The 72089-nt window shown below is 41.5% G+C and overlaps 4 protein-coding genes across 8 annotated transcripts; 2 read left to right on the forward strand and 2 right to left on the reverse strand.

Moving 5' to 3' along the window:
• The first annotated feature begins 7681 nt into the window (after positions 1-7681).
• LOC110488097 (serine/threonine-protein kinase Sgk1) lies at positions 7682-25693 on the forward strand. 2 transcript variants are annotated; one of them, XM_021560110.2, is made up of 9 exons: positions 7682-9371; positions 19506-19581; positions 20911-20983; positions 21204-21389; positions 21566-21810; positions 22047-22266; positions 22568-22723; positions 22882-22971; positions 23219-25693. In XM_021560110.2, exons 1-9 carry the CDS (start codon positions 9344-9346, stop codon positions 23378-23380), a joined length of 1236 nt encoding a protein of 411 aa, XP_021415785.1. In that variant the 5' UTR covers positions 7682-9343; the 3' UTR covers positions 23381-25693. The 2 variants fall into 2 exon arrangements, with proteins under 2 accessions (XP_021415785.1, XP_021415784.1); XM_021560109.2 differs by lacking the exon at positions 7682-9371 and adding an exon at positions 18735-18975.
• A 3235-nt stretch (positions 25694-28928) lies between these two features.
• LOC110488098 (eyes absent homolog 3) lies at positions 28929-57343 on the forward strand. Of its 4 annotated transcripts, none has more exons than XM_021560111.2 (18): positions 28929-29080; positions 41639-41735; positions 42516-42565; positions 42940-43034; positions 45667-45750; positions 45976-46045; positions 46812-46921; positions 47246-47386; positions 47919-47995; positions 50156-50336; positions 51300-51469; positions 51905-51988; positions 52149-52297; positions 52469-52629; positions 53149-53272; positions 53392-53513; positions 53710-53810; positions 54005-57343. In XM_021560111.2, exons 2-18 carry the CDS (start codon positions 41703-41705, stop codon positions 54083-54085), a joined length of 1833 nt encoding a protein of 610 aa, XP_021415786.2. In that variant the 5' UTR covers positions 28929-29080; positions 41639-41702; the 3' UTR covers positions 54086-57343. The 4 variants fall into 4 exon arrangements, with proteins under 4 accessions (XP_021415786.2, XP_021415788.2, XP_021415789.2 ...); XM_021560113.2 differs by having other exon boundaries at positions 53149-53263; XM_021560112.2 differs by having other exon boundaries at positions 28945-29080; positions 41636-41735.
• A 1775-nt stretch (positions 57344-59118) lies between these two features.
• LOC118936369 (XK-related protein 8-like) lies at positions 59119-62619 on the reverse strand (the record flags this gene model as incomplete). The annotated part of the gene is made up of 1 exon (XM_021560117.2): positions 59119-62619. A coding segment is annotated over one exon (900 nt), but the record flags the coding sequence as incomplete, so codon positions are not given.
• On the reverse strand, positions 62512-63952 carry LOC110488099 (XK-related protein 8-like). The gene is made up of 2 exons (XM_036971689.1): positions 63519-63952; positions 62512-63081 (listed from the first exon to the last, which is right to left on the reverse strand). Exons 1-2 carry the CDS (start codon positions 63686-63688, stop codon positions 62853-62855), a joined length of 399 nt encoding a protein of 132 aa, XP_036827584.1. The 5' UTR covers positions 63689-63952; the 3' UTR covers positions 62512-62852.
• Positions 63953-72089: the final 8137 nt, after the last annotated feature.

A 72089-nucleotide genomic window follows, 5' to 3' on the forward strand; every position in this document is an offset into this window, starting at 1 on the left:
TTTAAAATCATTAAACTAAATAATGAGGGTTTCTATCATCATAATGGAGGTGTAGATTACATCACATATTCCAACTTGTAAACAAGACTGCATGGGATTTCTGTTCATGCAACTCCGTGCAGCCAATGGTAATGTCCACTTTAGGTATAAAGCCAGGAGCCACTTGTGGATTTGACAGCTCTAACACAGTTCCACCTCCAACACTGCCAAAACAACCACTATGCGGATGTCAGCTTAAGCGGATCTAATTGAAAAGTGCCCTCTCTCTTTAGTTAGAGGGTTCTGATGACGTATTAGTTCTTCATTTCCTACTGCTCTTGTAATCTGAACATGAATCAACCAAAACCCTTTGGGTGGTCCCACTCTCACTCCCACTTCTCTTAACCCCTGGTACTTGGCATAGTTCCCTTTTCTTTGATGAACGTTTGTTGAACATCATTCAAACAAAGATTGCAGCGAACAACTCTCACAAATGGCCCCCTATGTTCTATATAGTGCAGTACTTTAGACCAGAGACTTGGCCTTCTAAATCCCTGACAAACCTAAATAGAAACGGGCTGACACCTGTACTGTTTTCTTAGAAAGGCTCTGGGCAGCAGTGCATGTAACCATTTAATACATTGGGTCACTGAGTAGTTCAGCTATATTGAGAAGCTCTCAACCTTGGCTGTGTTGACCTGACAATAATCCAGCAAGCTGACACACCTGTCCTGTGTTTTCTTAGACAGGCCATAGGCTGCGGTGCATGTGACCACACGGTCCCACAAAGACATTGGGTCACTAAGCAGTTCAGCTGTATTGAGAGGGAGAGAGGTGTTGGTTGGTGTCTTTGCATTGTGGACATTGGAAAGCTCAGATTATCACAGGAGGTTATAAATAGGTCTGAGGTCTTAAGAACCTGTGATCCTAAAGGTGAAGTGTAGGAGTGCACGAGACTTGCTCAACAGGGGAAGATTGGAAATAGCCTTGCAGGCGTTTTGGTCCAAGGTCAGCAGCAGTCAGGGAGTGAGTCAGCCCACATGATTTAAACAGATCCCACGATACTACCTAAGATGACCAGTTATTCAGTCCAAAGTTAGGGTTATTTAGAGGGTGTACTATTGTACAGCATCCGTAAACAATCCATCACGTCTCCTCACCCTCCCTCCTCCCATGATCTGGCCGAACCGAGTTCCCCTTCCTCATTATCTACAGTCAAGACAAGAGGGGAATGACTTTGCATTTTCATGTTTCTCTTTGTCATCCCCACCCACATTTTAGTCTGAATCTAGGGATAATGGGACTGAACACCCTCCTCTGCTGCTGGATCCTGGGCTTCCTGCCGGGCCACCCCCAGGTGGTTAGAGTAGACAACAACACCTCTGTCACACAGGCCCCTTAACACTGGACCTCCCCAGGGGTGTGTGCTTAGCCCTCTCCTGTAATGCCTGTTCACCCACGACTGTGTGGCCACGCATGATTCCAACCCCATCATCAAGTTTGCTGACGACATGACGGTGGTCAGCTTGATCACCAACGGCGATAAGACAGCCTACAGGAAAGAGGTCAGAGACCTGGAAGTGTGGTGCCAGGAAAACAACCTCTCCCTCAACGTCAGAAAGACCAAGGAGCTGATCGTGGACTTCAGGAAACAGGAGTGGGTGCACACCCCCATCCACAGTTGAGAGGGCCAAGAGCTTCAAGTACCTCTGTGTCCACATCACTTGGGACGTAACATGGTCCTCTTACATCAGCACAATCGTGAAGAAGGCACGGCAGTGCCTCTTCTCCCTCAGGAGGCTGAAACTATTTGGCATGACCCCTTTTACAGCTGCTCCATGGAGAGAATCCTGAAAATTCCCAAAGACTGCAGCCACCCGAGACATGGACTGTTCTCCTTGCTTCCATCAGGCAGAGGATACCGATGCAGACCAGCTCAGACCAACAGACTCCTAACAGGTTCTATCCCCTGGCCAATAGACTATTAAATGGCTAACAACAACTGCTCCCCCTCACACCTACACTGGATTTATTACTACCACTACACTGCTGTTCATTGACTATTGATTTCCATTACCATTAGTATCTATCTTTTTTATCACTATTACTCCTGTTCACATGTACAGTTGAAGTCGGAAGTTTACATACACTTTAGCCATTTACATTTAAACTCAGTTTTTCACAATTCCTGACATTTAATCAGAGTAAAGATTCCCTGTCTTAGGACAGTTAGGATCCCAACTTTATTTTAAGAATGTGAAATGTCAGAATAATAGTAGAGAGAATTATTTATTTCAGCTTTTATTTTTTTCATCACATTAACAGTGGGTCAGAAGTTTACATACACTCAATTAGTATTTGATAGCATTGCCTTTAAATTGTTTAACTTGGGTCAAACATTTCTGGTAGCCTTCCACAGCTTCCCACAATAAGTTGGGTGAATTTTGGCCCATTCCTCCTGACAGAGCTGGTGTAACTGAGTCAGGTTTGTAGGCCTCCTTGCTCACACACGCTTTTTCAGTTCTGCCCACAAATTTTCTATAGGTTTTGAGGTTAGGGCTTTGTGATGGCCACTCTAATACCTTGACTTTGTTGATCTTAAGCCATTTTGCCACAACTTTGGAAGTATGCTTGGGGTCATTGTCCATTTGGAAGACCAATTTGCGACCAAGCTTTAATTTCCTGACTGATGTCTTGAGATGTTGCTTCAGTATATCCACATAAATTTCCAGCCATCTATTATGTGAAGTGCACCAGTCCCTCCTGCAGCAAAGCACCCCCATAACATGATGTTGCCACCCCCGTGCTTCATGGTTGGGATGGTGTTCTTCGGGCTTGCAAGACTCCCCGTTTTTCCTCCAAACATAATGATGGTCATTATGGCCAAACAGTTCTATTTTTCTTTCATCAGACCGGAGGACATTTCTCCAAAAAAGTACGATCTTCTTCCCCATGTGCAGTTGCAAACCGTAGCTTTTTTATGGCAGTTTTGGAGCAGTGGCTTCTTCCTTGCTGAGAGGCCTTTCAGGTTATGTCGATATAGGACTTGTTTTACTGTGGATATAGATACTTTTGTACCTGTTTCCTCCAACATCTTTACAAGGTCCTTTGCTGTTGTACTGGGATTGATTTGCACTTTTTGCAGCAAAGTACGTTCATCTCTATGAGACAGAGCGCGTCTCCTTCCTGAGTGGTATGACGGCTGCGTGTTCCCATGGTGTTTATACTTGCGTACTATTGTTTGCACAGATGAACGTGGTACCTTCAGGCATTTGGAAATTGCTCCCAAGGATGAACCAGACTTGTAGAGGTCTACATTGTTTTTCTGAGGATTTGGCTGATTTATTTTGATTTTCCCATGATGTCAAGCAAAGAGGCACTGACTTTGAAGGTAGGCCTTGAAATACATCCACAAGTACACCTCCAATTGACTCAAATTATGTCAATGAGCCTATCCGAAGCTTCTAAAGCCATGACATAATATTCTGGAATTTTCCAAGCTGTTTAAAGGCACAGTCAACTTAGTGTATGTAAACTTCTGACCCACTGGAATTGTGATACAGTGAATTATAAGTGAAAGAATGTCTGTAAACAATTGTTGAAAGAATTACTTTGTGGAGTGGTTGAAAAATGAGTTTTAATGACTCCAACCTAAGTGTATGTCAACTTCTGACTTCAACTGTATATATTGCCATTAGTATATTACCATAAGTACTTATACACTATTTTCCTGCAACTAGTCACTTTTCAGCTCTGTTTACATGTACTGTATATCCGCCGATCCCGCCTACATTGACACTCTTGTACACACACACCCTGCTACCATACTGTTTACTATTATTATTATTATTTACCCTGATACCAGTCATTTTCTCCTAATCCCTACCTACATGTTACATAGCTACCTCAAATTACTCCAGTATCTCTGCACATTGTAAAATTGGTGTTGACACTGACCCTGTCTATAGCTTCCTCTCTTACTTATTGTGTGTTCTTTATTATAAACTTTTTTATTAGTTAAATTATTTTAAATATTGATTACTGCACTATTGGGTAGAGCTCACAAGTTAAACATTGCACTATACTTGTGCATGTGACAAAACTTTAACATAAACTTGAATGCAATGTTTTTGTTTTTAACCTCATAAATTGTACTTGAGCTAATCTCTAAACCCAGAACCAAATTGGAAATATTTGATTAATGTTTAACATTTTAACTTAAAGGCTGTCATGAGTGACTGTCTACATCTCAGTCACACACTATTCCCTATGTACAGTAGTGCACATAGTCCCATAGGGATCTGGTCAAACATCTAGCGTGTTAGGTGCCATTTGGGACGGAGCCTATACTTCCAAAAATAAAACAATTACAAGATCCCTAATCCCTTTGATCAGGTGCCATGATTTCTTACGGTTTATGACTAATTTCGTTTTATGGGTGGACGTTCTGGCCGTTTACAAATATGATCACTTTCAAAATCATGCTGTGATCCGTCCATCTTATCAGTCACGTGCACTACTCCACTTGAGATATTGTGTACTTGAGATAAGAAATACTCACACTGTTGCCATCTCTGCACTAACACTTGTCTTTTCTTACTAGAAATATCCAATGTTGGACTTTGCTTATAGCTGCTTTATTGAGAAATAATACAATTACCATAACTTATGTGTGGTTTTTCACCTAGCTACCTTATTAAGATAGATGCACTAACTGTAAGTTGCGCTGAATAACAGCATCTGCTACATAACTCAAATGTAAACATAACAACATGACAGATGAGACCAGCTGGGACCATGCAGCTGAAGCAGTTTGATTGATCTCAGGCCAGACATCATGTCTGATTCTTGACCGAACGTGCAGGACAAGTGTCAACATTTTAACACATCTTGGCTAGTCGTGTTCATGATTTCCCAATGCTGGATGGTGACTGGGATTCCCAATGCTGGATGGTGACTGGGATTCCCAATGCTGGATGGTGACTGGGATTCCCAATGCTGGATGGTGACTGGGATTCCCAATGCTGGATGGTGACTGGGATTCCCAATGCTGGATGGTGACTGGGATTCCCAGTGCTGGATGGTGACTGGGATACCCAATGCTGGATGGTGACTGGGATACTCAATGCTGGATGGTGACTGGGATACTCAATGCTGGATGGTGACTGGGATACCCAATGCTGGATGGTGACTGGGATACTCAATGCTGGATGGTGACTGAGATACTCAATGCTGGATGGTGACTGGGATACCTAATGCTGGATGGTGACTGGGCTACTCAATGCTGGATGGTGACTGAGATACTCAATGCTGGATGGTGACTGGGATACCCAATGCTGGATGGTGACTGGGATACCCAATGCTGGATGGTGACTGGGATACCCAATGCTGGATGGTGACTGGGATACCCAATGCTGGATGGTGACTGGGATACTCAGTGCTGGATGGTGACTGGGATACCCAATGATGGATGGTGACTGGGATACCCAATGCTGGATGGTGATTGGGATACTCAATGCTGGATGGTGACTGGGATACTCAATGCTGGATGGTGACTGGGATATCGAAGAATCAGGCAAACATAATGACAGATGAGGCCAGTTATGACCAGCTGAGGCCATCTCTTGCCAAAAATCACATTTGATTCAATCTGTGGAGGAAGTGTCAACACTTGAAAGAATAGCCATCTTCCATTCTTAATGATTTTCCAATGGCTGGATGGGGATTGTAAAAGTATTGTTATGAGTGAATCAAACCCTACTCCTCTCGTTTGCCCCTCCTCTCAAACCCTACTCCTTTCTGCCCTAAATAACATCACAATGTGTTCAAATCCATTCAAAGATGACTTGTGACACACTTTTCTCTTGTTGTACATAACACTCTAATCTGTTTATTCAAAATCTTTCAAAAGATGCTGCTTGACACACTTTCCAACCTTTGCCAAATTTCTGTTTGTTTTGTTTCCCTATTGATCTTTTCTCACAACACACCAGGGCCCATATTCATCAAGAGTATCTGAGTAGGAGTGCTGATAAAAGATCCGTTTAGCCTTTTAAATCATAATAAGTAATATTATATGGACAGGGGGACCTCTGATTCTAGATCGGTACTCCTACTCTGAGATGATTTGTGAAAACAGGCCCAGTTATCAAGTTCCATGGAATCAGCCAGCCAATATCTAGTATGTTTGCTTTCCCTGTGAAATGTTTGCTTTGGATTGTACAGAGTAATGAAAAGAACCCACAAGGTGTGTTTGATACATGAAACATATTAGTTCCCTCAAGATATAAGATGACTAACTCGTCAAACATTGAAACCGTTCAATAAAAAACACATTTTTATTTCAATGCAATTCCATGGAATGAACAAGACTGAGGTAAAAGATACACGAATGTAACAAGTCCTACTAACCTCCAAGTATCTGCATGCTTTATCTGCATGGCCTGTGAGTGATACTGTTTGTTCAAATCCATGGTTTCAACACCAGGGCAGGGAAGCTGTATTGGGTCAACTGAAATATTACAAAGTTCGTCCCAAATTGCACCCTATTCCATATTTAGTGCACAAGGGCCCTTGGTCTAAAGTACTGCATTAAATAAGGAATAGGGTGCCATTTTGGACATAACAAAAAGTTTTACCCCCAAATTTCAATCTCGTCTCATCGCTGCAACTCCCCAACGGGTTTGGGAGGCAAAGGTCAGGTCATGTGTCCTTCGAAACATGACCTGCCAAACCGCGCTTCTTAACACCCGCCCGCCAGCCACATCAATGTGTCAGAGAAAACACAGTTCAACTGACGACCGAGGTCAGCCTGCTAGCACCCGGCCCACCACAAGGAGTCACTATAGCGCCACTATAGCGTCACTATAGCGCCATGAGCCAGTAAAGCCCCCTCTGGCCAAATCCTCTCCTAACCCGGAAGACACTGGACCAATTGTGTGCCGCACTATGGGACTCCCGATCACGGCCAGTTGTGACACAGTTCGGGAATGAACCTGGGTCTGTAGTGATGCCTCACACACTGAGATGCAGTGCCTAGACCCCTGCGCCACTCGGGACATAACCATAGCCTCGAGCCTCGATATCAATACAGCAGAAATGAATGAATGAATGGGTTGTAGAATGCGTCAAGGCATAGAAATGCAAGTGGCCTTGAACAGAAGCATCAGATAATGTGGATTGAACAGCCATTCTACTACACAACCTGTTTAAAAAAGGCAGCCATGATTGTTTTCTGAATGACACGGTACGGCACATCTTATTTCCATATAGGCTGAGAATGTGTTTGTGTCCCAAATGCTACCCTATATAGTGCACACATTTTGACCAGAGGGTCAAAAGTAGTGCATAGGGTACCATTTGGGATGTAAAATGGACCTCTATTACAGCAAGGACATAAAATAAAACAATTGCTATCCCTGGGATATAAATGCTTTCTCTTTCCAGGGTTATAGTAGTAATATGCATTTCGATTTTCTTTCACAAAGTGGATGAGAAATGTATTTGGTTATCAGCGGTGGAGCAGCTTTGCCATTCTCATTTGCAAAGTGGAAGGCAAATCAATTGTGAAGAAAAATCCAAAAGGGACAGACAGATACTGGTTTAAAGTAGGGGAAACAGTGCCACCGTCTGCCCCACGGCCATTGTTAGTGTTTTGTTGACAAAGCAGAGTTGGGGAGCGCTGCACATTCAAGGGAGAAGAAAATGGCAGTACTTATACTGTTCTTCTATCGGTCGTGCAATGATGTCTGAGACGGTGTTCGCTGTTTGCAGTAACTTCTTTGTGGCTGTAATGTTGCAAACTGACCTGGCAGTTTAACCATTAAGGATTACCACTTTCACAGAGGACTTGGTGAACAGAAAGATTAAAAGTCAGCAACGTCCATGTGTGAACTACACTTTTTTCAATGATTCTCTAATGGCCAGTTTCCCAGACACAGATTAAGCCTAATCTTAGACTAAGAAGAACTTTCAATGGTGAATCTCCTTTGAACATGATTTTTAGGCTTACATTCTGTTTTAGGTACATTCTGTTACAAGAGCCCACTCAACGAACCACCATGGTCAAATACTATGTACTATATTCAATACATAAAATAATGCAAACATTTACATTTCATTTTTTTGTCATGTTCTTAACCGCTGGGCTACCTACCGCCTGCATACACTTGTATATCACATTTCACAACACGTTTACAATGATTTCACATATTCAGTGTATTAGATTAGCACTAACAAAGAAATAAATAATTATTTACCAATTAGGTTTTCCTCATTGAAAAGGGCCTTACCGCGTCAATGACCCAGTTGCATAGAACTCACCATAGAACTACAGTGAATGGCAGCCAGGTGTGCCCACAGACCTAAGGCTGTGTCCCAAAAGGCAATCTATTCCCTACATAGTGCACTACTTTTGACCAGTGCATGGTCCAAAAGTAGTGTCATATGAAGGGAATAGGCTCCCATTTGGGAAGCAGACCTCGTTTCCTGACCAACATTCATTGTCCTACTGTATCTATTCACGTATGACCTCAGGCAGTAAAATATATCAGAACTGTAACAGTGTTCCTAAATAGATCACTTTACTTCCTGGATTACTTCAGAGTCATTAAATAGAAAGACTATACTATACTATACTATACTATAGGGGGATGGAGACACCACCATCATCACCATCATTAGAGTAATATCCCCCAATTAAAGGTGGATTTAAAATCCTGGTGTTGTACTGCTCAGGTGACTCAGGTGCGCTCTAGTGTCATAGAGACCAGGCCTGAGTCCCAAATGGCCCCCTATTTCCTATATAGTGCACTACCTTTGACCTGGGCCCTGGTAAACAAAAAAAGTAGTGCACTGTGATGGGAATAGGGTGCATTTAGGATGCAGACTAGGTTCCCTCGGGCAGGACTCCCATACTCACGGGAACAGTATCCTGACACCTGCTATTGTTTTGTTTGTGGTTCTCTGGTAGATAAAGGAACAGGTGAAGGGGGGTTGAGAGGGGGACAGGTGCGTCACACTTCTCTGGTTTCGCCTCTTTGGTTTCATCAGTTCAGCCAGTACTGCCTGGGAGAGAGGGAGACACACAGAGAGAGAGAGAGAGCGAGAGAGAAAGAGAGAGAAAGATAGGGAAGTGCGATGAAGGAAAGGATTTGCTGGTCTTGTGAATTGCAGAGTCAAATTCTTTCAAACGGTGCTGCAGAGAGATAGAGAGGGGGATATTACTGAGAGAGAGGAGCTGGAGACAAGATTACATCATTCATACGCACACAGAGACATACACTGGAATATTACTGCTTCAGACACACACACAGAGAAACAGACACAAATACACAAAACACACTGCACCTAAATAGAAGAGGACATGAAGACTGGCAAGAAATCCTTCATAGGTAGGAACTTCTTTCATTTCTTGTGTGATAATAAGCTTTATCTGGCAACGCCTATCCCATGGGTGACATGTTTGAGGCCATTGTTGTAGGTCTAGAACAAGTGGAGTTCAAATATAACTTTTCATGCTTTATTGTCTTCATTCAACTTTGTTTGTTTCTCTCTTTCAGTCTGTTCCATCATCTCTTTCAGATTCTCTTTCCTTCCCTTTTTTTACGTGACTTACTTCTTATGGTCTCTCTCTAAATAATTTAGTCAGGGAGAGAGGCAGGATTTCATATCACCTCCTGCTCCATCTATCTATCAATCACACCTCTATCTGTCCCATCACAGGTGACATAATCCAATTTACTCTTATAATCATCACTCACCTGGATGGTAGGGAGCAACCAGTAATCACTAAACACGCTGAGATTATGTACGAGGGAAAAGAAAGTGACAGGAAATATCAGACACATAGAACACTTTGTTTAAGCACACTCTGTTCTTTGAATGTAAGTGCATTCCAGCCAGCTACCCACTCATTCATTGCTTCATTCACATTTACACATCTTTAATCATGATCCATCCCATGTATGGATTAGTGAGAGAGAAACAGGGTCGATCCACAAAAAGAGGGCCTTTTGCATCTCTATGATATTTTAAGTAGAAATTGTCCACCAATATTGCATTTTAAAATATTGTTATATTAAATGAAGTGCCTTTTAATATAGACCACATGGATTATTCAATAAATCAGATTTTTATAAAGGCTTGCTAAAGTGCGAAGATTCAGCATTTTGACATATCCCTGCGTCAACCCTGTGTCACTTCTAGGAATATTTCAATTAATTTAACATCATTGTAAAGCCCAAATTATTTAGTTTTTCTTGACAAAGTAATTTCCGAAGATTAGTATTTATTTCATGTGATTAGTCTGTCCCTCATTGTACGGTCAACACTGTTAAGTGAACTGAACTCTCGTTTTAATATGGTAAAACTATTATTTATATATTTTTTAATTCAAAAGAAACAATGAATAGGCAAATCATTTTGTAAAGCAGGTGAGCTGGTTCTACTCTTTTTTGACATTTTCTGGTGTTTTTTGGAATACTTTTCAGGTTGTGTATAATATGCCAACGCTGTTACCCATAGACATACAGGTTAGAAATGCTTTAGGAATTTGATTAATTCAATTGAACCTCCCTGTTGCACAAAACGAGCTTCCATTCCCCCTGTCATAAGGGGATTTATGGCTGGTACTGTTACAGTCAACCCTGTTACTTTCTTTGGCATATAGTATTGTTTTTATTTTACATCTTACGATGGGAAAACATGTTTTTTATTAAGTTGAACATGTGCTTATTATGACCAAAACATTTAATTAGGTGAAATCACAAGGTTTTTTGACCAAGTTACACTTTTCATAAGTCACCGAAATTGGTGGAACAACCCAACAAAGGAAGGGGGGAGCAGCATCTTGAAGAGAGAACTTGAGTCACAACACTCCCCATTGATTAATTTATTGATGCTTGTAAACATGAGTTGTGTTGTCATTTTGAATGAATGTGAGTGGTTGTTCTGTGGTATAATCCCTAGACGCTCCCCTGTACCATCCACTGAACCGTGTTGAGCTAGGTAATGCTGTGGAAGTCAGTAGAGCGTGACAGGCCTGTTGTAGAGTAGTCACCTGGCTCTGGCTGCACCAGCAGAGTTGTATCTATTTCCCTTTTTAGTGCACTTCTTTTGACCAGGGTCCATGGGGCTCTGGTCAAAAGTGGTGCACTATGTATGAAATAGGGTGCCATTTGGAACAGCCTAAGAGAACAGACTCAGGGGGAATTTGGCTTTGCCCATAATACAATGGCTATTGGTATTGGTCAAATTAAATATTAATTTAGAATGAATAGTAGTAGCAGTAGCTAGTGAAATGTACTAGTAATTATACCCTCAGCAGGAATATTAGAAGGTGCGGTTGTGGTAGGCCTGGTACAGTAGGTTAAGTTTAAGTTAAAGTTAAGTAACAGTTGGCTTAATTTAGAAGCTTGAAGGACATTGCTAATAGAGTACTTGGTGATGGCGCCAGACTCGTTACATAAACTCTCACCTAAAGTGAGCTTCCGTGGCTGTTAACCATTGAGTTGATGTTGAGTCATTGGGACTCAAAGGCACATATCCGTATCCCAGCTGACTGTGATTTGAATATCAGTCATCTCTGTTTCTGGAAATTGTAGAAGGAAATGGAGTTGTACGTAATGCTACCGTACAGATTGTGCTAGGATGATGAGTTAAGCCTCCTACTCACTCGGACCTGAAGCTGCATTGCAGTGTTCATTGTTCAAGGACCCCAACACCTCCAGTACTCTAGTCTCTGTGGGTCGACGTTGAATAATGCCAAAGTTTCCTTGAGCATAGACAGAATGGACAGCACAGACGTAGATAGGTACAGAGAAAGAGCAATAGAAGGGAAGGGGGAGGGGTGGGATGTTTCTCTCGAGGGAATTGAGAAAAAGGGCAATCGAGAAGCAGTAGAAAAGGCAAAAATGATGGACGTGGAGAGAGATGGGATGTAGCAGGTGAGAAATTGTAGGGAATTACACTGGAGGTTCATTACTCAACCGGGCGACTCACACCAGGTGGAGGGGGGGGGGGGGGATCAATGGAGCTGCTGGCAGCATAACTGTGGGGGCAGGAAGTCAAAGCCCTGGGCTGCATCCCAAATGGAACCCTATTCCCTACATAGGGTAGTGCACTATTGGCCCTGGTCAAAAGTAGTGCACTATGTAAAGAATAGAGTGCAATTTGGGACACAGACCTGGACACTACCTCCCTCTCTTAGACAGTCAGAGTGAGAGGGAGAGGCTGGCTCCCCCGCCCACTACCCACTCCTCACTGGAGCCACGACCCACCTAGAGTGAGTGGTGCGGGGGAGGCCTGGATGTGCGCCCCCCTCCCCTGGTGGTTCCTTCAGCCCAGCAACAGCAGCAGGTTAACCAGCCAGGTGGGGGTCTAGCTGCACAGCAGGCCCTGCCTTTCCACCAGATCCATCCAAAACAGATGCAAATGGAACCCTACTCCCTTTGTGCACTGGGGGCCCTGGTCAAAAGTAGTGCACTACACAAAGGGAATAGGGTGCCATTGGGATGCATCCGTTGGGACCTGAACCAGCAATACACTGCCTTGGATGTAAATACTAAACTCAAACATCCGTAGGAGCAGAACATAGAGAGATAGCCAGAAACAAGTAGCCAAGACAACACGAAGTAGTAACGTAAAAGAAGACAGTCAGGCTGGGGACTGGGGTTTAATAACAGATAGTACTAACAGAGGCATTTATCAGCCGCTGCTGGCGAAGACAGGGGTCCTTGGTGAGTAGTGACTCATCATGGGTAGTATTCACCAGTGGAAATGTTGCCTATACTACCACCTGTCTGTTTGGCATGAATCAGACAAAGAGATGGTGGCAAATGAAGGGCTTTTTTTAGGATTGGGAGGATGCTAAATATAACCGTTAAAGCCATTATGTGGTGTTGTTGTGTGAAATAGTGTTGTTTAATGAAATAGAGAAAGGTCATCTTTGACTGTTAAACATGCAGATTCAAAAACTGTAGATCCAGCACCTCTGATTCACCACACGTTTCCATTGCCATAAAGCATCTCCAAAAGCAGACTAAACACAAGTCGCAGGCGCTGACTAATTTGTCAGAAGGAGAATCGGATTGCAGCCAAACCTGGATAGAAGGGAGTTCCCCCATCTACACATTGTAATCCTGATCCTCTCTTTTGGTGATTGTAATGATGTGCGTACACACTAGGAAACCTCGTGCTGGCATTATAGTAGATGACAGATGGGCAGGGTCTAAGCATTATTTGATTTCGGAAAATACATGGGACATCAGAACTTTTGTGACACAGCACAGTGGAAAAATATATGGCAATTAGAAATCCAAAATATACTGTGTGTGTAAAATGGAAATATAAACTGGAAGTAGAAGTCTAGGTGTTGTTGTCCATTAGTTTACTTTACTTAGGGAAGGGGTGATAGGGTTAGGGAAAATAATAAAGGAAAATAGATTTAAAATAATAAATATATATGTTGTACATACATACATTACAAGTCAAAAGTTTGGACACACCTACTCATTCCAGGTTCTTTATTTTTTACTATTTTCTTCATTGTAGAATAATAGTGAAGACATCGAAACTATGAAATAACAAATATTGAATCATGTAGAAACCAAAAAAGTGTTACAAAAATCTAAATACAGTATATTTTATAATTGAGAGATTCTTCAAAGTAGCCACCCTTTGCCTTGATGACAGTTTTGCACACTCTTGGCATTCTCTCAACCAGCTTCTGGAATGCTTTTACAACAGTCTTCAAGAGTTCCCACTCATGCTGAGCACTTGTTGGCTGCTTTTCCTTCACTCTGCGGTCCAACTCATCCCAAACCATCTCAATTGGGTTGAGGTCGGTGATTGTGGAGGCCAGGTCATCTGATGCAGCACTCCATCACTCTCTTTCTTGGTCAAATAGCCCATACACAGCCTGGAGGTGTGTTGGGTCATTGTCCTGTTGAAAAACAAATGATAGTCCCACTAAGCGCAAACCAGATGGGATGGCATGTCGCTGCAGAAAGCTGTGGTAGCCATGCTGGTTAAGTGTGCCTTGAATTCTAAATAAAATCACTGACAGTGTCACTATCACACCTCCTTCTCCATGCTTCACAGTGGGAACCACACATGCGGAGATCATCCGTACACCTACTCTGCATCTCACAATGATACAGCAGTTATAACCAAAAATCTCAAATTTGAACTCATCAGACCTAAGGACAGATTTCCACAGGTCTAATGTCCATTGTTCGTGTTCCAAATTCTGATATTGGTAACTCAAATAAATGAATCCTCTGCAGCAGAGGTAACTCTGGGTCTTCCTTTCCTGTGGCGTTCCTCATGAGAGCCAGTTTCAATTGGCCCGGTGTCGTCTGGGTTTGGCTGGTGTAGGCCGTCATTGGAAATAAGAATTTGTCCTAACTGATTTACCTAGTTAAATAAAAGGTTACATTGTAACATGTAAAAGCTGGTTCAGAGTGTGCAAAGCTGTCAAAGGGTGGCTACTTTGAAGAATATAAAATATACTTTGATTTGTTTAACACTTTTTTGGTTACTAGATGATTCCATATGTGTTATTTCATAGTTTTGATGTCTTCACCATTATTCTACAATGTAGAAAATGTTAAAAAATAAAGAAAAACCCTTAAATGAATAGGTGTGCCCAAACCTTTGACTGGTACTGTATATACTGAACAAAAATATAAAATGCAACATGTAAAGTGTTGGTCCCACTTTCTATACACACAAAAATCGTATTTCTCACAAATTTTGTGCACAAATTTGTTTACATCCCTGTTAGTGAACATTTCTCCTTTGCCAAGATAATCCATCCACCTGACAGGTGTGGCATATCAAGAAGCTGATTGAACAGCATGATCATTACACAGGTGCACATTGTGCTGGGGACAATAAAAGGCCACTAAAATGTGCAGTTGTCACAACACAATGCCACAGATATCTCAATTGGCATACTGGCATACTGCAATTGACATATTCCCTACAGGAATGTCCACCAACGCTATTTCCAGAGAATTGAATGTTCATTTCTCTACCATAAGCCACCTCCAATGTACGTCCAACCGGCCTCACAACCGCAGATCATGTGTATGGCGTTTGTGTGAGCAAGCGGTTTGCTGATGTCAACGTTATGAAACGAGTGCCCCATTGTGACGGTGGTGTTATGGTATGGGCTGGTAGAAACTATGGACAACAAACACAATTGCATGGCAATTTGAATGCACAAAAGTACTGTGACAAGATCCTGAGGCCCATTCTGAGGCCATCTTTTTTTTAAGGTATCAACAGATTCATATATGTATTCCCAGTCATGTGAAATCTAATCTTATATTTAACCTTTATTTAACTAGGCAAGTCGGGTTAAGAACAAATTATTATTTACAATGACAACCTACTGGGGAACAAGTGCCTTGAGGAACAAGTGCCTTGTTCACAGGCAGAACAACATATTTTTTCCTTGTCAGCTCAGAGATTCAATCCAGCAACCTTTCAGTTACAGGACCAACGCTCTAACCACTCAGCTAACCTGCCTAGATCAGGACCTAATGAATTAATTTCAATTGACTGATTTCCTCATATGAACCAAAACTCAGTCAAATCAATGAAATTGTTGCATGTTGTATTTACTTTTTTGTTCAGTGTATATTACCAAAAAAAAGAAAAATACAACACGTGCACATGAAGAAAGCGAGGTGTATTTACTGCAGTACAAACACACAACCAGTCCTGCAGAGCCGGTATTTGTGCACAAAAGAACATGTGTTAATGTGTATTCAAGTCAAGCAAAACTGAAATAGATTCAACTGTGCGTGGGAACTTGAATATCCCTAGCTGTTTTCAATCATTTGTGGTTACAAATGTTCCCTTTAAAGTGTTGATATCACACCAGCATGACAGAGAGGAGGTTATGTGTGTGAATAAGGGCTTGATGAGGTCAGGAAATAGCCTCTACCTAAGCTCCTAACAAGGGTTATGTCCAAAATGAAACAACATTTGAAAAGTATAACCTCCATAGGCAGTTTAAAGTTCTCACTGAAAAAACGGCTAAATAGTGGCATGTCTCAGAAGTGTGTCATTAGACTCTAGTACAAGGGTGAGAAGAAAATGCCCGGGATAGCATATGGTCTGCCTTTTGGTGCCTATTGTGATTGTCTTAGATATTTATTAGGGATTGATTGTTTTATATATTAGGAATTGATTTATATTTTAGGGGTATTTGAGACAAGGGAGATATACCTGTTTGTCGTTGTTTATTAGGAAATGGAACTGTACTAATTAGCTCATTTTATGAAATAAACAACAATAGTCTGTCAAGCTTTTGACCTTGGTGTTATCCTTGATGATCATCTTAAATTACATGTGGAGTCTTCACCAGCTGGAGCACCCTTTTGTATGTATTTTTTACAATTACATGAATGGCACCCTATTTCCTGTAGTGCAGTACTTTTGACCAGTTGTGCACAATATAATGTAGGTAATAGGGCCCCATTTGGGACACAACCCAGGTGTCAATGTCGTGCCATCTGATCCTGACAGTGTGTAAATAGATCTTTGCTGGGAAAGTATACTACCATAACCTGACATGACACGATTAGCTGTTGTCTTCACACCATTTTGCCTCTTCATGTACTTAGCTTGGCAACATGCTTCCTCTTATATAGTAGGAACTATCGGTCAAATTCAGTCCCGAGATGGGACATCCTTCGAAGTATGCATGACTATCACATGCCATTGAGCAAGCAAAACATCCCAAATGGCACTCTATTCCTTACATAGTTCACTACATTTGACGAGAGCTCTATGGGCCCTGCTGAAAAGTAGTGTGCTCTGTGGGGAATAGGGTGTCATTTGGGACATAGCCTAGGAGTTACCCCTGACAGTTCTCTGTTTTGATCCTGCGGTTTGTTTTAATGTTTTGATCTGCACTGTCACTGTATGCATAGCTCCATAACTGGGCCTTATGTCAGGGAAATGGAGAGAGGCCATTTTGGAAACATCAGGGTTAGGATTTGATGGTGTATTGTAGAATATAATGTCTTGCAGAATATGAAAGAAAATCACTTTTTTGTTGGCATATTTTCACCTGCATTTGAATGTTCCTTGCATTGACTTGCTTCCATCCTTTCATAAGAACATATTGGATATTTGCTGATGATGCAAACAGGGAATTGGCTACAGAACTTAAAAAACTTTAATCTTGAAATGCCTTTCTCCAAAAATGGGCCTCGGGATCTTGTCACGGTATTTTTGTGCATTCAAATTGCCATCAATAAAATGCAATTGTGTTTGTTGTCCATAGCTTATACCAGCCCATACCATAACACAACCGCCACAATGGGGCACTCGTTTCACAACGTTGACATCAGCAAACCGCTTGCCCACACGACGCCATACACATGGTCTGCGGTTGTGAGGCCGGTTGGACGTACTGCCAAATAGTCTAAAATGATGTTGGATGCGGCTTATGGTAGAGAAATGAACATTCAATTCTCTGGCAATAGCTCTGGTGGACATTTCTGCAGTCAGCCTACCAGTTTCAGTGGTGTAAAGTACTTAAGTAAAAATACTTTAAAGTACTACTTAAGTCATGTTTTGGGGTATCTGTACTTTACTATTTATATTTTTGCCAACTTTTACTTTACTACATTCCTAAATAAAATAATGTACTTTTTACACCATACATTATCCCTGATAGCCTAAAATACTTGTTACATTTTGACAGGAAAATGGTCCAATTCACACACTTATCAAGATAACCTTCCTGGTCATCCCTACTGCCTCTGATCTGGTGGACTCACTAAACACAAATGCTTTGTTTGTAAGTTATGTGTTGGAGTGTGCCCCTGGCTATCCTTCAATAAAAATAAAAAATCATCAATTGTGCCGTCTGGTTTGCTTAATATAATGAATTTGAAATGGTACATTTTAGCAATCCCATTTACTTATATTTAAAACCAAATACTTTTAGAGACTTTTACTCAAGTAATATTTTACTGGGCGACTTTCACTTTTACTTGAGTCATTTTCTATTAATAAGGTATCTTTACTTTTACTCAAATATGACAATTGAGTACTTTTTCCACCACTGGCCAATTGTACATTGTGTTGTGTGACAAAACTGCACATTTTAGAGTGGCCTTTTATTGTCCCCAGCACAAGGTGCACCTGTGTAATGTTCATGCTGTTTATTCAGCTTCTTGAAATGCCACACCTGTCAGGTGGATGGATTATCTTGGCAAAGGAGTTATGCTCGCTAACAGGGATGTAAACATTTTTTGAGAAATAAGCTTTTTTTTGTGTGTGGAACATTTATAGGATCATTTATTTCAGCTCATGAAACATGGTGTGTTTATATTTTTGTTCGGTGTGTTTATATTTTTGTTCAGTGTGTTTATATTTTTGTTCAGTGTATTTTTGAGGCTGGTGACAGAAGTCTGTGTAGGATCAATGCACCTGTTATTCCATTTTTCATTATAAATGATCCAGAGTGCCTTTAATCCTATCGGTTCTAGAGAGATTACAGCCATCCGTATCTTTCCATTGGTAGAAAAGGGGGTTGGGGGAGCGATGTTCAATCTAGCACGCTCCACCTATGCGCTGCTGCGTGCCTCCTGTCATTCCCCGCCTCCTGCAGGCAAGATATGGAGTTGCGGAATCCCGTGACATCACTGCCTCTGACAGTTGCTTGGTAACCAAGTGTAGTCAGTATGCCGCTCCTCCTTATACCACGTGCCCAGTATATAACTCTTTGCCGCCCAGCGCCCTGGATAGACATTTTGGACTGATCGTGTTCGCAGGCAAGATTCTCTGTAGCCAGTGCGCATGAAGTGGAGCAATTGGTACTAGAGCAACCAGCGTGTCTTCTCCATAAAGGGGCTTTCTTTTGGCGCTGTTTTACAAGTGGATACATATTTTTATTCACCATGGCTGTTACCAAGGCTCCATGTGAATTGTCTTATTGCAAAATGAGAGGAATTGTGTCAGTCCTCACTGGTAGGCATATTATTTCTGTTAATCTAAGTTCAATTATTTTATTTAGAATTTAGCTTCTACATTGTGGTGTTTAATAGTATGAATCAATATTCTATGGATTATGATTTGTAGATGGACTGTATGCTCCTTTACTCATGTCCATGTTTGTGATATAGGCTTTGAGTGTTATTTTTCACTATGCGACGCGGCGGTTCGCCAAAGGAATAGTAATATTTTGTTGCATAACGACTAAATTTGGCACATAATGCGTTATAACGGGATCCATTCCAAATCACTTTTGAACCTCTGAAACATTTTAAAATGAAAGCTTTGAACAGATTTAGTATAGGCATACGGCTATAATTTCTAGACTGTTCACCGCACTGTGATGAAATGTAAGCTGTTATCTATCCCAGGTAGATAGTAGAGGCCTATCCATGGCCCTAGTTCTGCAATGGTGTAGTTTAGGTCTGATGAAGGGCTGTGTTAAATCTGTGACGTTGTGTTCTCTGGGCGCCCAGCTGACATACATGCTTATTTTTGATTTGCAGCTTTCATCAAGGAGAGGAAAATTGGACTTAACGACTTCATATCGAGGCTGGTGTCAAACCCACATATGTGTCAACAGTAAGTATTATATGGAGCACTTGTATGGCCAAATGAGATGTTTAGATATTATATATGAGCTACCAGCTGCCAATGAAATATGATAATATTATGACAAATTATATTTTCTGAAAGTATAGATATTTATCAAATAGTCAAGATATATGATAGGTGTGCACACAATAGGCCTCTGTGCGACATTTCATCTGCTTCCCATGGCATTAGATTAGGTCTATTTGTTTATTTATAATTGTATAGGTCTACCTAGGTCAGTGTAAGCTACTGTACATTTCCAATCCAATCAACTGCACGTCACTATTCACATTTTGAGTCAAAGCAGTAATCTGGGGCCAAGCAGGCAAAGCCAGCACAAGAATAGCTATGTCATGTCAAGTGTGTTCCCGCCATGGCCTCTCCAGTGCTTAAGCACCTTTTCTGCAAATCCCCTGTGTCCCCTTGACTGGGATAACCGGGTAATTCAATTAAGCGCGCACCACACAATATGGTTTGTACTCAACAGCCTAAAAAGGGGCGAGGTGGAGGGTCTAGCTCAGTGGAAAATTACAAAACACCATGGGCTCCCAAGTGGCACAGCGGTCTAAGGCACTGCATCTCAGTGCAAGAGGTGTCACTATAGTACCTGGTTCAAATCCAGACTGTATCACATCTGGCTGTGATAGGGTGGCACATAATTGGCCCAGTGTTGTCCAGATTTGGCCGGAGTAGGCCGCCATTGTAAATAACAATTTGTTCTTAACTGATTTGCCTAGTTAAATAAAGGTTCAATAAAATATACAAAAAATGAAATACCATCAGGTGTTATAGCAGTCAGATTCTGGGCTGTTTGTGCTAGTCATGTCTGATCCCCTGGCTTAGAACTACTTTTCAGATGGTGCTGCAGGCTACATGGTGTATAGGGAGGGGCTCAACAACAACTGAATAGTCTCTCGGGAGTTAGAGAAAAGAGACCCTTATTGTCTCTCAGGAGTTAGAGGAGAGACCCTTATTTACAGTCTTGGCCAGTTTGTATCTCATTTGGGTCAGTTATGACAAATGGAACCTTCTCTATCTATTACTCAATTAAATCACTGTAAAACTCACCATTTTACTGCAATGTCCGACTTTGAAAAATAGTTTGAATCGTAATACTGGCCTGTGATGGCAATCTAAGTATTAGACTACTGTTATAATTTAAACACTCTAGAAAAAACAATGTCAACTTAGAGAGGTCACTCATCCCTATAAAATCACAAAGTGGCAATGAGTGTATCAGTCAAAATAACCATAAGTTATTTTGAGAATCATAAGTGAAGGAGGATTCCATTCTAACATTCTCTGTTCATTCCTCAGCTCTGAAGTTGACTTCCTCAAGATCGATGAGAACCAGAATGAGAAGCTGGACAATGCTGAGCTCTTAAATCCGGTGAGCATCAGCATAACACATGCCTTGGCCACTGGGACAGACTGAGCCAAAAGGAACCCAATTCTCTATATAGTGCACAAGTTTTTAAAAGAGCCCTATGGTAGTGCACTATATAGGGAATAGGGTGCCATTTGAATTACCAGTGTGAACTGTAAATAGATAATTTTATCCAGAGCCAAGATGGTCATTCTTAGCTCCTTCTCTCCTCCTCTATTCTTAGATGCTACTGACCTCCCCCAGAAGCTCACTAGCTGAAGAGCTGGCGATCAAACCATGTGATTTCGACTACCTGAAAATCATCGGCAAAGGGAGCTTTGGGAAGGTGCTGCTGGCTCGACACAGGGAGAGCAACGAGTATTACGCCGTCAAGGTTCTACAGAAGAAAATCATCTTGAAGAAGAAAGAGGTGAGTCTTACTCTACTGATCTTCACCATAAAAACACACAGTCAATACTCCAAGCAAGGTGCAATAGCCACAAACACATACAACCACTCAGTCGCTCGCTCAGTTGCTCTAATTTAAGTATTGCACTGATGTCATTGTGAGTGGTATGCTCATCTTTCTCTTACTCCCTCATCTAGCAAAAGCATATAATGGCGGAACGAAGTGTCCTGATGAAGAATATCAAACATCCTTTCCTGGTGGGGCTGCACTATTCCTTCCAGACTACTGACAAGCTGTACTTTGTGCTTGACTACGTGAATGGAGGAGAGCTGTTCTATCATCTACAGAGAGAGAGGGTGTTCCTAGAACCCAGAGCCAGGTTCTACGCTGCAGAGATCGCCAGTGCTCTGGGATACCTCCATTCCCTGCATATTGTTTACAGGTATGAGCTAAGATCCTTTCATACACCACCCTCTGGTGGTGACTATATTTCATAGCACATGACAGAAAAAATACCACTTATAGAAATGTGTAGTCTGGTCCAGTCAATAAGGGCTAGTGATTTAGAGGAAGGTAAACGGACGTAAACACTGTTTATCCACCTTTTGCATAAAAATGCATTAAGTATAGGGAGAGTTGCACTTTCCTAACCCTCTCCCTCTCTCTTCAACTTCACAGAGATCTGAAGCCTGAGAATATCCTGCTAGACTCTGCGGGCCACATCGTCCTGACAGACTTTGGCCTTTGCAAAGAGGGCCTTGCACCCACTGGGACCACCACCACCTTCTGTGGAACCCCGGAGTATCTGGCCCCCGAGGTGCTGCAGAAGCAGGCATACGACCGAACCGTGGATTGGTGGTGCCTGGGATCCGTGCTTTACGAGATGCTCTATGGACTGGTGAGGCATTACTGATCACTGCTCTTTTCAGCATCTCTTTCATGGTTCAGTTTTCACAATGCGTTTACCTTAGTTATGATATCCACTATCAATACATCCCAAATGGCACCCTGTTCCCTATATAGTGCACTTCATTTGACCAGAGCTCTATAGACTCTGGTGGGACACCGTATGTCACCATGTCAGTTATATATAAGGAATGTCCGTATGAATCACACAACTACACTGACAATCATGGTGCGTGGTGTGTATGGATTTTGGCCACGTAGCATGTACTGATTTTTGCTGTCTCTTTCCATAGCCCCCCTTCTACAGCCGCAACACAGCTGAGATGTACAACAATATCCTGAACAAGCCTCTTGTACTGAAGCCCAACGTGTCCAACGCAGGCAGAGAACTGTTGGAGGGGCTCCTGCAAAAGGACCGCACTAAGAGGCTGGGAGTGAAAGATGATTTTGTAAGTACCCACACACACACAGACATAGACACAGACAGAGCAATCAATGTACAACAAACAAATACATTATATGAATAACACACAATAAAAAAATACTACTAAGGTCTCAGTATTGTTCTGTACCAGTGGATTGATGTAGTGTTTTTATCTGCCTCTAGATGGAACTGAAGTTCCACACCTTCTTTTCACCCATCAACTGGGATGACCTGATGGCAAGGAACATCACACCACCCTACATTCCCTCAGTGGTAAGTACATCTACCAACAATGTATACATGTAGTCTTCCAGGTTAACATGAGAGAAGTACAAATGTACCCTTTCTTGTTCACTTCAAGTAGAATTTCCATTTTGTTTTACTCAAAAATGGTCACAAACTGCATCCCAATGACAGCAATGTATATATTTAGAGGCTGTATGGGTGTGAAATGTGAATTTGATGTTTGTGTTTTAGAGCACGTCTCTAATATAGTGCTCTGTTTGGTTGGATTTCACAGAGCGGGCCTACGGACCTCAGGCACTTTGACCCAGAGTTCACCCACCTCCCTGTGACCTCATCTCTGTGCAACACGGACGGCCTGCTGGTGACTAGCAGCATCAAGGAGGCAGCTGGAGCCTTCCCAGGCTTCTCCTATGGACCCGCTGACAGCTTCATGTGAAGGACTCCTCTATCCACCTCGATCCTCATCCCCTCCACAGTCGAAAGGGGGAATAGAAACAGACAAACACTGCCTGGGACAATGACCACGCACTGTTAGAGCAGTTTAGGAGGTTTGCATGGCCTGCTAATGGAAATCCTGAGTGACATGCCTAAGAGGCATGAAAAGGGGGTCCAGAAAATCCAGATCTTGTTGGATTGTTGCATGAGGGGTGTAGATTGCATGGGACTCTTATCTTCAACACCAATGGCCCTACCTACCCACCCACCCCAAAACTGATCCAAAGTGTGCCAAGGTGGGAAACAGAGATTATGTTTTGTACTACAGGGAGAAAGGACATTTCTCTCAAATCAATGTGGACTACCACCACTGTCGGAGATAAGGATGAAGTGCCTGAAGTTTCAAGGCAGCGAGAACAGTACTGTACCCACAGAGCTAGGCAAGAAGAGCCGGCTGCATCAAACCCGCAGACTTTCCAGTCTGTTTGGACTTATGACCCTGGCGCTAGCTGTAGAGAGGTCCATGCCTTCCTAATCTTTCTGCATTTATTGAAGATGTACATGTCTGTTCGAGTCACAATGCATTTGTTATCTGTTTGTTATGTGAATGGTCGATTGCACTTGAGGAAACAAGGGTAAAGAAAATGTTTGCGTTGCTTAAGCATCCACTCTGTCTCTTGGTCAACTGCATATCTTTTCACCCACAAAATCATATCTCAAACAAGTAGGAAAACACCAGAATGGATAATGAAATTTCAACAATTTTGTTTTGGACCAAATAGGGTACTATGGTACCATCTGAACCAAATTCTACTGGTGGATCATTTTCGTCCAAATACTGATGATAATAATAGAGCAAATGAATGCCGATGCATAGAAAGCAGACACGGAATATGTTATTTTACAAGAAATCTGCATGTCATGGCATAGTAATTTAATTGTAATCTTACCAAATAATGCATTGGTTTACTATTTTAATGGTACTGTTCATTTTACTACAGTATTTCAGTTTGAGAAATTACAAAGTACTCCTTTTAAAAACACATTTTCCACTTGAATCTTAACAAAAACCATAGTAATATATTAAGAAGCTCCAAATGTTTAACTATTTATACTCCCTATGTGAACAAAATGTTCTTGCCTTTGTTCTTCTAATACCTGCACTTTTACCCCCCTGAGACTGTGTTGACATATTGTGTTGACATAAATGTTTGTAGACTCATTAATATATTTTTTATCATAAATACAGAAAATGGAGTATACAGTTTTACCAGCAATAATAGGTCTTCTGCAGTAATAACACATTATATCAATCATTGTTATTCTTGCGAGTGAAAGTGATTGCTGTTTTGCTGGCAAAACACTCTAGAGAATCCATTATATTGTTATGTATATCCATTTGCATTGTGTACAGAACTCCTGCTAGATTGATATAGAAAGGAACTGTACATGCATTTCGTTTTGTAAAGTGTGCCTGTCTGTTCCAGCCATGTTACAGTAGGATAGGTAGGCCTGATCCATTTGTATCTATTTCTTCCGTTATCCTCATGGTCTGGAGACCACGACCTGAAAAGCTGTGCTGCTGCAATGACAAGAGCTTAGACTGAAATTACTCTTTGTAAACAGCGCTAGCGCCGTTCATTTACTGATGGCCCTAAATAGTGCAATAACATCGCAGGCTTGGCAAGAATCACCTTTAATTGATCAGAGATATATTTTTTCCATTAGTCATCATGCCTTAAAAAAATCATCCTCTAAAATGACAGATTATGGAAGATCACAGTGTTTACCAGATGTCAGTAGTCAAAAAAAATTTAAAAAAAAGGGCATGAACTGATTTTATTTTATTTGGCCTTAACAGATATAACCTTGTAATGGCTGACAGAACAAATATCTATTCATGATGAAAATCACGTTTTTTTTTATTTTTATATAGTGTAAATTGATAAAGGACTGACACTTAATTTGATATGTCACTTTAACTTCCTTGATCCTACCAAGTCTGAAAATGTTGGTCTGCAAAGAAGTATTGACTCTGCAGTGAATATCTACAGACCATTCTGTGGTACCGCTTCCTTCTTGTAGAAAATTACAAACAACGCAATACAGTTCTAGGTGATTTTCTTCCATATTTGGAAGCTTTACATATGTTATTTGTTTTTGTATTTTATTTCTCCATATATATTTATTTACGTCATGACACAATGTACTGTATGTTTAAAGACCAGAGGACAAATTCCTAGTATTGATAAATTAAAATATTGAATTGTTATCTGTTCAAAATGGTAAATAAAATGTATTGACCAAATTCAAATGGAAGTGTGAACCAAGTGATTTTTCTAGAGGCCAGTTTGATACTAAATAGGAGTTAAGAAAATATATGGTAAGTAGTATGCTAAAATAGTAAGTAGGCAGTTTTAGCTGACTACATTCTATTCCAAGGAACACGTTTTCATACATTTTCTTATCAATTTAAAAAAGCACCACACAATTGGTACATTTTGATTATTGGTGCTGGTCTCCTGGAAATATACAAAACATTAAGAACACCTGCTCTTTCCATGACAGACTGACCAGGTGAAATCTATGATCCCTTATGTCACTTGTTAAATCCACTTCAAATCAGTGTAAATGTGGACTGGTTAGGATTTAAGCCTTGTGACATGGATTGTGTATGTGCGCCATTCAGAGGTTGAATGGGTAAGACAAACTATTTACGTGCCGTTTAACGGGGTATTGTAGTAGGTGCCAGGCACACTGGTTTGTGTCAAGAACTGCAAAGCTGCTGGGTTTCTCATGCTCAATAGTTTCCCATGTGTATTAAGAATGGTCCACCACCCAAAGGACATCCAGCCAACTTTACTCAACTGTGGAAATCGCTGGAGCCAACATGGGCCAGCATTCCTGTGGAACACTTGACACCTTGTAGAGTCCATGTCCTGACAAATTGAGGCTGTTCTGAGGACAAGGGGAAGGACAACTATTTTTTCCCATACTATTGGTCTGAAAATGTGATACGATCTGATGTGACACGCGTAGTTAGTGCAATCCGGGTTGCTTAGGACGTCCCTACCCTAACATTTCCTAACCCTATAGGGGTACTTCGGGATTTTGGCAATGAGGCCCTTCATCTATTTTCGCAGAGTCAGATTAAGTCATGGATACCATTTTTATGTATCGGTGTCCAGTATGAAAGAAGCTAAAATTTCCGAGAAATGTGCATATATATATATATATATATATACACACAGTGGGGAGAACAAGTATTTGATAACTTGCAAAATCAGTAGTGTGTCCTACTCACAAAGCATGTAGAGGTCTAATTTTTTATCATAGGTACACTTCAACTATGAGAGACAGAATCTAAAAATCCAGAAAATCACATTGTATGATTTAAGTAATTAATTTGCATTTTATTGCATGACATAAGTATTTGATACATCAGAAAAGCAGAACTTAATATTTGGTACAGAAACCTTTGTTTGCAATTACAGAGATCATACGTTTCCTGTAGTTCTTGACCAGGTTTGCACACACTGCAGCAGGGATTTTGGCCCACTCCTCCATACAGACCGTCTCCAGATCCTTCAGGTTTCGGGGCTGTCGCTGGGCAATACGGACTTTCAGCTCCCTCCAAAGATTTTCTATTGGGTTCAGGTCTGGAGACTGGCTAGGCCACTCTAGGACCTTGAGATGCTTCTTACGGAGCCACTCCTTAGTTGCCCTGGCTGTGTGTTTCGGGTCATCGTCATGCTGGAAGACCCAGCCACGACCCATCTTCAATGCTCCTACTGAGGGAAGGAGGTTGTTGGCTAAGATCTTGCGATACATGGCCCCATCCATCCTCCCCTCAATACGGTGCAGTCGTCCTGTCCCCTTTGCAGAAAAGCATCCCCAAAGAATGATGTTTCCACCGCCATGCTTCACGGTTGGGATGGTATTCTTGGGGGTTGTACTCATCCTTCTTCCTCCAAACACGGCGAGTGGAGTTGAGACCAAAAATATATATTTTTGTCTCAGACCACATGACCTTCTCCCATTCCTCCTCTGTATCATCTAGATGGTCATTGGCAAACGTCAGACGGACCTGGACATGCGCTGGCTTGAGCAGGGGGACCTTGCGTGCGCTGCAGGATTTTAATCCATGACAGCGCAGTGGGTTACTAATGGTTCTCTTTGAGACTGTGGTCCCAGCTCTCTTCAGGTCATTGACCAGGTCCTGCCGTGTAGTTCTGGGCTGATCCCTCACCTTCCTCATGATCATTGATGCCCCACGAGGTGAGATCTTGTATGGAGCCCCAGTCCGAGGGTGATTGACCGTCATCTTGAACTTCTTCCATTTTCTAACAATTGCACCAACAGTTGTTGTCTTCTCACCAAGCTGCTTGCCTATTGTCCTGTAGCCCATCCCAGCCTTGTGCAGGTCTACAATTTTACCTCTGATGTCCTTACACAGCTCTCTGGTCTTGGCCATTGTGGAGAGGTTGGAGTCTGTTTGATTGAGTGTGTGGACAGGTGTCTTTTATCCAGGTAACGAGTTCAAACAGGTGCAGTTAATACAGGTAATGAGTGGAGAACAGGAGGGATTCTTAAAGAAAAACTAACAGGTCTGTGAGAGCCGGAATTCTTACTGGTTAGTAGGTGATCAAATACTTATGTCATGCAATAAAATGCAAATTAATTACTTAAAAATCATATAATGTGATTTTCTGGATTTTTGTTTTAGATTCTGTCTCTCACAGTTGAAGTGTACCTATGATAAAAATTACATACCTCTACATGCTTTGTAAGTAGGAAACACAGCCGATTTTGCAGGTTATCAAATACTTGTTCTCCCCACTGTATATATTGATATAATAACCATCATATCAAAATAAATGTAGAGTCATGCAATGATGTGTGGTCTTCCCACTATGACTCGTTGGGAAAGCATGCAGTTTATTAGGCTACAGATGAAATAAATTATGATGACTTTCACAGTGTGGTCAAAGTGCAAAATGATGGTAGAGGTGCTTCTACACCTGCATTGCTTGCTGTTTGGGGTTTCCGGCTGGGTTTCTGTACAGTACTTTGTGACATCAACTGATGTAAAAAGGGCTTTACAAATACATTTGCATGATTGATGAGTGATTGATGAGGTTGATGCTCCTTTCCAATAAATATCAAGGGTCTTATTCTGATGACATGATCATTGATGCTTGGCTGCCGTTTGACAAATAACAATATAATCTCGCTCTTTTATCCATAATAATCGTATTTTGTAGGTTATATGTGCGCAGTTGGCTAGAGCGCACATGCCAATACCAGTGGGCACACTTGCTATATAACGCAAAAACAAAAAAAGTGAGAACCATTATAGTTGAAAATGCGATTGAAACCCATTTAACTTGTCTTTTTTATTCATCACGTGGGAATTTAACCGCAAAAGGTATGTTTATGTGCCATACATCATCATGCACAGCCTTTTATCTGCGACAAGTCAGTCAATTTGATGCAAACATATCTAAAGTATCCCTTAACCATTTAATATTTCAGCTTCAATGGTGGGTAGTGACGTCCCAAAGATCCCGGATTGCAAGGACCTTGCACACGGCGTAACATGAATAATCAAAACTTCCTGCTAAATAGTGGTCGAACAGACAAAGCGGTGTGGATTCAGTACGAAGATATTCGACTAAAGCAAACATACATTACACCAATGGTAAGGTTATGTTTGACTAACTCCAATGTAGACCCACGGGCGATAACGATTTCTAACTTTGGAAGGGAAGTTACAACACGTTGCGGTAATACCCCGTTAGCTAGCATAGCATCCCGAGAGCGTTGGCTAGCTAGCTAAAAACAATGCCGTTTGCTATGCGCTAGCTAAATCTTTCTAGTTAGCTATGTTCCCGGTACTCAGCTAATTGCAATATATAAAACCATATCTATAGATTTTCAATTCCTCCTAGTTTGCTAAAATGAAAAGTCCGTTGGATAAGTAACGTAGTAATTTGGCTAACTTAGCTAGACATCGTATTTGCTAGCAATAACTGGACTTCACCTTCACAAGCTGTCCTTGACTCTACAAATGTAGAATGTTCTAGTAAGCGTGCCATCGCTAGCAACACTTAATCGCGTATACATACAGTTCCTGGATAAAGATTAATAGAAATTAGGAACCAGTGTTGAGCGTGGAGCAGTTAACGTTAGCACACCTGTTTTGGGCATGCTAATTACTTATTAGTACCCCCCACTCACTAGTATAGAATTGAACTTGGATTTGCCTTGGAGGCAAAATTGGCTAGCTATTTTACTATCATCTGCACGCTTATCATTCAAAATGTATTGAAATGACAGTCTAAAGTCAGCCTCAGACACCCACCACCATAGCTGCCGTTAACAAGGCTAGTATTTACACACTAAAAGCAGCTACCACCAGATGTTCTAATTATCTTGTTAAAAAACGGAATTGTCCGCAGGAAGCCTGAAGTTAATTACATTTAAATGTGTTCTGCCTGTTGTCCGTAGTGTTGGTCCTTATGCAGGGGGGGATTGAGAAAAACAAATTAAACGGACATTCCAAACGTGGGTCTATTGTAGACCCACTTCCTCTCTGTTTACCTAGCTGTATCTTAATATCTGGGGGAGAGTAGCTTGGGGACTCTAATATACTAAACCTCATGTCAAAATCCTACACGTGCGCCATACCTGCCTGCACACGTAAAACCAAGAACTTGTGTGGGACTTTTATTTTGACATGTCCATGAGGTAGTTAACAGAAACTGCATGGGTCTACAACAGACTCACGTTTGTTTCATTTAGATGTTTTTTTCTCAAATTCCCTCGACAGAGTACGTTGAAATGACATTTTCCTGCGGACTAATGTTTTTTTTGTAAGCTAACGTTAGTGTGTAAAATCAGATGGCTACCGCCACCACAGATGGCATGCTGCCAGCTTGTCATTGTTTTTTACCTGCGTTAGCTAGCTACTACTAGGAAGGTCAAAGCTTATAATCGAGTAGCTTTTAATTAAAATAATTTAATTGAAACCATAGCAGGATGTTATCGAAATCCAGCTAGACAGTAGGTTATTTGTTACCAATAGTCCACGAGTCAGAAAGAAGCAAGAACAGAATCCAAAGGTACATCAGTTTTCAATGGGCTGGTTTCCTTGACACAGATTTAGCCTGGTCCTGAACTAAAAGCATGCTGAGCTTGCTTTTTTTTGTCCGTGACTAGTTTTAGGTTCAGGCCTAATCTGTTTCTGGGAAACGGGCCCTATATGTTAAGTTTAATATGAATCAAATCAAGCTCAATGAGCTACGTTATTCAGAAAAAATGTATACAGTGCTTTCAGAAAGTATTCATACGCCTTGACAAATTAAAAAATGTGTTGTTACAGCCTGAATTCAACATGGGTGGAATATTTTCTCTCTCTCACTATTTACATACAATGTGTCTTTAGAAATGTTTGTACATGTATTGAAAATGAAACACAGAAATATCTAATTTACATAAATATTCACACCCCTGAGTCAATACATGTTAGAATCACTTTTTGGCAGTGATTACAGCTGTAAGTCTTTCTAGGTAAACTTCTGAGCTTTGCATTCTTGGATTGTACAGTATTTGCACATTATTCTTTAACAAATTCTTCAAACTTTCAAGTTGGTTGTTGATCATCGCTAGACGGACAATATTTTTTTAAAGTCTTGCCATAGATGCCATAGTAAAGACACGACATAGTCTTGAAATCTATCATTAAATTGAAGACTTCGTTTTTATCAAAGATTCTCTGTAATTAGTATTATGCGATCAAACTGATTAATCATGTAACCGTAATTAACTAGGAAGTCGGGGCACCAAGGAAAATATTCAGATTACAAAGTTATCATTTCCTAAAATAACTTTTCAGATATTTTCATATCTGATCCATAGTCTTCTGATGAATGAATTATTTACTTTACCTCACGTTAGTCTCATTCCAAACGTCGTAAATTGTTGGTTATCTGCACGAACCCAGTCTTCACTATGAGTCATCCATACATCAATTGTCTTAAATCGTGTATTTATTACTAAGTAATTCACAGAAATGCATAAACAAACAAACAAGGTACATATGTTTTCAAGAAATGATAGGGGAATGTGCCCTAGTGGGCTAAACCGGCATCGTGGCTTGGTGGACAAAAGGGGGAGTCAGCTGAGAAGTCACCTATAGAGTGACAATTATAACATTTGAAATGCTAATCCTTTGCTCACTCGGGAACAATTGCAATCAATACATATTTACGCTCAGTGTGTCGTCTTGATCGCTGTTGAAAAGTTTGTTTCTGTTGGAGAGTTTCGTCCTCTCGCTCTCTAGTTCAGATTGACATGAATTCATTTGTTATAGAATGGATGTTTCGGTGGTTGTCGTTCTTCGTGTTCAATGATACCGAATTCCTAGCTTCAGACTAGTAATTAATATCAAAGACTTGTTCTTATTCTGTTGGTATAGTCTGAGTTTAACCACGCGGTATGGTTAAAAGATTCAGCAATGGTCTGCAACCTTTGTACTCCTGTGATTGAGAGAAACATGGTCTGGTGATAATTTCTCAAAGTTGGGTTTTATTCGGAATTGCAGAAAAGGGGCTGTCCCAGGATGCCTGACCCTAACTGGGCTCTGGGGCGGTCCTCTGATTTAGTTCTCAAAAGGGAATTGGAGTTTCCTTCATTAAACAGTCCAACATCACATTGTAAAATTGTGTAAACAGTATCATACTCACTCATCTTATACAACAATTAGATGTAAACCTCATATCTGAGGCTATTATATAAACAGCGTTATGGTAATGTGGCCACACCATCTCCCATGAGCTTCCACAAGTTGTAACAAACGGACCAGTTCGTAGCTGGAGTCTTCACCGATCTTTTATACCTTTTCCGGAACATGAAATTTGTTCGGACCTCAAGTTCTGTGAGGTGGAAGAAATTCCTTTGTTCTCTATGAAAATTCACTCTCTTATACTGTGTGGCCATGAGGCAGGGTCTTCTCCTCGGGAATTTACGACCTCCCTCTGACCACAGCAGCCTAGTTGAAGGAGGCAAGGGGGAGGCAGGGAGAGGGGGATGGGGCTTGCTGTACCCAAAGAGGGCAACGTCAGGACAACTATTTAATAAAAAATTGTAACTAGGCCACTCAGGAACATTCAACGTTCTCTTGGTAAGCAACTCCATTGTAGATTTAGCCTTGTTTTAGGTTATTGTCCTGCTGAAAGGTGAATTTGTCTCCCAGTGTCTGGTGGAAAGCAGACTGAACCACGTTTTCCTCTAGGATTTTGCCTGTGCTTAGCTTTTTTTTAAATCTTAAACTCCCTAGTCCTTGCCAATGACAAGCATACCCATAACATGATGCAGCCGCCACCATGCTTGAAAGTATGAAGAGTGGTTCTCGTGATGTATTGAATTTACCCCAAACATAACACTTTGTAATCAGGACATAAATGTAATTTCTTTGCCATATTTTTTTCATGTTTACTTTGGTTCCTTATTGCAAACAGAATGCAGAATTTATTTATATATTTTTCTGTACAGGCTTCCGTTTCACTTTGTAATTTAAGTTAGTATTGTGGAGTAACTACAATATTGTTGATCCATCCTCAGTTTTTTCCTATCACAGCAATTAAACTCTGTTTTAAAGTCACCATTGGTCTCATGGTGAAATCCTTGTGATTTCCTTCCTCTCTGGCAACTGAGAGGAAAGACACCTGTATTTTTGTAGTGACTGGGTTGATTGATACACCATTCAACGTGTAATTATTAACTTCACCATGCTCAAAGGGTTATTCAATGTTCAACTCCCTGGTCTTTGTGGTTGCATCAGTTTGCAATTCACAGCTCCACTGAGGGACCATACAGAGATGAGTTAAACACTATTACACACAGTGATAGTGAACTTATTTATGGTTGCCATAACAAAGGGAGAAAATACTTATAGACATTTCAGCTTTTTATTTCTAATTAATTTGTAAAAATTCCTAATCATAATTCCACTTTGACATTATGGTTTATTGTGTGTAGGCCAGTGACACAAAACGTGGAAAACGTCAAGGGGTGTGAATACTTTCTGAAGGCACTGTAGGGCCGGTTTTCCTGGACAAAGATTAAGTCAAATCAGCACAGTGCTCCTGTAAATGTTACAATGTCTTAGAGGAGGCAGTAACAGTAACAGTAAGATCATCATACACACAATGTTTGCTTATCAAGACAATACTCATAGGCAGCACAGGGACATCCCAATTTTAATAAAGTTACATTTTCATTGTTGGACATAAGACTAAAAACGCCTGGAAAAAAATGTATTTTAACTTGAGAAATCTGAGCCCAAGTATCGTATACAAATGTAAGCAAAGCTTGAAATTATTTTCTTTTAGCCCAGCATTTGTATTTGTAATTATGTTCTTGCCCCGTGACTATCCGCTCGACAAAGAAATCCACCCACAGCTGAATCTAGTTAATGATCACTGAAGTAGACTACAGTATAGCCTATTTAAAAATAATAATAAATAAAGATTCATACCTCAGTGTCTGTGGAGCTTGTAGGCTTGCTTCATTGTTTTGCATAAAGCATACTATAGTGCCTGTGTGTGTTGTGATTCAGCTGGCTAGAAGTTTAGTGACGGTTCTGAGAACTGGAAACACCATAGGGTAACATCAGCTGATCACTGTGTACAGTACAGCAGGTTACCTATGTCGACAGCAGGTGCCGTGAGTAGCTCGAGCTTTTGTATGGTTGTCAGGACAACAGAGATTGCATTGGGTTCACAATAGTCTCACAAGCCAGATCTTAACACTGTATTAGATTATAAAGGCCAGATTCACAATATGCCTATATTCAATAGAAAATGCCAGGGCTGTTTGCAAATCTTTAAACCATCAGATTAAATTCGTATTTAAAATTTTAGAAGTTTACACTGCACTGCGAATGACATGGATATTTTTGGCTTTTTATTTAGTCAAAGGTGCCCTCATTTGAATTCTTCAGCTTTGCCTTTTGGTCTTAGTACTACTGAGCAGTTCTAGCATTATGGATGTTACATTTGCATGCAATATCACAACTTTACTGTCTCAGAATGCACAAAATATAAAATGTAACTTTTAATGTGTGTCTATAGTACCCCTTGGGGGGAGTGTACAGTGCATTCAGAAAGTATTCAGACCCCTTGACTTTTTCTACATTTTGTTATGTTACAGCCTTATTTTAGGGTTGCAAAGTGTCTGAAACCTTACGGTAAATTTCCAGAATTTCTCCATGGGAAGTTAAGCCTGGGAATTTTGCTTGAATTCATCAAAAAAGGTAGCTTATAACAGTGAATTTTTTTGTGGGATGCACAAGGTAATTCTAGGTCTTGTGGCATATTTTGGTTAAACTATCCCCAATTCAATGGAATTGCAACCCTATGCATGCACAGTGCATTCTTCCATCACGTGTACAGCTGATGCTCAAGATTTTTCACAGTAATGAGATACTATTGAGCCCACACTACTACACTGTCTGAGCCAAGGACTACATGCTTTCTGGTAAGTTTTGATTACAATACTGGGTGGGGTGAATATATTTTGTATGACGTACATTATTTTTTTTGTTAACTAGGAAATAGTAGCCTACAGCAAAGTGTGTTTTAAATCATTTCTAACTTGTTTACAATTTCTTCTAGTTAGTTTTTGCTACCATGTGGGTTTTAGCTTGCTTGAGCCTGCTCACTGAGTGTTAAGTCACCTGTTTCCATGTTTCATTTTAAAACATGTATCTTACAAAAGCTGTTTAATCTATTTATCTTTACATGGAATTGTAATTTTTTTTCTCTTTTTCTAATCTTTACAGGGAAATGCCACGGGCACTATCTGATGTATGGAGACATTTCACTGCAGCTAATGTAGAAGGAATAGCTGTATAAATGTGCAAATACTTTGCCAAATCCTATGTGAAGAATGCAACAAAAGTGCAGAATCATCTGGCCAAGTGCATAAAGTTCCCTCACCGCTCACAACAAGCAACCTCTGACAAAAGTCCCTCTACCTCTATTCGAGGTGAAAATAATGATTCAGACACCTTATCGATAGCAACAGCTCATGGTCCTCCTGGAATCAGGAGTTTTTTTATTCAATGGAGGAACGTAGTCAGAGAAATGCTGGTATGAATGTCTTGCTCAAGTTGTATATGCAACTGGTTCACCTCTGATGCTCACAGGCAATGTGTATTGGAAGAGATTTCTGAATGTTCTTCAACCAGCATGCACCCTCCAACCAGACATGCTTTATCTACTCATTTGCTGGATGTTCAAGTGAAGGTCAAGCAAATCATAGAGAAAGCAGACTTTATTGCAATCATCTCTGATGGGTGGTTGAATGTTCGTGGGCAAGGAACAATTAACTACATCTCCACCCCTCAACCAGTATTCTACAAGGGCACAGACACACCGGTCTCTACATTGCAGATGAGCTGAAGGCAGTCATCAATGACCTTGGACCATAGAAGGTATTTGCACTGGTGACAGACAATGCTGCTAACATGAAGGCTGCTTGGTCTGAAGTGGAGGAGACCTACCCTCATGTCACACCCATTGGCTGTGCTGCTCATGCATTGAAAATGCTCCTCAAGGACATCATGGCACTGAAAAGAATAGAAACACTACAAGAGAGACAAGGAAATGGTTAGGTATGTGAAGGGTCATCAAGTTATAGCAGCAATCTACCTCGCCAAGCTTAGTGAGAAGAATAAGAGTATCACATTGGACTTGCCCAGCAAAACCTGTTGGGTTGGTGTTGTCATCATGTTTGACAGTCTCCTGGAGGGGAAGGAGTCTCTGCAAGAAATGGCCATATCACAGTCTGCCGATATGGACAAGCCCCATCAAGAGGATCCTCCAGGATGATGTATTTTGGGGGAGAGTGGTAAGCAGCCTGAAACCTATAGCAGTAGCCATTGCACGGATTGAGGGAGACAATGCCATCCTGTCTGATGTTCAAACTCTGCTTGCAGATGTAAAAAAAGAAATCCGTACTGCCCTGTCCACTTCACTGTTGCTCCAAGCAGAGGAAACTGCAGTTCTGAAATGCATCAAAAAGCATGAAGGCTTCTGCCTGAAGCCCATACACGCTGCAGCGTACATGTTGAACCCCAAGTATGCTGGCAAGTGCATCCAGTCTGGTTCAGAGATCAAGGCCTATGGTGTCATCACTACCGTGTCTCGCCACCTTGGCCTGGATGAGGGCAAGGTTCTCGGCAGTCTTACGAGGTACACTTCCAAGCAAGGGCTTTGGGATGGAGATGCAATATGCCACCTGATGGAAGGGACTTTGTGGATCTGAGGCTCTTTCCCCTGTTGCCTCCATCATCCTCCAAATCCCACCAACATCAGCCGCCTCAGAGCGCAACTGGTTCTTGTTTGGGAACACACAAACACTGATCAATACAAGGGTTGAAAAATTGGTGGCCATGTTGGCAAATTTGAGGCTTTTTGAGCCTGACAACAAGCCATCCTCAACAAGGTTGGAAAGTCATAGTGAAGATGAGGCCTCAGTCTGATGTTCAAGAGTTTGACATTGAAGAGGTCTAAGGAGAAGACATGGACGCCTGAGAGGAAGACAACAAGCTTTAGTTTCTAGACTATTGGTTTACAGATGTATGTTGAAAACGGTTTTGGGAGATGCGATGAATCATTGGGGATTGTTCAATATTCCCTTTTGTTGTTCAGTGAAATCATCCCATGTGAAGAGTCAACTCATTTAAAGGTTCAATTTGTAACTAAATAGATTTTTTTGGAAGGATTTAATCATTTGCAGGATTTAATCATTTGCAATTGTCTACTTAGGTTTATGTTTCTGTCTCCATATGATATGGTAAATATTTTTTAAAAGCATTTACATTTAAATGGTGTTAATATAATTTGCATATATTCCCATTAATTCCCACGGAAAGTTTCCACCTCTGAATATTCCCAAAAATGTGCAATCCTAGCCTTATTAAATTTCCCCTCCCCCCTCAATTTACACACACTACCCCATAAGGACAAAGCAAAAGCAAGTTTTTAGAAATGTTTCCACTTGTTGCATTTTTTTTACCCCCATTCTTCTCCCCAATTTCGATCTTCTCATCGCTGCAACTCCCGAACGGGCTCAGGAGGCAAATGTCGAGTCATGCGTCCTCCGAAACTTGACCTGCCAAACCGATCTTCTTAACACCTGCCTGCTTAACCCGGAAGCAACTGATGACTGAGGTGCGCCCGGCCCGCCACAAGGTGTTGCTAGAGAGCGATGAGCCAAGTAAAGTCCCCCCGGCCAAACCTTCCCCTAACCTGGACGACACTGGGCCAATTGTGAGCCGCCCTATGGGACTCCCAATCACGGCCGGTTGTGATACAGCCTGGGATTGAACCCGGGTCTGTAGTGACGCCTGTAGTGATGCAATAGAGGCGTCACTGCAATATCACAACTTAGATCACTGCGCCACACGGGAGGAAAGTGTGTGTGTATATAAACGGAAATGTCACATTTACATAAGTATTCAGAACTTTACCTTTGGCAGTGATTACAGCCTTGATTATTCTTGGGTATGATGCTGCAGCTTGGCACATCTGTATTTGGAGTTTTCCCCATTCTTCTCTGCAGATTATCTCACACTCTGTCAGGTTGGATGGGGGACTTCGCTACACAACTATTTTCAGGTCTCTCCAAAGATGTTCAAGTCCGGGCTCTGGCTGGGCCACTCGAGGACACTTGTCCCGAAGCCACTCCTGCACTGTCTTGGCTGTGTGCCAAGGGTTGTTGTCCTGTTGGAAGGTGAACCTTCGCCCCAGTCCGAGGTCTTGAGCGTAGGGATGGTGCCAGGTTCCCTCCAGACGTGAAGCTTGGAATTCAGGTCAAAGAGTTCAGTCTTGGTTTCATCAGACCAGAGAATCTTGTTTCTCATGGTCTGGGAGTCTTTAGGTGCCTTTTGGCACACACCAAGTGTGGTGTCATGTGGCTTCTGTCTGGCCACTCTACCATAAAGGCCTGATTGGTGGAGTGCTACAGAGATGGTTTTCCTTCTTTCGCTGTTTTGAATCCAAAATAGGTGACCTACGTGATTCGTGTAGATCCGATGAGATAAGTTTGGGCGTGGGGGGGCTTTGGATGACTACTGGCTGTAAGCGAACGAGTGATGTGTGTTTGGAGATTTTCAGCAAAACACTGTTCCTCAAAGTTGTAATGCGTTAGTTGCTTACTGGACCCTGTCAATCTGTGTGAAATGTTAACTAGCTATCAAATTAACCACTATCTGTTCACTAATGTTTTCCCTCTACAGTATGTGGTTAATTTTCAGAATGAGAGAATTAGTTGAAAATGAGGCATTGAGCCTCCCGGGTGGCGCAGTGGTTAAGGGCGCTGTACTGCAGCGCCAGCTGTGCCATCAGAGTCCCTGGGTTCGCGCCCAGGCTCTGTCGTAACCGGCCGCGACCGGGAGGTCCGTGGGGCGACGCACAATTGGCCTAGCGTCGTCCGGGTTAGGGAGGGATTGGTCGGTAGGGATCTCCTTGTCTCATCGCGCACCAGCGACTCCTGTGGCGGGCCGGGCGCAGTGCGCGCTAGCCAAGGTGGCCAGGTGCACGGTGTAGCCTCCGACACATTGGTGCGGCTGGCTTCCGGGTTGGATGCGCGCTGTGTTAAGAAGCAGTACGGCTGGTTGGGTTGTGTATCGGAGGACGCATGACATTCAGCCTTCGTCTCTCCCGAGCCCGTACGGGAGTTGTAGCAATGAGACAAGATAGTAGCTACTACAACAATTGGATACCACGAAATTGGGGAGAAAAAAAAAAGAAAATGAGGCATTGCTTGTTAAACAAGTGGATTCAGGGATCAAGTGTAGCTGGAGCTGGGCCTGGTTTAACCTGGATGCCACTAGAGGTGAAAGGAACACCCCCTTTCTCACTTTTGCTAGCACATTGTAGAACAGATGTCCAAAGCCAGAAAGTGTACATTGTAATAATGTAGCCCAAAGATATTGCTTTTGTTGAACTTGACAGTAACACGTGTGAGTGAGAGGGGGGATTATCTTTTTGTTTATTTATTTTTTTACTCAGTGAATGTTATTTTTGCACACATGTAGTCTTGTGCACTTAATCGATGTATATAGTGGCCACTATAATAGAGCAAAAATAGAATGCCTGTTTCATTCTATTTCTACTTAAGATGTCCTTTTCCCCAAGTGCAATATTTATGTGTGTGTGGTCACAAGCATTCTATTATAAAGGCTGTCATGGCTAACTGCAATATTAGTGTATTGTTTTTTTTTTCTCAAGACGTCAGTGTCATTTGCAGTAAAGACGAGGCAACAAATAACATTGGATTGCTTTCTTTACATTTTTTAGCTGTGAGTTAGGTTCACGTCAACCACTCTTTTACACCCAAGCTGATCATGTAGATCATTTTCTTTGTTTTAATTAGTTAACCTGCATTTCCTCCTAAGCAGGGATTTTTTTTGTATGTTTCAGTGGGGGGAGGGAAAGTGTCACCTTTTTGGGCCCTTACCAGTTTGCATCCCTGATGCAAGGCACCACAACCTAAATTTTTCTTCTCGTTTTGATATATCCAAATTAACCTTAACCAATTGAAGGTAAACACCAGGGTTCCCCAACTTGCGGGCTGAATTTGGTTCTGGTTTTATTTCGAACCCAACATTTTCGGAGCAATTTTTTACAAATAAATCAATTTAATTGTTGGACATAAGACTGTGAAAACATACGTTCAGTGCAGTGTCCACTTACACCCGTAGCTCTTGCCCCTTCCTTTCCACAAATATGCACTTCAGTACTCTTCCATCACCCAGGATTTCTCTGCATATCACGTAACTTCTTATCAGTCAGGAGAGGCCTTGAGTTATAGGGAGTACACATTACTGCAGGCCACTAAATAAATACTTCTCATACACAAAGAGCTTGAATTTATCATTGAAATTGATCTCTAAGGATATATAAAATAATTGAAATTAATCTCTAAGGATATATAAAGACAATTATTCATACTAAGAATGCTATAAAACTGATTTATAATCTAACACAAATATTTCAATTTTTTTGTATTATAATTTTTCTGATACTGTTTGCATACAAAATATGCAAATGATACATGTACTAATCCACTTTTCAGGACTCTGGATGAAGTCCGTATGTTTTGGGTCACTTTAATTAGAAAAATACACTCCCAGGACTATTTTAAAAGATCGTTGATAGAAAGATAAGTGTTTATCTGAAATAAAGAACAGTACTGCTACATATGAGAAATTATATTTTAGTGTGAATTTTCTAAGCGTATCTTAGCTAAAACACATTTTCAATGTCAACAATTGCTTCAGTAAAAGTCTGAAAAATACATCTCAGAACAAGCGCACACAATGTGGTGAATGCAGAAGCTTCTGAAGCTATGAGCCATCAATATCAACACTTAGATGTTATGGATATCAATGCTGAAAATGGATGGGCCTACTGACAATGAAAAGAGAAACCAATTGTAGAATATATGAACTTGACAAAAGTTAGCTTTACAGAGAAAGTTGCAAGATGATCTGACGTAAGCTGCATGGTGTACAAAAATGGTTCCTAAAAAATATGTAGTGGTCCGTTTTACTAGGAAGAGTTGTGTAAATGTTTTTGGGACACGTGCCTCGATTTATGTCTATAATTCAGGTGGCTGGCATCCTGTTCATGTGCACGGTTTTCTTTAACAAGTGTCTGATAAATTAGGTCAGGTGGGAAATTCTAAAATACTATTTTCTCCCTTCTCTTCCCGCAAATGCCAGTTAGATCAGGGCTCTATGGCCAGGGCACACCGAGAGGAGGCTAAAGGGGGCGGCCGGTGGCTGAAAATGAGGTTAGATCTTATCCAGTGGACCACCTATTGATTCGACAGCTTGCACCTGAACACCTAATGCCGCTCATATAATCCGCAGAGAATACATTTCCTCAAATGTAGGCTAGGTCATGTAAGGAGGCACGCTCCCCTTAATCCAACTGTAAACACCGGAGTGGTGGGGCCACGGTGCACGTGCCTCACCTGCCGCTCCCCTGCGGTAGATTAGGCCGACCGTGCATCACTTCTTCCCCAGTAGGCAACATCACGCCTCACTGTTGATCAACTCCTACGATAGTAGGGTGGGTGGGGGGCACCCGGAGATGCGTCAGGGGGGAGGGGATCATAGCTGGCTACTTAAACCAGTGGTCCTGTCCACTCACCCTGGGCATACCGTGTTTGTGTGAAGCAGGGTCCGGACAGCCTCCCCAGACGAAGAGAGTGAAGATCTGTCAGGAGGACGTGGCTCAGCAGACATGGATGACTTGCAGGATCTGCCTGAACTGCCGGTGAGTTGAGACTCAAGACATTCATCTTAAAGGAATGGCACACTGATTTTTGAATGTTACATTTGTTTATTTTGCATCTCTGCAGGATTTTTTTTTATTGATTCCCTGGGTCATTTCATGTTTTTTCATGGGTATCTGAGTTATTGGCGTTCAAGCAGGCAGAAATCCTGCCGGTATGACGTAGCACCGTGATAAAGTCTCACTACACTGAAAGATAATAGGAGTATTACTTTTGGATCAAAAAAAACATCTATCATACATGTCAGATTTCAATACAGGCCAATGTCATAACTCGGGAGGATATCTCCTCGAATGAGCCATTGATCATATTTTTACTACATTCCTACCTCAAGAAAGGTGTAATTTAACAGAGGGTCTAGCACATTTTTCCAATTAGTCTGCCTCTTTAGTCCAGTGCGCATTGCATGGTGCTGTTGCCAGAGATATTATAGAAAGGAGATAGGAATCCAATGATTGAAGGAATATGTCGAAACGTGCCTATTTTCCTTGAAAGTACGTAATGTCACGATTCCAAATCTATACAATACTACAGATAGCAAGTTAATTATCTCACATCTCTGAAAAGATTTGTAATATACTTCTTGTTGACAGAATTGGTGGCAATGTTGGGTTTTTGAGTAGATTTTCCTTAAACATTACTTCACAACTTGCCAGACACTAAAGTTGACACTACCTGATTGACTGTCGTAATTTGTTTCTAAGTGTTTTAAGACTTAACCGTTCTTTAACATGTCATTCATGTGTGTTTTACTTTCACAGATCAAGAAGGCAAGGCATGAGCTCAACGTTGGACTGGATAAAGAGCCACGGTCAGTTTGTTTATTTCTAACACGCTTTTTAACCTGGCCCATTTTGTCTCTAGAAAGCCACTTCGGATGAATGAGATCTATGTTCTGATAATAGGGGACTGAAAGAGCAGACATTTGAGAGGGTCTGTCAGCTTTTTCAGCATTCTCACATATACTAGAAGATCATTTTGTGATCGTTTCCTGTTGTGGGTTGTACAGTGGTGTTTGTTCTTATTAATGGCCTTTCAAAGATTCTATATGGTGGCTAGACTGATAAATCTATTACTGAATGGTTTGATGGTTCAGTTTTACTTTTTTCTCATTAGCACAGGTAGTGCTGTCGGTGGGTAGTAAATAGGCTTGTGATATTTGGTAAATGGATGTTGTTTTTTTAGGGGATTGGGTGGTGATGACCAGAGCCCCCCTACTCTCTTGGGCTCAGGAGATCAGGATGACTCCTTCTCCTTGTCTAATGCCCAGCTTGATGGAGGTGAGTTGAATAAATGAAAGCCTGAGAAATAAATGGCTCTAAAAAAAAAAAGCTCATCTATTGCAGGGCCTAAAATGTACTTTTTTTATCCACCAGCCCCTGTGGCAGGTAGATTACGAAGTCTACCAGCAACTCACAAAATGGATGACCGTGATTTGCTAAATTTAATTTAATTTTTGGTGACCTGAGTCTTTTAACCAAAATATCAGAGACAAAATGTTCAGCTGCCCCTATAAGAGTCCTGAGTGCGAGTGACTTGGGATCTGACTCTTCGTTATTGGTTGAAGCAGCAGACTCAAACTAACGTTGAAAAACAACCGACCTTGTGAAAAAGTGTAAATAGCCAAGAAACACGAGGACAAAGTCTCACTTTGTGGACTTTAGAGTAAATTAGACCAACTTTTATTGCTGTGCACAGTGCCTCAAAATGAATCTATCAGCACTGCACTTCACTGGCAGGCAGTGGTGTTGCTGCGTGAGGTGGGATATAGGATTCCTATTTCTTTGTGCGGTTACCTATGAAACAAAACAGCAGACATACATTGAAAATAGCTACTGCCCAATTTTTCTAACTCACACGTGCTCATTAGAGGTCGACCGCTTATGATTTTTTAACGCCGATACCAATTTTATTGGCGGACCAAATAAAAAAGCCATTTTTTCTCTATATATTTGTAATAATGACGATTACAACAATACTGAATGAACAATGAACACTTTTATTTGAACTTAATATAATACATAAAGAATATCAATTTAGTCTCAAATAAATAATGAAATGTGTTCAATTTGGTTTAAATAATGCAAAAACAGTGTTGGAAAAGAAAGTAAAAGTGCAATATGTTCCATGTAAAAAAGCTAAAGTTCTGAGCAAGAAACTTAAACATGAGAACTTATGAAAGCTGGTGGTTCCTTTTAACATGAGTCTTCAATATTCACAGTTAAGAAGTTTTAGGTTGTAGTTATTATAGGACTATTTCTCTCTATACCATTTGTATTTCATATACCTTTGACTATTGGATGTTCTTATAGGTACTTGACTATTGCCAGCCAAATCTCGGAAGGTGATAGGCTTGAAGTCATAAACGGCCCTGTGCCTCAATCATTTCTAAGAGCTGCTGGCAAACGCATTAAAGTGCTGTTTCAATGCATGCTTACGAGCCTGCTGCTGCCTACCACCGCTCAGTCAGACTGCTCTATCAAATATCAAATCATAGACTTGATTATAATATAATAAACGCACAGAAATACGAGCCATGGGTCATTAATAGTTTCTGGATTTGACCATATCATTTCGAAAACGAAACGTTTATTCTTTCAAGGAAATACGCAACCGTTCTGTATTTTATCGAATGGGTGGCAACCCTAAGTCTAGATATTGCTGTTACATTGCACAACCTTCAAGTCATGTCATAATTATGTAAAATTCTGGCTAATTAATTACGGTCTTTGTTAGGAAGAAATTGTCTTCACACAGTTCGCAACGAGCCAGGCAGCCCAACTGCTGCATATACCCTGACTCTGCTTGCAATGAACACAAGAGAAGTGACACAATTTCCCTAGTTAATATTGCCTGCTAACATGAATTTATTTTAATTACATATGCAGGTTTAACAAAATATACGTGTGTATGGATTTTAAGAAAGGTATTGATGTTTATGGTTAGGTACATTTGTGCAACGATTGTGCTTTTTCCGCGAATCCGCTTTTGTTAAATCATCAACCGTTGGGCGTAGTTGATGTAGGCTGTGCTTCGATGATAAATTAACAGGCACCGCATTGATTATATGCAACGCAGAACAAGCTAGTTAACCTAGTAATATCATCAACCATGTGTAGTTAACTAGTGATTGTGAAGATTGATTGATTGTTTTTTAATGCTAGCTAGCAACTTACCTTGGCTTCTTGCAGCCACAAGGTCCTTGCTGCACACGCGTAACAGGTGGTCAGCCTGCCACGCAGTCTCCTCGTAGATTGCAATGTAATCGGCGTCCAAAAAGGCTGATTACCGATTTGTTATGAACTTGAAATCGGCCCTAATTAATCAGTCAACCTCTAGTGCTCATACTTGACTTTTGAATATTTTCACATTTGCGAATGCACTGCTCTCACTGTAGAGCCCTGCAAATTGACCACCCGCCAAAGTAGCTGGTGAAATATACATTCTTACCCGCAAATACCTAAATCTACCCACATTTGGTAGGTGTTAATTTTATGCCCTGATCTATTGTTTATTTATCCGTTATTTTACCAGGTAAGTTGACTGAGAACACGTTCTCATTTGCAGCAACGATGAATGAGCCAATGATGAATGAGCCAATTGTAAACTGGGGATTATTAGGTGACTGTGATGGTTTGAGGGCCAGATTGGGAATTTGGGAATATTTTTTTAGACCAGAGGAAAGAGTGCCTCCTACTGGCCCTCCAACACCACTTCCAGCAGCATCTGGTCTCCCATCCTGGGACTGCCCAGGACCAACCCTGCTAGCCAGCAGTGTAATGCAGGGTGGTATGCTGCTGGCATGTGTGTGGGCATATAAGGAATAGATGGAACTTGTAGATGGCGTTAGTGAACATAAGTGGTAGTTCACTCATTGGTGTAGATGGTTGACTGTTGTCTTTTTGATTTCAGGAAACAGGGACCAGTCTGGTTCAGACAGGGGAGGAGCAGGGCCTCAGGCTTGTGACGAGTCCATGAACCCCTACACACACACTGGTATGAGCACAACATCCTACACAGGGTTTCCCAAACTCTGTCCTGGGGACCCCAAGGGTGCACCTTTTGGGTTTTGCTCTAACAATACACAGCTGATTTCAAATCCTCAAGCTTTGATTATTTGAATCAGCTGTGTAGTGCTATTTTTAATTTGTCAAAGTGAGACCATGTTTTGTAAAACGTGTTTAAGCTGAGGCTTGCCTACCATTGTTCATGTTTTTCCAGCGGTGACCTGCAAAGAGCTCACCATGACAACAGCCTCTGAATATAACTCCCACATCTACCATGGAAGCAGGTGAGTATTGTCTGCTGTCATAGGTTATTCAGTGTTTTCTGGTCCTGGAGACCCAAAGGGGTGCATTATTATTATTTTTTTATTCCTCGCACTAACACACCGGATTCAAAAAAACAAATCTAAGGCTTGATGAGGAGTTGATTTGTTAAGTCAAGTGTGTTAGGGATAGGACAAAAATGTGTACATCTTTGGGTTCCCAGGACCAGGATTGGGAAACACTGGGTTACTTGTATGTTGGGACTTGCATGACAGTTCAATTCAAACTTTATTGTTCCTGCAGGGAAATGCTTTGTGCAGCCAGAAGTAATCAGTGTGTGATGACTTCTAGTTCTACTGTATAAATGTTAATGTAAGAATCTGTCTGTGGAAACTCTAGACATTAAAAAGTTCTGGTCAGGACCCATATTTATCAAGTGTCTCAAAGTAGAAGTGCTGATCTAGGATCTGGTCCGCCCTGTCCATAATAATCTGAACTATTATGATCTAAAATGTCAAACTGATCCTAGATCAGCACTTTATCTGAGACACTTGATAAATGGGGTCCAGGACCATATTCTCAATGCGTCTCAGGGTATGAATTCTGCTCTAGGAACAGTTTGGCTTTTTAAATCATCATGCATCAGATTACATGGACAGGGCGGACCGGATCCTAGATCAGCACTTCTACGCTGAGACAATTGATCAATGCGGGCCCAGCTCTCCACTGCATGCTATTGGGAAGAGAGTTTTCCTCCAGTAGTTCTCACAGTCCCCGTCTGTCCCACAGCCCAGCCGTCACGTCGTACAGCAGCCAGGTGGCCTTCCCTCCTCTGACCCAGTCCACTGTGTACACCGCCTTCCCCCAGGCAGGACAGACCTATGGCCTCCCACCATTCGGTCAGTCCTTGATCTTTCTCGCTCTCTCACACACAAACACTATTCACCTCCCTGGTCTTCTCCTAACATCACCTGCACAATAACCCAACACTACGCTTCTGTTCGTTCATTATTACGCTTGTTACGCTACGTCAAGCTTTTGCACTGATTCAAATGCCCTAAAATTTCCAATAATTTTCACTCCTTTGACTGAAAGGTCTTTCTTTAACTCTTTTCCTTCTCTACATCTTTTTTAAATTTCCTTTTACAACTCCCTCTCCTACCTTTTGCTCCCTCTCTCCCCCTCTCTCGCTCTCTCTCTCTCTCTGTCCATCCCTCCCTCAGGTGCTATGTGGCCAGGCGTTAAGACAGAGACAGGGCTGCCTGATGCAGTGCCTTCTGTTGGCCAGCCTGGGTTTCTCAGCTTCAGCTCTGCATATACCTCAACCCAGCCAGGCCAGGTGCACTATTCATACCCCAGCCAAGGCAAGCCATCGCCATCTATCAATCTCACCACCCTGACTCACATCATCTAACCTAACGTAGCAGATGTAGACAGACGCCTGAGACGATTCCCTACTTCTGTTATTCAGCGCAAATGGAAGTTAGGTTGAAAATACTGTGTTCCTGAAAACCGGAAACGTCCGCTTTCTGTCAACGCTAATAAGGGTGCACCTCATAATAATATGCTTGATTCACACTACAGGACCAAACTGAGCCAAGCTGTGCTGAGCTGGCCTGGCCTGGTTACGCATCCACAATAGTTGTTCTAACTGTTCTGGAAAAGGCAATGTGGAAGAAAAATATCCAACCCAGCACATTACGGTTCTGAACAGTCCCATAGTGCAAGTCAGGCACAAGCTTACTGGACAAGGAAATCTGTGCTATGATTTATGCAGATGTGTTTTTGCACTTTTCACTACTACGGTTACTGCGCTCACTGGCATGAATGATCTATTCATTGAAATGGATTGTCTGCGTTTTTCCAATGTTTTGAGGTGTCTGTTTTCTCTGCCAGGCTCCAGTTTCACTACATCCAGTGTGTACACTAACATCCCCTCAGCTACCACGGCTACACCTACAGTGACTCACCAGGTAAGGACTGGCTAGCTTTGACCAGGGAAATTAGGGCTTTAAAAAGCAACAAAGATTAATCTGAAAGGTCTCTGTTAGGGCTGTCGGGGTCATGAAATTTTGGCAGCTGGTTGTTGTCATGCAAAAGTCTGCTGGTCTCACAGTAATTTACCGTTAATTAACATAAACATGTTTAGCATCTCAAGGCTCCACTCATAGAAGCAGCATACAAGCCACTAATATGTGCCTTTTTGGAACATCTACATTTAAAGTCTAATAAATACATTTAATATACCATCACAATACATTCATTATTTATTTTAGGTGGTCTAAAGAACAATGGTGGGGTTTTTTTCAGAACAGAATGAGTTGGCCTTATTGTATGTTATCTGACTATACACTGTGCCATAGGCTGTAGGCTTGTTACGTTAGCTGACCAGATATGCTTATAAGTCCAGTGCCACTATTATATATTATAATTTTTTTATTTCGCCTTTATTTAACTAGGCAAGTCAGTTGAGAACAAATTCTTATTTACAATGATGGCCTAGGAACAGTGGGTTAACTGCCTTGTTCAGGGGGCAGAACGACAGATTTTTACCTTGTCGGCTCGGGGATTCGATCTAGAAACCTTTCGGTTACTAGTCCAACGCTCTAACCACTAGGCTACCTTTTATAGTATGAATCATATAATTGAACTTAGCTAAATAAAATAGAACGGATATTTTTCCGGAGCGAGAGCGTAAAAGTGCTGAGCGTAAAAGTGAGAATTTGAAACCGTTCCTATATGCTAGATGTAGAGTTTATTTGTATTCATTTTTGGGGGCTACTTTAGTCATAAATGAAACAAACATTAGAAGGCCGTAGAAATCCAAAGATATTTGAGCTGCATGAAAAAAAGTTTGCCTCAGTTCCTTGCCTCAGGTTGCACGTACTGTTCTCTCATCAAATGATCATATTTTCACCCATCAGACTATTCTCAATTTAATCTTGTCTTTACCAATATGTAAAATAGATTTAGATTTAGAATGGCCCATTTATCAAATGGGCAGGAACAGGGTCAAGACAAAAAAGACATGTCATCCTTATGCACTGGAATAGAGAATGGAGGCCACTTTCCCCGACGGTATGTTTTGTTCACTCATGTTAGGTAGGCTACTCCGGTAATTTCGCTGCACCACAGGTGATATTCATTCCGCCCAAACTCTCTGCCATGGGCTCTCCAACCCTGTTCCAGCAGCTACCCCGTGCTTAATTTGAGAAACCAAGTGAAATCTGTTCGGGGACATCGATAGTAACATGTTTTCACAAAACATTTTTCATGAAAATGTTGACAGCCCCTCTCTGTGCGCTGGAGATAGGAATGAAGTAGATGGAAACTCAAGAGTGGTGAGATATTCTCTAAAAATCCCTATTACTAAGCTATTCAAAATCTTAAACAAATTCACTATAAGTGTAGGCTAAATCAGAATTTGTTTAATGTAGGCTAGACCATGTACCAAAGATATCAGTATTTAAAATAAATAAATAAATAAATGTTTTTCTGCCATGTGTATTATTCATTGGTTATGTATTGTATAACGGCCCAATCGTGTTTGGTGGGGGGGGCTTGGGCTTATATAGGCCTATGCTTATTAGTAAGCTGTAATATGCGTATGGGTATTTTTGAATGAACCGTCTCCTTAGAAAGCGCTGTCCCATTTTTTTTTTTTTAGTAGTTAGGCCTTGAAACAACATCCAGAATGGCCATGTTCTACTCCGTTTCAACCGATTGTTGAACTTCTTTCTTTGAATTTATCAATCACAATGAGGTGCGTTTTTGATGGGATTTTATTATTTGCATTTGCATTGTCAGTGGTTAGAGGGACAATAGAGCCCTGAGTAGCAGGCCATTAGGACCTGAAGATCGTTATCCAGTTGGATAGGCTACTGCTAAGGCATGTCCAGAGTGCATAAGAGGAGATAACCGGGACTCAACTTTCATGTAGAATTTTACTGCGGTCATGACTGCCGGTGTGGCGCTAATATGGTCACTGCAACTGCCCTAGTCTCTGTAGCAAAACGTCACTGGAGCATATGTAAAGTTACAACCTACGGCAAGACCAAAATCTCCACAGAGACCTGTAAATCCATCCTTGATTGTTTCATGTCCATTCTCTGTATGTGTCTCTCATGCTGCAGGAGTTCAGCAGCTATAACTCTCTGGGCCAGGCCCAGTTCCCTCAGTACTACGCCCCGCCTCCTAGCTACTTGCTCGCCGGCCAGCCCAATAGCGAAGGGAATGGATCCAGTGTGGGTGTGGCTGGCTATCCAGCCATCAAGACGGAGGGCAGTGCTTCCGCTGGACTGCCCAGCACTACAGGTACTTCAGCCTTACCTCATAACAATAGCTAGTACCGTCTTACCTAGGGTTACAAAGCTACCGGTAGTTCACAAAAGTTAACGTTATTTTGGCAATTAACAGAATCAATAGCTATCTATGTTAACTTTGGTAATTTATACTTGAATAACTTTTAACAAATGTATTCTTATATAGTATTCATTGTTTATCAGTGTCCATTAGTTTTTCTAGTAGATAGGCCAATATGAATCTAGAGAAAATATCCTAATTAATAAAGAAAAAAAACATCTAATCAACAATTTCATTATTTTCAACTAACTCTGCAACTCTTCCATTGATTGACGTTTTTCCACAACTGCCACCAGTTTGACACCAAAACATTGACGACTAATACATATTAAAATAAATGGGTGGGGAAAAATATAAAGGATATTAAACACCAATGGTTTATATTTAGGATAATGTTTTACAGCTTTGTCATTATATTTTGTTAAAATCATCTTGTTTAATTAAAATAGTTTACATGTGATGAGGCCACATAGAGGGCCAGAGATCATTAGACAACTGTAAAAACCTGAAGTACCCAAAAGGGCCATTAGATTTCTTGTGATAGATTACATAAAATCCTTGAAAGAGGCCAACATTCTGGTAGTTTACTGGTAAACCTTGAAAGTTTCCAGTAATATACCCTCCCTTTGCAACCCTAGTCTTACCGTATGACCATGCAGGTTTCTATAGGTACTTCTGATAACTCCCATTATCGGTGTCACAATGCCTTACCGGATGAATGTCAGTTCCATGTTTAGAATATAGCTGGATGGATAACACTGGGATCCAGTAGTTAATGTGTTATCAACATTGCTTTGATTACGGGCTTGTTAGTCCATTTAGGCTGAGGTGTTCAACATTCAACATGGGAGATTGTGTCAGTGCTCAACTGAATTGTCAGCTATCAATCCACAACCTGTCTGCCCTCTCCCTCAGATGCATCTCCACGTGAGAACCTCCCGACCGGAGTGGCCCTCCCGGCAGGCGTGGCTCTCCCCACGGGGGCCCGGGACCAGGATGAGGCAGGGAGGAGGAACCCTGCTGGCAAGGCCAAGGGGAAGGCCAAGAAATCAGACAGCAACCAGCCCACTGACAACGACCTTGAGGTAACTATAGGACCCACATGAACAGAGATGCACAACCACTTACTCGCTCATTCACATACAAATTTACCAGCTACTCAGATGAGGTTATTTTTAAAGTAACTTTCCAGTGAAAATCTCCCTTTTTAAAAGTTGTCTAACTCGTACCCAAATAATGTTGTTGACTCATCCTGTCTTTGTATGTGGCCAAAGCATACATAAAAATAAAAAAAACTTCAAAACCCCCACCTCAGACTGTTTAAAAATGCAGTCATTCATATACAGACTTACAAATTAACCAGCTACTCAGATGACTGGTTCTTTAATTGTCTTTATTTATGTATCTGCTCTACAACATGTTATTTCGTTTTTACATGTTCATGTAATTTTATAAATGGAATAATTTCTGATTAATCCCACTCTTTAGTTACTGACTCATTCCTCTCCCGTCTCTTTCAGAGAATCTTTCTCTGGGATCTGGATGAGACGATCATCATTTTCCACTCTCTGCTCACCGGCTCCTTCGCTCAGAAGTTTGGCAAGGTGTGTCTTTGGGAATGAAGAAACATTGGGGAAATCGCAACTATCATGTTTTGCGCTGTAATCTATTATTTTACACGTCTGTATAATAGAATGAATTTCTCTGATGTGGTAAGATTTCTATTGATATGAATATAACCTCTGTCCTGTTGGGGTTGTGTAGGACCCTGCCACAGTACTGAACCTGGGCCTTCAGATGGAGGAGCTGATCTTTGAGCTGGCAGACACACACCTGTTTTTCAATGACCTGGAGGAATGTGACCAGGTCCATGTTGAAGACATGGCTTCTGATGACAATGGACAGGATCTGAGGTATGGACATGTCTTCAGTTATGATGCTGCTGGAAACAACCAGTAAATGCAAAAGGCCATACTATTTAGCTAAATAGTGATGATTTGTGATGCTCATATCAGGAAACGGTAGAGACTCAGTGACCCTAATTTCCTCGCTCGCCACATACAATCCTCTCATCCTCCTCTCAGCACCTATAACTTCCTGGCGGACGGCTTCAACGGCCCCAGTGGTGGAGGGGCCCCAGGGGCCACTACTGGAGTCCAGGGTGGAGTGGAGTGGATGAGGAAACTGGCCTTCCGCTACCGCCGTCTAAAGGACCTCTACAACGGATACAAATGCAATGTGGGAGGTGAGATGTGTGACAACTGTGTCAAATTTGGACTAATCACCAGACTGTGACTTACTGGGAAACCCTTAGGGCACGGTGTCCAAACACTGATGACATCTGAATATTAATATCCGCAATATTACTTTCAGACGTTAAAGTTGATGCATTGTTCAAATAAAAACGGTATGCTTTTGTGTACTCTTGCCGTGTCATAGTTTCGCCTGGGAGGAATATTCCTGTTTGTGCACAGCCATTTTTTTGTGTGCAGCATCCTAGAATGTAGAATCTAACCAGACATTGATAGAACAGCCAGATCTAAAGCCAGATGCCAATAGATGGAAAAAGAATAGGGTCGACGATGGGAGATTGTAAATGTGTTCCTGCGCCATCTCCTGGTTGCTGTGGTAATAACCTCTAAATGCCCTGCTCTGATGGCATTGTTTTTATATACGGCATCAATGCAAGAAATTAGTGATGCTATATTTGTTTTCTTGGGCTTTTCCTGGTAATAACACATCTAACGCCTCTGCTCTCCTCCAGGCCTGCTGAGTCCCATGAAGAGGGAGCTGCTCCTTCGACTGCAGTCTGAGATGGAAAATGTGACGGACGCCTGGCTCAGTACGGCACTCAAATCCTTGCTGCTCATCCAGTCCAGGTCAGCACAGTGAGTTTGACATTTTAGACAATCTTTGTTCTTATTTTACAGTGTAATTTGATGCGGGGGGGGGGGTGTAGTGGAGTTTATTGTGGCCTTACTCACTGTGTGTGCATCCGTGTCCACAGAGGTAAGTGTATGAATGTCCTGGTGACGACCACCCAGCTGGTGCCTGCTCTGGCCAAGGTGCTGCTCTACGGCCTGGGGGACGTCTTCCCCATAGAGAACATCTACAGTGCCACCAAGATAGGTAAACTAAACCACTAACACACAGACCTTAACCCATGTTCTCCATAGCCGTGGGGTTTAAAGGATTTGTATTTGATCCAAGGTGGATGAAATGGATTAAATCCAGCATTTGAGTATCTCAGCTGAAAGTCAATCTACTAGTGTGTGTCCTTGTGACTATTTACTTATGATTTTGCTGTGGTCTTTCTTTTCTGTAGGGAAAGAGAGCTGCTTTGAGCGCATCGTCTCTCGCTTTGGGAAGAAGGTGACCTATGTGGTGGTAGGAGATGGCCGTGATGAGGAATTTGCAGCAAAACAGGTAGGCCTATGTGCATTTGGGTATCGGCTGCATATTACAAGGTATTAAGACTGAACAAACAGCCGGCAATAATTATTCTGTGTTGCATACAGTATGTCAAGTACTTCTGGTATTCCCCATTTACACTCAACACTGCAGTAAATTAGTCTTGTTGTATTGATTTGACTGTTGGTATCTCTGCTCTGTTTTTGCAGCACAACATGCCTTTCTGGCGTATCTCCACCCACGGGGACCTAGTATCCCTGCACCAAGCTCTGGAGCTAGACTTCTTGTAGAGTGGAAGGGATAGAGGTCTGACACAGAGGGAAACAGTCAGTCACACCACTGTTCGCTTGTGGAGTGACTTATTTTCTTTATTATTATTAGGTACTTGGCTCCACCCCAGCCCTCTGAAATACACACACACACACACCTGCTGGCCCTAGTGAGTTACTCTTGCCCCATGTGATGGCCATGGACTGAACTGAGTTGGACTTGGGGATGGCAGTGGTTGGGAAGCAGACTGGACAGATATACTCTCTGATGCAGGGCTCCTGCCCAGCAGCACTCTCCCTATGGCAGCTATCCTGGCACTGGGGCACAGCAGTCAGAGAGGACACAACTAAAGGGAAGAAGACAAACCTCTGGCTCCACAACCCACAGGCTGTTGTTCCTCTGGGTTCATCCCAAATGACAGCCTATTCCCTATGCAGTGCACTACTTTTGACTAAGTAGTGACTATATATGGAAAAGGGTGCCATTTGGGATGCACACTGTCTCTCATTCGTGGATTGACCAAAGCAAAGGTCTGCAGCACTGTCGGGCATCACGGACGGACGCTTTGGATTGTTTTAGAGCCCTCGGTAGCTATACATGAAAGGATAATGTCACAAAATGAATTATTTTTCTAATTTTGGGGTTATTTTGCACTCATTCCAAAGCTTGAAAACAGGATTCAATGTTACTGAGGCAGCATTGATTGGGGTTGGGAATTGTTTTAGTTTTTCTAAGCATATGATGAGATGGCTACTTAGGAATGACCTTCAATTGCCTTCTGGATGTAACCTTTCTACTAGTTATACTCTAGTACTGACAATGTCCTCCATGGAGATAGAATGTTGTGCTCATTATAAAACCACCCTTCTCTCAGCTGTCCCGACCTCTCCACTGTGTCAGACTTCAACAGCCTAACAGTCTTCTGTGGTCTTTTTACATAACCTGATGTGTGGCAAAGACAATGACTCAATGAAGAACCTAGCCTGTATTTCACTGCATGATATCTACGGACCCCAGGTTGCTGTATATTATTACCTAAGATAAGCCAAACCAGGCCTTTCTGTAAATGAACTTTAAAAGACTGAGGATGGGCCTTCAAAACCATGTGTAATTTCTTCAGCATTGTGCTGAAGTTCAATGTGTGTACATGTATACATAACCTTTTAGAGGCTGTCCCCACTGGGCTAACTGTTCCTCAGAGCACAGCCCTAAGTGTCCTTGAATTCCTGCAGAGGGACTTAAACTTGACAAATAGCATTTAAAAGCAGTTTGCTGAAAGGAATGGCAAATGGCACAATCCAATCACATGTTTAAGATACAGTGCAATTGTTGTTATTGTTCAATACTGGAAATTATGTTAGACCAAGTCACAGGTTTGTCTGGTCAATTTGGTCCTGATTACCTCACATGGCAGATATTTTCCATCACAAAGATCAACTGCTTGAGTCATTGATAAATGGAAATGTGTGTAGGTCGCAATTGTAAAATCAATCTTTAGCTGATTTGCATGGTGCAACCGCAGATACCATTATTTCAATGTGTTGGGTAACTTACCAAAATTATGTGTTGATTTATTTCCCAAGTGTTTCCAAATACCACAGATGTTCCTATCGTCACATTTTGAATAGAGAAACGGCAGCATACAAAGATATGTCCCCAAATTGGTCATTCATCTGTGAACTAGCTGGGGTGCCCAAAAAATATACAGCCGCTGTCTGTTTGCAGTATAGTCAGTCGCTCTACCTTCATCATTATACATATTGTGGGGGGGGGGTGACCGTGCAATACATTTCTGGTCAGTGGTAATGGTATGCCTGTTATTAACTGGTCTATATTTCAAGGGACATTTTGTTGCCGCATGTAGCTAGCTGGTCAAGAGAGGTGGTTAGAGGGTTGATATTATTAAACCCTGGTCTGTGTGAGATTATGACTAAACAATACTGAGCCTGAAGAAGATTTGGCCATTTTACACACCCCTGCAGCTTGACCGTTAAGAATGTGTTCTTTGTGTATTTGTTTGCATCTTTCTAGAGTGTCTTGTACATATTTGTATTGTGCCTTTTTAGCCATCTATATTGTATATGAATATATCATCTCTAAGGGAAATACTTAAGTTGTGTTAAATGCATTTATCAAACATGGTTGTTGTTACACGTTAGTTTAAGTGTTATTTTACTACTCATCTTTTTTTTTTACCGTCATTAATCGGTGCTGAAATCTTTTATTTGTAACTATCAGTAGCACTGAAAAGCTTACTGTATGTGAATAATGTCTTTTTTTCCTTTTGAATACGTTTTTTCTTGTTTTGATTGTCCTGCCGATGACAAATGTTACAGCGGAAATTCTCTCCTTTTAAAGACGATTCGCAGCTTTGTTCACTAAGTCATCGCATCCTTCCCTTTGTTGAAAACTGAATCCCAATGCTGTCATGTAGCATTTTCTGAGTCGCTGTGACTGGCTTTTACCGCTTAGACAATCAAATCTGTATCACATGGTACTTTGAATGGTGCCCAGATCCACCGCCTGCGGTGAAGCATGTATATAGACTTGCAGTATGTTTGGTGTATGTTCTCCTAAAACAGTACATGTTACTACCTAATGGAGTTGAGAGGAAATGGATGCATTGTAAAATGATGAATTAGATCCTTTAGAATGGAAGGGTGTCATGGACATGACATTTTGTGAAGTTGACACACATTTGGAAGTCAGCATACCCAAACCAAAATCCCTTTTATTGTTCAACTGTTCATTAGATCATCTTTAGTTTTGTTTGCCTTTCACCCTTTTGATTGGTATGATTTAGTTTGTTTTATCTTAGGTGTTTACGGTGCATGTATTTCTATCAGTGATGGTTTCTGATTTAAAGTACTCTGTTGCTAAAAAAAGTTGATTGTTAAAAAAAAAGCTGTGTCTGCTTTTTACATTTCCCTTGGATTTGTGTTGAAGACTAAGAACTATGTACAATTTTATAAGTGCATTTTGACAAGTCTCGGTTGGCTGTCATGTAGTGATTTACATTTCAAATGCAAGGAGCTATGAAGGCACAGCTTTGTAGGGACATATCTGGCTCAACTTGATCATGTTATTTCTTCAACACTCAGCTAGTGTGACTATCTTCTGTAGAAAAAAAGCCTTGACGATAACATGTAAGGGACGTGTTTTCCCACCCCACTTTTTTTTGTCTGGGACCAGAACACTGTTGAAGGCCCAATAAGGTTGTCCTGTGTATAATAACACTCAAGGCAATTGTAAATACAAATAAAATGACTTTGAAAGTGCCTGGTTTTCATTGTCTTTGCACATTTTATAGTTATGTTTGCATACAAAGAACAAAAAAATGCAAATGTACACCATAAAGTGCTTCAGAACCTCTCGCTAGCAGCTGTATGAAAATGATTGTGTGAGAGATGAAGAGATGGTTATTACCATCGAATCCTAAAAATGTCCACGCTGGAGGCCCTGCTAACGTTTCAGTATGTAACCCTGATCCGCTGTGGTCACGAGACTGCAGTAGTAAGAACTTCATGACAATAATACACATTTCTGGAATGTTTACCGTGCTATGGGAAGCTCAATTCGTCTAATAGTATGCCCCGGTGACTTCAGAGGCTCTGTCCCCTTCCTCTGATGGAATGTACCACCGGCTCGGTTCAAATCGTCCGCAGCTCAAGAGATCAGAAATGTTTCGAGGCTATTACTCAGTGGCTTTCTTCCATGCTATGCTAGAGGCCTGGGTCTAACAACTTCAAACTGCCTAATTCGGAGCTGCTAAAGCAGGATTTTAAAGAGCTGATAACTTTGAAAGATTCAAGACGGCGGTAAATCTGTGATCACAAATGTGATCACTGTCCTATTGCATGTATTAAAACCCTTTGCATACAATCACATATTTGTGATCATTGTTGAGTGCACGGTCCCTGCAGCGAACCATCACTAATATGATTGGAACAGTAGCAACAGAACGTATGATGCAACAAACGCGTCTAAACTATCATTGTCTGAAAAGCATCCAAATAATATTTTGTACTAATTGGAAATAAGTCTTCACAACTGTATTCCTCAATTTCATCTGTTATTGTAAAAGATAAACGCGAACGTCATCCAAACATCACCCGAACACATCCACAGCCAAACTCATTCCATAAACCAGTCTAAATAACAGGTTACGCTGACCAAAACATAAGTTAGTAACCTAACAGTTAGACTTATTTACAATGTGCCACATCTCTGGTGAGTACAAGGGAGAAATGCAATATTGTTTAGAAAAGCGATGCGTGTCAGCTAAATTAACAGCAGTTAAATGATTTATGATGGCAGCCATGTTTGTTTGACAAGTAAATACTCCCTAATCCCAGAATGCCATTCACTATAAAACCTAAATAAACAAAATCAAAGATGGCTGCGCCCTTTGTCTGAAAAATAAGAATTTAGATTTGTAATATGCTGAAAAGTGGCCAAACTTCAATGTACTTGTTATAGTGTATACAAGAACTGGAACACATGACTTGACAAGTCGTTTACAGTTTTTGACAAATCACAAAGCAAATAAATGTTATCACCTCACAGATCATCACTTCAAATAGAAGCCGACTGCCCAGCCTAACCATACGAGAAAGTTTATCAGGGTTGTCAAGTTTGAATGAAACCACTACGATGGGGGATTTATCAATAAACAGGGGCAAACACAGGAGAAGTTTATAAGTTAAATAAAAAATAAAACCCCTGGAAGGGGGTGTGGGGTATGTGCTGGCAACCCTGAGGTACCATAGTTACAATCTGATGCCACGTTCAAACAACTGGGAACTCAGAAAGACAACTTTGAACTTTTTGAACAGTCATCCAACTCGGGCCTCTTTCTAGAGCTCCAACTTTCCGACCTGAAGATCACTGACATCATGATTTGACCCCGAGGAGGTGCGGTATATAGCCAATATACCACGGCTAAGGGCTGTTCTTAAGCACGACGCAACACGGAGTGCCAGGACACAGCCCTTAGCCGTGGTGCATTGGCCATATATCACAAACACAATAAGGTGCCTTATTGCTATTATAAACTGGTTACCAACACAATTAGAGCAGTAAAAATACATGTTTTGTCATACCCGTGGTATATGGTCTGATATACCATGGCTGTCAGCCAATCAGCATTCAGTGCTGAACCAACCAGTTTATAACCTAATTATCCAACATTTCGACAGAAAAGCTGTCTTCATCAGGGTATAATGACAAACACTATGGGGCACTAGTTTAGTGTCTCAGGACACATACAGGTGTCTGTAATCATGGCCGGGTATGGCCTGAAATCATTGGTTAATTCCCAGATATAAAAATAACATACAAAAAATATGAATGGATAGCGTACGATCGCAGATACAATTTGGCTACACACATTTACAATGAGTAGCACAATCCCAATGGTTTCAGATCAAAGTCTACATTGAGACCAAAGGGAGCAAGTGTCTTTAAATGAAAGATCCAGGCATCTTCTCGTTTTATTAATAAATTGTCGAGGTCATCCAATCTCCTAGGGAGGGTGACATGTTCCGATGCCGATATAACGTTGGGGCGAAATCGAGTAGTTCACTTCCAAAAAGTGAGCCGCAACTGGGTAAATCGAGTTTTTGCACCTAATGGTGCTACGATGCTCCGAGATTTGTACTTTTAATTCGCGCTTTGTTTTACCCACATACCTTTTACCACAAGGACAAGATATAAGATAAATAACTGCCTTAGTGGAGCACGTGATAACACCTTTGATAGGGATCTGTTTCCCTGTTTGGGAGTGTTTGATTGATCTACATTTTTAAATGCCATTGCATTGAGCGCAGCCATTTCACTTGTAGTTTCCATCCGGTAGATGCGCAAATAGACGTTGTGCAGGGTTATTTTAGGGAGGTAAATTAGAGTTTATCAATTTATCTGAGATTTTTGTCCCGCGAGAATACGACCAAGTGAGGGTCCGAAAACACATGTTTGTGAAAGTGCCAATGTTTGCTTAATTTGTTCAGAACACTTTGAATAGCGGGTAGCTAGAACGCAAGAATGTTTATTCTTGTCCTTGAAAGAGCTCATGTCTCGATTAGTTTTGCATTTTTCAATGGCAGTATTAATCCGACCATTTTTGTACCCTTGAATCCTTGAGTTTACTTTGCGTCTCAGACATATTTCTGTCGAAGTCTGATTGTTTTTTGCAAATTATTTTGATTTGCAAAACTGTTTTTCAAGAAACTGTTACGATCAGTAGGTTTCCTGTAAAGATCAGTGTATAGAACATTATCCTCAAACAAAATTAGAAGATCAAGCAAACTAATTTGACGTGTGTCAGATTGCGTAGTAAATCTCAGGTGCCTGGAGCTGTTTCTCTTCACCCCTCAATAGAACAAAAACATCAATGTACCGTTTCCAAATAATAATGTTAGACAAGATGTTTTGTTGTTGAGAGGATTGAAAATTGACTGTTTCTCCATGTAACCCAAATTAGCATAGTTAGAAGCCTTAGTAAACCCATAGCAGTACCCTTCATCTGAATTAAGAAATCATTTAGAAATATGAAGTAGTTGTGTGCAAGTACTATTTCAGCCAATGTCATAATGCATGCACTGGAAGGTAATTCATTAGGGTCACGTTGCAGAAGACAATGTTACATGGCTTCAATACAGCCCTCGTGTGGAATATTCTGTATAACGACTCAACATCAAAAGTAACTAACAAAGTACAATCAGGGAGAGGATCAAGAGATTCACTAATAGAGATCATACTGCTGGTGTCCTTTACAAAGGAGGGGAGCTGTTCTGTGAGTGGTCTAATAAAAAGTCAACAAAAGTCGATAAAGGGGCCGTTACTGTGTCAGCCCGCTACAGTGGGGCGCCCTGCAGGTTTTGTAACATTCTTGTGTAATTTCGGCAAAGTATAGAAAGTTACACTTTTAGGGTGTTGAATAACCAAAAAGTCGTGTTTTTTTTTTGGTGATCTGACCAGAACTTAAAACCCATCTAGGACAGTAAAGATAGTGTTCTGAAATTAGGAAGTGGGGTCACTTCTGAGTTTCTTGTAAGAGGTGTTGTCAAGCAGTTGTCTAATGACACTCCTTTACATAAACTGTACTATCCATGAGTACAACCGACCCACCCTTATCAGCAGGACGAATAAGGACTGACGTATCGGATTGTAAATCAAGCAAAGCTTGTGTTTCATTCTCTGTTAAATTATGGAAGGATATGTACTCCTGTTTTGTTCTGAAGGAGATTACCAACATATTTTTCAACGAGTCTGCAATATGTCTCAATAGAGTGATTGTGATTGGCTGGAGGTATAAAATAACTCTTACTTCTAAAAGAAGTTGGAGTATGTGCAGGTGAGCAAACTACATGTTCAGTTGAAATATCACGATTAGGGGAGCTGAAGTTTTCCATTAAAGGGATGTTCCAACAACAACAAAAACACTGCTAGCCAGCACCTCGCCTAAACAGGTGTGCGTTTCTTTCGCCTCCAGATTCATCTGTAAAAGAGACCTTGGTCTCAGCATGACTCCCTGTCAAAATAAAGTTTAAATATATATATTTTTAAAGGACCTTGGTATTTTCACCAGTGTGGGAAGGGCTCACACAGCCATCTGTCATGTGGATTCCATCTCCACATGTGACAGACCATTTAGTCACTGTGGGTAAATTGTGACTGAATGACTAATTGAGACTGACTGCAATGTCGGCTGCAATGTCAAACAAGCCCATACAACCTTCTCCATGTTCAGGAGGTCTCTGATGATCCATTCAGGAGTAGGAGTATCAGCTACGTTCCTCATCCTCTTATTGACTCTGATGACCGGTTCTGTAGGACCCATTCTATGGCTCATAAGCCTAGAGTCCACTTCGTCATGGCAATCTGAGGTGAGATCCTCTGGCTCAGACCTTGGCTCCGGCTCGAGGCAACGCTCTTCTTCTCTCAGCTGTGTGATCTTTGGGTGACTGTACTTGTAGTATATCACCTTAAGACCGATCCCAACAATGTAGAATGAGATCATAATGCCAAGGATGACATAGGGATCTAGTGGCAGTTCAAAATATGGAGGGTTCTTCTTCATCTGCCACACCCAAAGACCACAAAGCATACCAATATCCACTCCTATCCAGGTGTGGTAGAGGGTGCTCTGGCACCTGGTGTCCCCCTTTATCACATTGAACCAGCTGAAATACCAGATGAGTCCTATGGTGGCCCGGTAGAGCCATTCTCCACCGGCACTGTCCATGAAGTCTGTCTTGAGTCGCCAGGTGAAGAAAAAGAGAACCATCCAGGAAGACAGGAAGTGGGCAGTGATAAAGCAGGGGAAGGCTGAGGCAAAGAGGGCGACTGCTGCCACACGCGGACCAATAAGGAGCAGGTTCCACAGGAAGTAGACCACGGAGGAGAACCAGCCCTGCTTGGCCTTGTCAGGGAGGAAGGAGCACAGGGAACGGTGGTACATGGTCACACTGACGGCGATGGCAGATGCTGAACCAAGTGCCTTCAAGACTGAGGGAGAGAGAACATCAACACAGGATGTTAAATAACAGACTGATCAACTAACTGACAATGGATGAAATTATAAAAATGTATCATAATGTTTGGAGTCTGTACTCTTAGATTATGTAGGGTCAGGAGAAAACTCTGAAGCCTAGTTACAGGGCAATACCAGCCACAATGTGCCATACCTCTAGGACTGTCACATTTGGCTCCCTATTTTTTGCACTACTTTTGACGAGGGCACATAGGACTCTGGTCAACGTTGTGTATGATATAGGGAATAGGGTGTCATTTGGGACGCAGTCTCTGTCTATACATGTATGTACTTGTGATGGGCTCAACCTCTCCCCTCTGGACAATGATAGTGATCATGAGGACAAGCTGTGGGGTGCTCTCAGAGAAAGCCTCGATGAGGCGCAGCAGGCTTAGATCATGGGTCAGATACACAGCATCGCCGTCCATGTAACGCTTTCCACAGCAGAAGCCACATATCGAGATCCTCACCACACCAGCATATCTAGAATGACAGCCAAGCAGTATGTGTAACTTGAGACTATATTCACCATCTTAATTCTATAATACAAAGAAGTGTGGTTACAAAGGTGTTTCTGCCTTGAGATGAGTGGGAAACTCTTTCAGAGAACTGCTACTCATTTACTTCAATGATGTACTACTTCATGAATGTACAACTCTGACAATGTACTCTGGAATGTTTATGTATCATTTAAAACATGGTATTAGGCAATTGTATTTGCTGTATTTTTCCTGTCAGCCGGGACTATTCCTTTCAACTGCAACACAATCAGTGGAGCAGAAAGGGAAACAGAGAAGGATAATTCTTAAAGGAGCCTTGCTTGCCAGACTCACAAGGACTCTGAAAACAACCTTTTTAGATTATAAACACGGCCTGTACTGTTTCCAGTTCAACACCAAGTAAACACAGTTGAACTCCACCTGAGGTAGACTCCCATCTGGGAAAGATGTAGGATCCTGAGAGAGCAGAGGTTCTTCACAAGGCTCTCAGTCCTGGTCTCAGTCCCGTCCTTGTCATAGTGGTACCACAGCCAGCTGAAAGCCTGGACCAGGGCTGAGGAACCTAGGAGTAGGAACACCAGCAGTCCCATGAACACATAGTCCTCTTCCTGATAAAAAGACACCACCGCCCACGCGTCCAGTCCCAACGTCCAGGAGAAAGAACACCAGACCACCGACTGTCAACAGGAAGTCAGATACTGGGTACTTGAAGAGAGGGCTTCCCCCGTCCTCCTCCATGATGACCGAGTAAACCTCAATTCCACACGTTTGCGGTTGCTCTAGCATTTAACCCTCAAATGGAAAAGAAAAGAAAAAGAAAAACACAGCCGCTATTTGTGACTCCTGCTCACTGAGTGACCCATCGACTGGGAAACTGAAGGTATGCAAACAGCAAAGTCCAGACAGTTTAAGTACACACACTTCCAAACAAATCTCCACGCCTCCAGCATGTTTTGTAGAAGGAGAAGAGAAATATGTAAAGCACATTGCCATACAACAGAGAGGTAAGTTGTACACAACCTGAGCAGATGATAAAAGACAAGCAAATGAACAAAGTTACTGAAGTCCCTATGGATCCTCATGTAACATACAGTTAAAGTACAACAGTTCCATACTTGCTACTGCACTTCAATGTACATGTTTGAAGACCGAGGCGTGTGAGCATTACTCATATGCCCACACACAGCCTGGTATCATAGACTAGGTGTAACATTTAGTTTACTAAGACACTCAAAATAGTATGATATATATATATATATTTGGTAAGGTTACATAAAAATAGGCAAAATGTAACATTTTACTGAATGGAGTGTTTCAGATATACAGTTCATACAGAAGAATACAAAATGCTCTGAGACCAGGTTGCCACATGATATGAGATTATAGTATAATGGGCCCTAATGCCAGGTTCAGCAATTTACCCATCTAACATCAGCTTGCTTGTGCTGAGGTGGTGGCAATATTTGAGCTGCGTCCTTAAAAAAATTGACACAAAATGTATATCATAAAGTTGTGGGTGAGTTTCCCATTTTCAATATGGTTAAATGGGCAGTGAATTCACTGTACCAGACACACAGACTTTCTCTCTAGATATTATTTTGAAGACACACCTGTTTTTTATTTATTTTTATTTCACCTTTATTTAACCAGGTAGGCTAGTTGAGAACAAGTTCTCATTTGCAACTGCGACCTGGCCAAGATAAGGCATAGCAGTGTGAACAGACAACACAGAGTTACACATGGAGTAAACAATTAACAAGTCAATAACACAGTAGAAAAAAAGGGGAGTCTATATATACATTGTGTGCAAAAGGCATGAGGTAGGCAAATAATTACAATTATGCAGATTAACACTGGAGTGATAAGTGATCAGATGGTTATGTACAGGTAGAGATATTGGTGTGCAAAAGAGCAGAAAAATAAAAATAAATAAATAAAAACAGTATGGGGGTGAGGTAGGTGAAAATGGGTGGGCTATTTACCAATAGACTATGTACAGCTGCAGCGATCGGTTAGCTGCTCAGATAGCAGATGTTTGAAGTTGGTGAGGGAGATAAAAGTCTCCAACTTCAGCGATTTTTGCAATTCGTTCCAGTCACAGGCAGCAGAGAACTGGAACGAAAGGCGGCCAAATGAGGTGTTGGCTTTAGGGATGATCAGTGAGATACACCTGCTGGAGCGCGTGCTACGGATGGGTGTTGCCATCGTAACCAGTGAACTGAGATAAGGCGGAGCTTTACCTAGCATGGACTTGTAGATGACCTGGAGCCAGTGGGTCTGGCGACGAATATGTAGCGAGGGCCAGCCGACTAGAGCATACAAGTCGCAGTGGTGGGTGGTATAAGGTGCTTTAGTGACAAAACGGATGGCACTGTGATAAACTGCATCCAGTTTGCTGAGTAGAGTGTTGGAAGCAATTTTGTAGATGACGTCGCCGAAGTCGAGGATCGGTAGGATAGTCAGTTTTACTAGGGTAAGTTTGGCGGCGTGAGTGAAGGAGGCTTTGTTGCGGAATAGAAAGCCGACTCTTGATTTGATTTTCGATTGGAGATGTTTGATATGGGTCTGGAAGGAGAGTTTAGAGTCTAGCCAGACACCTAGGTACTTATAGATGTCCACATATTCAAGGTCGGAACCATCCAGGGTGGTGATGCTGGTCAGGCGTGCGGGTGCAGGCAGCGAACGGTTGAAAAGCATGCATTTGGTTTTACTAGCGTTTAAGAGCAGTTGGAGGCCACGGAAGGAGTGCTGTATGGCATTGAAGCTCGTTTGGAGGTTAGATAGCACAGTGTCCAAGGACGGGCCGGAAGTATATAGAATGGTGTCGTCTGCGTAGAGGTGGATCAGGGAATCGCCCGCAGCATGAGAAACATCATTGATATATACAGAGAAAAGAGTCGGCCCGAGAATTGAACCCTGTGGCACCCCCATAGAGACTGCCAGAGGACCGGACAGCATGCCCTCCGATTTGACACACTGAACTCTGTCTGCAAAGTAATTGGTGAACCAGGCAAGGCAGTCATCCGAAAAACCGAGGCTACTGAGTCTGCCGATAAGAATACGGTGATTGACAGAGTCGAAAGCCTTGGCAAGGTCTATGAAGACGGCTGCACAGTACTGTCTTTTATCGATGGCGGTTATGATATCGTTTAGTACCTTGAGCGTGGCTGAGGTACACCCGTGACCGGCTCGGAAACCAGATTGCACAGCGGAGAAGGTACGGTGGGATTCAAGATGGTCAGTGACCTGTTTGTTGACTAGGCTTTCGAAAACCTTAGATAGGCAGGGCAGGATGGATATAGGTCTGTAACAGTTTGGGTCCAGGGTGTCGCCCCCTTTGAAGAGGGGGATGACTGCGGCAGCTTTCCAATCCTTGGGGATCTCAGACGATATGAAAGAGAGGTTGAACAGGCTGGTAATAGGGGTTGCGACAATGGCGGTGGATAGTTTCAGGAATAGAGGGTCCAACCTGTAAGTAAACACAGGAGTCTTATTTAGTTGATAGTCATCTGTTGTATTTTGCATGTCATGTATTCCAGGTACACTGTTATTGTATGAGTGTTTATTCTTTCATGACTAATACATCTTATTAGTCGATTTGAGTAAATGCATTCCTCGTTTATAGAGTACTCTTTGATTAGCTATACCTTCATAATTTAGTAGGTATTTTAGTACATGTTATTTACACTATAGGCTACACACAGCATTATGCATAGGCTCTAACTTTACATCTCTGGCTAGGATAGATTTGATAAATTAAAGAATGGACCGTGGTCACTATAAACAGTTCATACAGTGGTTTGTAAAAGTATTCACCCCCTTGGCATTTTTCCTATTTTGTTGCCTTACAACCTGGAATTTAAATTGATTTTAGGGGGGTTTGTATCACTTGATTTACACAACATTCCTACCACTTCGAAGATACAAAATATATTTTTTGTGAAAAAAAAACCAACACAAAAAACAGAACCCCCCCATTTGGAAGACAAATTTGCGACCAAGCTTCAACTTCCTGACTGATGTATTTAGATGTTACTTCAATATATCCATATCATTTTCCTTCCCTGTGATGTCCTTGCTGAGCGGCCTTTCAGGTTAGGACTTGTTTTACTGTGGATATACAGTATATCACAAAAGTGAGTACACCCCTCACATTTTTGTAAATATTTGAGTATATCTTTTCATGTGACAACACTGAAGAAATTACACTTTGTATTATGCTTGTATTATAGTGTAAATTTGCTGTCCCCTCAAAATAACTCAACACACAGCCATTAATGTCTAAACCTCTGGCAACAAAAGTGAGTACACCCCAAGTGAAAATGTCCAATTTGGGCCCAAAGCGTAAATATTTTGTGTGGCCACCATCATTTTCCAGCACTGCCTTAACCCTCTTGGGCATGGAGTTCACCAGAGCTTCACAGGTTGCCACTGGAGTCCTCTTCCACTCCTCCATGACGACATCACGGAGCTGGTGGATGTTAGAGACCTTGCACTCCTCCACCTTCCATTTGAGGATGCCCCACAGATGCTCAATAGGGTTTAGGTCTGGAGACATGCTTGGCCAGTCCATCACCTTTACCCTCAGCTTCTTTAGCAAGGCAGTGGTCGTCTTGGAGGTGTGTTTGGGGTCGTTATCATGTTGGAATACTGCCCTGCGGCCCAGTCTCTGAAGGGAGGGGATTATGCTCTGCTTCAGTATGTCACAGTACATGTTGGCATTCATGGTTCCCTCAATGAACTGTAGCTCCCCAGTGCCGGCAGCACTCATGCAGGACCAGACCATGACACTCCCACCCCCATGCTGGACTGTAGGCAAGACACAGTTGTCTTTGTACTCCTCACCTGGTTGCCGCCACACACGCTTGACACCATCTGAACCAAATAAGTTTATCTTGGTCTCATCAGACCACAGGACGTGGTTCCAGTAATCCATGTCCTTAGTCTGCTTGTCTTCAGCAAACTGTTTGCGGGCTTTCTTGTGCATCATCTTTAGAAGAGGCTTCTTTCTGGGACGACAGCCATGCAGACCAATTTGATGCAGTGTACGGCGTATGGTCTTAGCACTGACAGGCTGACCCCCCCACCCCTTCAACCTCTGCAGCAATGCTGGCAGCACTCATACATTTATTTCCCAAAGACAACCTCTGGATATGACGCTGAGCACGTGCACTCAACTTCTTTGGTCGACCATGGCGAGGCCTGTTCTGAGTGGAACCTGTCCAGTTAAACCACTGTATGGTCTTGGCCACCGTGCTGCAGCTCAGTTTTAGGGTCTTGGCAATCTTCTTATAGCCCAGGCCATCTTTATGTAGAGCAACAATTCTTTTTTTCAGATCCTCAGAGAGTTCTTTGCCATGAGGTGCCATGTTGAACTTCCAGTGACCAGTCAGTATGAGGGAGTGTGAGAGCGATGACACCAAATTAAACACAACTGCTCCCCATTCACACCTGAGACCTTGTAACACTAACGAGTCACATGACACCGGGGAGGGAAAATGGCTAATTGGGCCCAATTTGGACATTTTCACCTAGGGGTGTACTCACTTTTGTTGCCAGCGGTTTAGACATTAATGGCTGTGTGTTGAGTTATTTTGAGGGGACAGCAAATTTACACTATTATACAAGCTGTACACTCACTACTTTACATTGTAGCAAAGTGTCATTTATTCAGTGTTGTCACATGAAAAGATTTACTCAAATATAAAAAAAATGTGAGGGGTGTACTCACTTTTGTGATATACTGTAGATACTTTTGTTCCTGTTTCCTCCAGCATCTTCACAAGGTCCTTTGCTGTTGTTCTGGGATTGACTTGCACTTTTCACAACAAATTACATTAATCTCTAGGAGACAGAACGCGTCTCCTTCCTGAGCGGTATGACGGCTGCGTGGTCCCATGGTGTTTATACTTGTGTACTATTGTTTGTACAGATGAAAGTGGTACCTTCAGGCGTTTAGAAATTGGATGAAGGATGAACCAGACTTGTGGAGGTCTACGATTTATTTTGATTTTCCCATGATGTCAAGCAAAGAGGCACTGGGTTTGAAGGTAGGCCTTGAAATACATCCACAGGTACACCTCCAATTGACTGAAATGATGTCAATTAGCCTATCAGAAGCTTCTAAAGCCATTACATAATTTTCTGGAATTTTTCAAGCTGCTTATAGGCACAGTCAACTTAGTGTATGTAAACTTCTGACCCACTGGAATTGTGATACAGTGAAATAATCTGTCTGTAAACAATTGTTGGGAAAATTATTTGTGTCATCCACAAAGCAGATGTCATAACCGACTTGCCAAAACTATATTTTGTTAACAAGAAATTTGTGGAGTGGTTGAAAAACAAGTTTTACTAACTCCAACCTAAGTGCATGTGAACTTCCGAATTTCAACTGTATATTATTTTATACTAACACAATTGCTAAGAGAAATTCTGTTTAACAAGTAATATTTTTTGTCTTAAAGATAGGGGTAAAAATGATTGGCATCCCCGTTTTCAATACTATACCTCCCCTTGTCAGGAAAATGGCACTGAGCCTTTTTCTAAAATGTTTTATTAGATTGGAGAACAGCTTTAGAAGGAGCAAAATAGCCCCTTAAATTTTACATGACATTTTAGTCATTCAGCAGACGCTCTTATCCAGAGCGAATTACAGTAGTGCATTCATCAAAGATCCACCATATTTTACAGTAGGTATGAGGTACTTTTCTGCATGTGCACATTTTTCACGCAAAAACCACCACTGGTGTGTGTGGCCAAAGAGCTCTATTTTCATGTCATCTGACCATAGCACCAGTTCCAATGCCATTTATCAAACTCTAGGTGTTTAAATTTGTTAGAAAAAGCTATTTGGCCACGCACACCAGTGGTGGGTTTTGCGTCAAGTGAAACATTTTATTATTTTTATTTTATTTTACCTTTTATTTAAGTCAGTTAAGAACAAATTCCTATTGTCAATGATGGCCTAGGAACAGCAGGTTAACTGCCTTGTTCAGGGGCAGAATGACAGTTTTTTACCTTGTCACCTCAGGGATTCAATCTTGCAACCTTTCGGTTACTAGTCCAACAATCTAACCACTAGGCTACCTGCTGCCCCATGCAGGGAATAACCCCACACCCACTGTAAAATATGGTGGTGGATCTTTGAGGTTATGGGGAAATTTTGCTTCCACTGGTCCTTGAGCTTTCGGACATGTAAAACAATCTGTCCTACTTGTCCGAAGAACTAGTGGCTAAAAAAGCTTATGTCAATTCCTGCTGAGTCTGTGTCTCTGTTACACCGACACCGTGGTTGTGTCCCAAATGGCACCATATTTCCTATTTTAGTGCACTACTTTTGATCAGAGCCCATAGACCCATAACTACTATGGGGCCTGGTAGAGCACCATATAGGGAATAGGCTGACATTTGAGCCCATATGACTGGAACAGAGCAGTCAGAACAGCTGAACTTACTGTGGGCCTTTCAAAATCAGCGTGTCAGGAAAACACAGCAGACATTTTGTCTTTTCATAACAAAGATACAAACATTAATACAAATGTGGTCTCTATTTAGTTTAAATTGGCTTGCTGATTATAGCTGGTTTCTCTTTAATAGGCTACAACTACAAATCAAATCCATTCAAATGTTATTTGTCACATACACATGGTTAGCAGATGTTAATGCGAGTGTAGTGAAATGCTTGTGCTTCTAGTTCCGACAATGCAGTAATAACCAGCGAGTAATCTAACCTAACAATTCCACAACTACTACCTTATACACACAAGTGTAAAGGGATAAAGAATATGTACATAAAGATATATGAATGAGTGATGGTACAGAACGGCATAGGCAAGATGCAGTAGATGGTATCGAGTACATTATATACATATTAGATGAGTAATGTAGGGTATGTAAACATAAAAGTGGCATAGTTTAAAGTGGCTAGTGATACATGTATTACGTAAAGATGGCAAGATGCAGTAGATGATATAGAGTACTGTATATACATTTGAGATGAGTAATATAGGGTATGTAAACACTATATTAAGTGGCATTGTTTAAAGTGGCAAGTGATAATTTTTTTTACATCAATTTCCATCCATTTCCATTATTAAAGTGGCTGGAGTTGAGTCAGTATGTTGGCAGCAGCTCTCAATGTTAGTGGTGGCTGTTTAACAGTTTGATGGCCTTGAGATAGAAGCTGTTTTTCAGTCTCTCGGTCCCTGCTTTGATGCACCTGTAGGCGAGGTCAGGTTTTTATGATCAACGAACTTCACAATGAAGTTTGCTTTGAGTATAAAAAAGGCTAGAAAAATACAGCAACTTTCAGTATAAACATATAATGTGAAAAATGTTACCTTTTGGATTGACTTCTGATGCACATATTTACATCTGTTTACACATTCATGTCCTCATTTTGTACATTACTTATATTCTATATTTACATTTTGCACATATTCCATATTAACATTATGTACATTACTTGGATGTTTACCTAGACTAGAACAACCATAATATTGTAATAAATGACCCACCCACTTAACTTGATAGTTATCTAGAATGAGAAGTTCTTCATAATGTGGGAAACTGGTGGAGGAATATACTGTATAATACCTAAAGAAATCCATGTAGGAAAATACAAATGATAGGGGAGAACACTAGTTGGAATGACATCCCTGAATGTAATGAATCTACCCCATGTTTCTGGTCCCCACTAGTCTCTGTGTTCCTGGTAGTTGTTGCATGACTCCCTGGTCCTCCTCCTGTTTAACCAGACAGCAGCCAGGAGGACCCAAAAGTAGCAGCAGCTTCCACACTCCCAATGATGAAACCTGCATTGTCATCCTCTGGAATGAAAAAAATATGTTCATGAATTATGGGTACTTGTTTAGGCGTTGGTCTTAGTATGACATGACATAAGTTAGGGACACTCCTCCACAGCATCTCAGTGCTTACAAAGATCATATTACAGTTCGTATTGTAAATGTCCATGAGAAAATGGTAATT

The sequence above is a fragment of the Oncorhynchus mykiss genome, chromosome 32, assembly GCF_013265735.2.
Source record: "Oncorhynchus mykiss isolate Arlee chromosome 32, USDA_OmykA_1.1, whole genome shotgun sequence".
NCBI lineage: Eukaryota > Metazoa > Chordata > Actinopteri > Salmoniformes > Salmonidae > Oncorhynchus > Oncorhynchus mykiss.

Bases quoted from the DNA above. Each gene is read 5' to 3' on its own strand.
- LOC110488097 (XM_021560109.2), top strand. From the start codon at position 18,906: ATGGCTGTTACCAAGGCTCCATGTGAATTGTCTTATTGCAAAATGAGA. The intron at 22,267-22,567 runs GTGAGGCATTAC...CTCTTTCCATAG, and splicing joins ACGAGATGCTCTATGGACTG to CCCCCCTTCTACAGCCGCAA. The intron at 22,972-23,218 runs GTAAGTACATCT...TGGATTTCACAG, and splicing joins CACCCTACATTCCCTCAGTG to AGCGGGCCTACGGACCTCAG.
- LOC110488098 (XM_021560111.2), top strand. From the start codon at position 41,703: ATGGATGACTTGCAGGATCTGCCTGAACTGCCG. The intron at 42,566-42,939 runs GTCAGTTTGTTT...TTGTTTTTTTAG, and splicing joins GGACTGGATAAAGAGCCACG to GGGATTGGGTGGTGATGACC. The intron at 43,035-45,666 runs GTGAGTTGAATA...TTTTGATTTCAG, and splicing joins TAATGCCCAGCTTGATGGAG to GAAACAGGGACCAGTCTGGT.
- LOC110488099 (XM_036971689.1), bottom strand. From the start codon at position 63,688: ATGGGACTGCTGGTGTTCCTACTCCTAGGTTCCTCAGCCCTGGTCCAG. The intron at 63,082-63,518 runs GTGGAGTTCAAC...CTGTCATTCTAG, and splicing joins CAGATGGGAGTCTACCTCAG to ATATGCTGGTGTGGTGAGGA.